A 68,138-nucleotide genomic window follows, 5' to 3' on the forward strand; every position below is an offset into this window, starting at 1 on the left:
CGATAACGACACACGGCCTTGGTCCTCCTTCTCTATTTAGCGGATGACCTGGTTTGGCTTCAGTTTCCCCCCGTGCGCGTTGTTGGGATGATTCGAGCCCTTGAAATCCGATGCTGCAGACGCGTTCGGTTTGTTTCTTGCAGTGCCGGAAACGCTCACTAACGATGTTTTCTTGAATGATTCTAATGAGAGACGAAGCTTCCGTTGCCGTAGGAAAAGGACACGTCGGTTTTGTTTCTTGAAGTTATTCACTAAACGATGATACTAAGTTGCTTGACGAATCTTGTTGTTTTCTGAAGTCGCTCACTAACGATGATACTAGGTTGCTTGAAGAATCTGCTGCTTTCGTCGTCGTTGACTTCATGATTTATTATTCTGTTTTTTCTTGTTCGTAGGACGTTGTAGAGTTCTTCTGGTACGCTGGCCACCAACCTATTAGGGCTTGTGCCTTGTATGATAAGGCGCCCTATGAGGTAATGTTAGACTAGCGATAATCTTACGCTAAGTCGGTTTGGTATTGCACTTCCATCTTCAATGGAGTGTCTGGGGGTTTGTAGATCATTTACGAAGTCGGTATTATCTTGTTGGTTATTACGACGCTGTGTTAAACTCATGGTGAGGAGGTTCTTGTAGAAAACACTAAGTATAAAAAATTATATATTCTTCTGAAGTTTTACATGGTGAAGATCAGATATGATTGTACAAGTCTTCTAATAACGATAGCTTGATCGCTTCTGCCAATGATGATGGCTAATCCTATTCCTCTACATGATAAAGCCTTCGTAGGTAAAGAGGTACATGGTCTTCTAATGACGATAGCTAACTCTGTTCTCCGTCTACCATCTCTGTTACAAGTTATGAAGGAGCAGACAGTAGTTCGAACATATGAACATACATACAAATGACATAGTTTCATACGAACACAAAATGAGACACGCTACAGATCACGTAGGCCGTTTGAATTATAGGTCGGGGTAGTTGTCTCAAGCAGGGAGCTTGGGACTAATGTTTATAAACAATTGAATGACTACCGGTGACGGCATGTTATCTTAGCCTACATACTTATTGTATACGTCATCTTTGCGTCTCTAGTTCTGATCACATTCCTGCAAGCAATCTTTTATATATATGGACTAACATTCCATATTTTTATTATGTAAACACTTACATATATATGTATATGAATGCATATCATCTAGACTGCTATATTTTAAGTTTGTTTCCTCCTGACTAGTCACTCTGCTTACCTCTCGTATAGGGAACTAGAAATCGTTTCAAGTTTTAAGTTTAACATTTTTGCTCCATATTTTGAGCGATTCTTGAATGTTTAAAGGTGTTACGAGGTTTGTGATAGATGTTCGTTGGTGACCCTTCCATCTGAATTTCTATTAATGCAGTGGGTTACAAATCCTTCGGGTGCATCGGAAAAAAGGATATTCGTGGTGACTGGATGTAGGATCTTTTACAAAGGGAACGTCTTGAAACTATTTTTTGGAAGCTTGAGGCTCGGCCAGATCATCGTAATAGCCAACTGATCTTAAATACTGTATATCGATGAATTGAAGCTTAAAATTTAAATCCAATTTTAGATTAAAGTAATTTTCATTCACCAAAAGTTGTTGGTTTACCTCGTAATTTAGGGTTGCATTGCTCTTAGTAATTTTTGGACAATAACCTGATACGCGACTTACTTATATGGGTAATTGAGGGCTCTACTGGTACTATATATTGAAATCCTAGGCGAGTGCTGTTACTAGGATGCAAGAAACGCGAGGTCACTAAAAGGTTAAGCGGCCTATCTTAGCTTAAGGTTAAAGATGCGTTTAACCTAATGCAGCAGATAGGCAATATCAAACTACAGGTAAATGTTAAGACCGAAAAACATCTCTGAAAATGCCAGTGAAAAACGGGTGCTTAATAAGTCCTAAAAGGTGTCTCACAGTTTTGTTATGAAACTTGGCATTTTGTATTGTTCAAAAGCAGTACAGGTAAGTGACGAAATTATTGCACTGGTTCGGTTTTTCTGGCTTCGGTGGAAAAAGAAAACCACATTACTACATATCAAGAGCAAATGCTTTTGGCCAGGTATGTTGGTATAAATTTCACAATCTTGCAGGTCTTGTGATTAATGCCAACGTACTGCTGATAAGGGGTGTATGAAAAAGGTAACAAGGGGAAAAATGGCATTTACTCGAGCCATTTCGACGAGTTAAGGTATAGGCATAGGCAGATTGACTCACGTGCTAGTGATGGATCGCGGTATATTATTATATTATTGTGTAGTAATTCCCAGGGAATAATGTCGGATAGTGGTACTACTTGCATCACTTAAGAAGTAGCACAGGAATCGTTTGCTGTCAATAAGTATAACAATCACAACTACTCCAATGAGCAATGGTTTGGCTCAAAGGTTAAATGAAACATTAAAGAAACTCATGAAACGAATGTGTTCAGAGCAACAGATGATGTGGCTGCGGTATATTAATCCATTGTCATTTGCTTATCACGAAGTTCACAGTCGCACCAAAATCCTCTCCTTGGAGTTAAGTGTATGGCGTAGTGAGGGGACCTCCTAGTACAATCCTCGTAGATGGGGTAGTGCTGTCAGTTCACTTCATGCGGTGCGCTGTAAGCATTATTTAAGGTTCTTTGCAGCGTGCCTAAGGCCCCTAGCTGCAACCCCTTGCGTCCTTTTACTGTACCTTCTTTCCTATTCTCTTTCGTCTTACTTGCCACCCTCCTAACTGATTCACAGTTCAACTGCGAGGTTTACCCTCAAGGTCCGCAAAAGAGTATTAGACACGAGGGAAAGACGGCAAGATAAATGTAAATTGACGCAAGAAGAGTTAGAGCAGGTTAGCGATAGTCACTAGTACTATTATGATAAACGTGTCGTAGGGAAACTGAACCTGTGGCAAGGTCCATTTGATGACCTTTAAAAGGTTAACAAATACAATTTGTGCTGGATCTCCATGGCAAGGAACCTAAGTACCTTAATAAGCTACTACATTACCATGAACGTGTAAGTTAAAAAGTTAAATATATCTTAGTTTAACCAGACCACTGAGCTAATTAGCAGCTCTGTTAGGGTTGGCCCGAAGGATATGATATTTTTACGTGGCTATGAACAATTTGGTTACTTAGCAACGGGACCTACAGCTTATTGTGGGATCCGAGCCAAATTATATCGAGAAATGAATTTCTATCACCAGAAATAAATTCCTCTGGTTCCTTGTTGGCAGAGCGGGGAATAGAACCCGGACACTGAGATAGTAGTCGAGCACGTAACCGACTCGTCTAACGAGGAACTGAACGAGTAAGTAACTAATGTAACGATGCCAGGTGTGATGAAAAATCCAAGCACAATGGACGTGACAATGAATCGTTCTCATAAGGTTACACATCTCCTTTTTCCTCTCTGAATACAATTTTTTTTTCTTTCGGGTTTTTTGCTTTAAATTGCTTAAAACGGTGTTTTATTAACTGGAAAGTAAAGTTTCTCGCATATTGTTCTATTGCTGATTGTCGTTTGCCTCTGATTGTAGTTTGTCTTGTTGTTATCTGATATTTATTTTGAGTAGTATACGTGTTTCTGTGTTGTTAGAATAGACATTAATTCTCGCCGAACTGTGTGAACTGGTTACTTATCTTTGCTAATTAGACAATTCCAAATGTACCTTAAGCGGGGTTAGTGATTGTAAGCTTGCAATGTTTTGTTCCAACAAATAATGCCGTCAAATTGTGATTGAGACCTTAGTGATGTTTACCTTAGGCCTAATCATGAGTCTTTCAAATCTTATGTTAGTTGAGAACCGAATCGTTGGTTTTTCTTCAAGAATTAGGTTAAATAGTGGCCTAGGCCATTACACATGTGGTTGTATAAAAATTTTTGCTGCAGCTGCTGCTGAATTCTTGGTTTCTTGTGATGAAGTTTTTCTGTTTACCTTTGTAGCAATTCAGCATTTTTCATTCTTTGTACGTAATAACTATATAGTGCTTATCTTTTGAGCAACATGAGTATTGATTTATATGTGCAGTTTTGTGTAATTTGTTAGCAGAGATTAGTGTTTATCATCACCATCATCATTATTATTATCATTATTATTACTTGGAGGCTAATGCCTTTGGAGCGTAAGTATTTCGCTAAAATAACTGATTTGCAGGATCTTTTAACACCTCTCGTTACGAAGCAAACAGGCCACAAGTCTTAACTCACTGTTGTCCAAGGGGAACTTTGCTATATTCTAATGATGAGTTAATGATGGAAGTAAGTTGAATTATGAACAAAGAGAGAGAGAGAGAGAGAGAGAGAGAGAGAGAGAGAGAGAGAGAGAGAGAGAGAGAGAGGTTTGGAAGGAAAAAAAATCGTAAGATAGAAAGTGGGAAACACAAAATTTATCTACGGAGATTCCGTACCACATTTAATTTAATATGAAATCGTCGCTCTTAGGAGTTTGGATTGTTGTTGCCAATAATTTTTATTTTATTTTTTTTTTTTTTTTTTTGTGGCAGAGGGCAGACGTATGGTTGTGTATGTCTTTCAAGGAGAACAGTGTGTTGTCAAGAGTATTTAACGGCACTTGGCCTTTGTTTGCCCCTTGAAGGAGACTGTAAACAAGTGTTTACGAATTGCTGTTACCAGCCCACCCCGCAGTAATGCGATAAAAGGAAAAAGAAGTTAAGTGGAAGACGTAGCGATAGTTGAAGGATTTTCGTTCGTTAGACGTTGGCAGCCGAACACACACACACACGCGCACAAACAGGAGAAACAGAACAACTGCCAATCAAAGAGATTAGCAATGGCCTGAGTGCTGAATGTTGAGGTCGGGCGTGTCATATTCTTGTTGTGCCCAAGATAGGAGGTTAATGATGCGATATGGTAGGCTACCACCTAATGGTCTACTCCCGTGATGACCTGTGCTTCCACGATCATTCACGAAACTGCCGAGTTCAGATCGAGACATTAAAGCTTTGCCTTTTCCATGCTTCAGAGGTCGAGGAGGTGGCCTCCATAATGGGGTACCGTCAGTGCACCTCATGCGGTGCACTGTAGGCATTACTTAAGGTTCTTTGCATTGCGGCGTGCCTTCGGTCCCTAGCTGCAACCCCTCTCGTTCCTTCTCTCATATTCTTTCTTCCATCTTGCTTTCCACCCTCTCTTAACAACTGATCCATAATGCAACTGCGAGGTTTTCCTCCCGTTACACCTATCAAACTTTTGTCAATTTTCCTTTCAGCGCTGAATGACCTCATTGGTTCCAGTGCTTGGGCTTTGGCTTAAGTTCTATATTCCTTTCAATTCGAGGAAGTGGCTGGGATGTAGGATTGTGGCAGATACAATCGCAGGATGATTTTGTGGCCCGAAGTGACGGGGTGGGACCAGGAAGAGGAGTAAGTGAGGGCGGTGGTACGTGATTTGTTTCTCTCCCGAATATGGTGTTTCCACAGGTTGTCTGGTTGTTTTCGGTCGTGTTTCTATACTCTGTTTTTTTCCATCTGTCCATCCGCCTGTGGTATTTGCACATGGTAACACTGCGTCCCGGGCTTTAAATAATATCATATTTCGAATATTAACGGTGTAATTCGCATACAGTAAATTATTAAAACTTTTCAGTTGCAAATGTACACCCAGATATCCTTTTATCCACCTAAAACTTAGACATAGCGTAACTATTTAAAGCCCGGGACGCAGTGTTACCATACGAAAACACCACAGGCAGATGGAAAAAAAAAAGAGAAAGAGTATAGTTATGTTGGTTGCCAAGGGGCCAGTATAGGTACAGGGACAGTTGCTGGTGTTGGTATTCTTGGGTTGTCTTTGTTTTTACCGGTACAGTGCACGCTATTCTTGCACTGCAATGTTTGTATCAAGCATGCTGTGGTTCGCAACAGCTGGGGCGCTGAGAGTTATGCTTCCCAGACGTTCTTTGCTCGTGTGTGCGTGTATCTTTTTTTTTTTTTTTTTTTTTTTTTTAGGCTGCACGTGTTGCAGGTCCTCTGCATCGGTCTTGGTGATGGCCATAATGCTAGTAACGGAGGAATCTACGAGGCTTTGTTGTATATTCTTCTTATAGGAAAGTACTCTATATTCTGACCCATGCTTGGCTTGGAACTAGTCATCTGATCTTGACGGTGTTTTGTGTTTGGTTAAACTTCTATAAGCATTAAAGGGGAGGTTCTTTAGAGGTTCCAGAGTGAGCTCGACTAGGTACGAACCTTCTTTAGTTTCTCCTTGAGGTTCAGGGGTTGTAATACCGTGTTGGCCTTCAGGAGGTCGATTGTTGCTGTGTTCTTCGGTGTAATAATAAGCTCTCCTCGGTGATTCGATTGGGCTGTAGTATTTATGCCAGGATTGCTTCTCTCGAAGGCTACAATTTCAGGATACGAGGTCCATCCTTCGACTGGTAGAGCTCCAAACTTCGCCAATAGTAGGAATTCACTTGGGTCTGAGACTGGAGGAGAAAAGGATGAGAATGGGGGGTCGGGGTGGCAGGGGGGATTGTTGTTGGTTGGAAAGTGAGAAGAAGGGATGAACATTCAGGAGGAAGGGAAGAGAATGTCAAGGGACGAGGACGAGAATCTTGTGTGTGGAGGCGGTGGGGGGGCGGGGGGGGGGGGGTGTTGTGAGGTAGTAGGTTGGAATAAAAAGGGAAATTGGGTGATGAGACCCAGTAGGTGTTGCTGTGTTACTTCTGGTGCAACTCCTCACCGATGAATGGGGATCTTTATCATCAATGGTATAACTCCTTCCTAGTAAGAGTCATCACTTGTCACTGTCACTAAGATATTCAACACCATCAACCGTCAAAATATATCCAAGTAAACAGCAGCAAAAAAGAGAGTGATAAAAACGTGAAACTGCCATAACGGTTCAGGGCATAACATTTAATCGGTGGGGGAGGAGAGTAACATATAAGGGAAAGACTTACTATTTTGCACCAGTGGCAAACATGATACTAGTAAATGTCCTGGTAATACATAAAACTCGGTTGGTTTTTGTGGAAGTTGTAAGGCGAATGCTCCTATCTCAGCTTTGTGCCCTGGTACCAGTGGTGTAGGGTCTGCGAGACCATTGTATAAATGTGCAGCTCGGAAAAACCAGTTATCAACCGCTCTGCTTCTGTTTTGTCCGTCAGATTTCATAGTGCAAATACTTCTCGTAATATTAAGTGCTTACTAGACACAATGTCAAGAGAAGTTGTCTGTATCTGGCAATAGCTAAAGAACTTAAAGGGTGCACAAACCTGCCTTTTACCTGTTATGATGTAACCACTTTCCTAAGAGCGTCCAAGCATAAATTTGGAGTGTCTGATATGTCTAATTTTTTGGAGCGGGAAACAACCTCATGCTTTGCTTGCTGACCCTATTTTGACATTCGGTTAAGTGTTTCACTGCATGATGTGGCTGTCAACATAATCATTTAAGAAAGCTACTCGCTAGCTGGACCTACTCGGGATGACAGTACACCCATTAAAGGCGTAGCAGGGGTAGTTATATTACAATTTATTCCTGACCTTTACATCTCTTAAGTGAGTGGTAGGTTCTGCTTGGAAATCGCTTTAGGGCCTTTTTCATTTTGGATGTTTAATAATTTTCTTCATCCAAACCAAGTGTCACCTGTCAGCAAATAACATTAAAGTACACATCGAAATGTCCTAGACTGGAATATTGAGCGGTCCTTGCACGTCAGCAAGATATTCTCTCCACCCAAGTTAGTTTGGTGCTTTTGCATAAGAAATCATTTGTCCTGTATTAGGTCTTATCCATTGATAGTTTTCTTAAACAAGACCTCAAAAAAGTGTTCAGCTCAGACTCGCTGAGTTGTCAAGATGAGCGTGATTAAGTCTCTCTATATGACACTGCCAAAATTGAAGAATTCAAAGAGGGCTTCACTCTCAAAGACATAATAGAAAGTATTATATTAATCTCCCTTGGTAGGATGACTTAGTAGTGAAGTCTTTCATCGAATACCAGATGATGGAATTATCTTCAAGAAAGTAAATGCCAAACCTAGGGATTTTAAGAAGTTTGTTTGGATTCCGCATAGGCCAACGTCACTACTAAAATTCATCCTGTATTTTAACTGTTCTCTAAAAATGAAGCTGCATATGCAGTGGTCAACTAAATTTGAGAAATTAAGTGTCATAGTTTCAGATCTAATGATGTGGTCATGTTAAGTGGTACTAAGCTAGCATTTTTACGAATAAAATTTTACCCAGAGAAGAGACAACAACAGGTTCTGCCTCTTCATGAAGGAAATGTGATAGTTGCATAGAGGTACAAAACTATCATTTTTAAATTATCAAGCATCACACTAATCAGTTTGGTGAAGAGGTTTTCATGAAAATTCAATCAAAACTTTTGTGGACAATCTCATTGTCGTTACTTAGCTTCTAAGTAATGTATAATAAGAATGGCTCGGCAAATGAAGGAAGGTATAGATTTTGCCTACTTTCCAGGGACTCTGATAATGAAGAAGTTAAGAGATGTCACGATAAAGTATGGTCGTCTTGCCACTCGTGGCAATAATCATTAAAAAGTCCTTGGTCTCAAATATTTCATGGGAAATTATTTGATTCAGTTGTCTGACAGTAATTTAGATCTCTCAGTGTTCGGAAGAATCTGTGCATTTCAGGGACCGCGAGTCATCGTTTTTCTCAAATATCTTTCAAACTGATTATATGATCGAAATGGTACTTTAATACAGTGTACAGCGCACCTCGCCCTAATTTTTGGTTAACATAGCGCATTGTCAAATGGTGTTAGTTACGGCGTTTACTCTTGACTTACAAGGGGCTGCCAAGCATTGCCAACCTATGCTTTCGAACGTGCTTTGCACACATTCCGTCCCTCCCTCCCTCACCCTTTCCCCCCTCCCTCAACCCACTTTCCTGGCCTTCCCGTCTACCCCCCCCCCCCACCCCCATTTTTCCTGCCTATTATATTATATCAAGTGAACTTGAATGTAATAAGTATTTTGGTTTTTGTAGAATCTGTGCTCATTTAATCATTATGGTATTTTCTTAAATGGGAGTAGGCTAAAGACAGTCACCCTGTTCACCACGGTCTCCTCACTTCCCCTAAATCCCCCAAATAGGAGGAGCTTTGTCTACTTCCTTAATACTCAGTAGGTGAATTGCCGTAAAGGAGAAAAAAATAGAAAATGGCTATGATTTGGGGAAAACTACTATCATATCATTGTATATCTGTTTCTCTGTTCATATCGCACTGCCATTTCGTTTCTACTAATCTAACGCCAGTAATAAGGATGTCATTCTTGTGCCGTACTGAGTTTAGTGTATGAGTGGAGTTTCTTGCCTCTTGAATTATATTATTTATCATTAATGTAAGTGTTACCTATTGCCATTTTTAAAGGCATTTAATATAGTTTTTTTTTTTTTTAAAGAAGGTATCCAGTTTTCGCCTCATTCATTATCAGTTAAGAAATCAATTTTCTTATGTCTTCCGCAGGTTAGTATCTATTTTGCAGCATCGCAAACTGTCATAATTGAAGTCGCTGGATTTTTATTCCTTGATGGCAACTGACCAAAAATGCTTGAGATAAATATTTATCAATAGATTTCATGACTTATATAATCTGAATATACTACTTGTTGTCTATGAATTTGAATGATAGGAATTCTCAAGTCTACCCTAGTTCACAAGTGTATCTTAAAGAAAACGGAGATGTTTACTTTACTATTACCCCGTAACAATCAGGTAACCAAAATTAAATCACAGTTTAACCGACAACCTATTATCATACGTTGAAAAGAGATGAAAACAATTAAGAATATCACAGGAACTTTATTCACAGTCTTCGTCACAATCTAGGGATGAATCATCATCGTTATCGCTGTGGAAGTTGATAATTACGGGATCTACAGGATTGTGGGTGTTATCCATGGACCAGTATTTATCCTCGAAGGCTCTGGACCGTCTCACATTTCTATTAAGATTGATCCTTAACCTATTGTTAACTTCCCCATTTTTATATGGTTTAGAGTCGTATAGCAAATGTATTTCTGCAATATAGATTAGTGTGGGCCATTGGCCCGTCTACGTGAGACATTATATCCGCGAATCCTCAAATTTCTCACGGGAGAGAAGAGAACTCGTAGCGTACTCGAGAACTTTATTCCTCTCACAAAAAATTCAAACGGCTCCGTATATATAAATCTCAGTTCACTCAAAATTCACAGAAATTGTGCAGACAAGATACATAGACCAATTGGTACAACAATGTACAGTTTGTATATTAAAAAATATTAATAAACTCAGAAAAAGGGAGGGCATAAATACGACACAGCACAAGATGTGGGTGACAAGGAACAGGGGATGGGGAAATTTCAAAGGGGAAAACAATATTCGTTTTAAGACAAAAACACAATTTACTTGATTAAACACACACTACAATTGTCATATAAGGAATGTTTAGCAATATTTAGTAATGAAATACGCAATTTTTTAAATATACCCAATTTAAACAAATAGGGAGCGTTCTTTTGGAAGCTACAACGTACATTTTAAACAAAACAAACACAAAACGAAAGCATTCTCTTGGACAACAAACATACATTTAACGTGCAACGACGTGGACTAAGTAACTTGGCGGCCATGACAGCGATGAAAAATCCGTCATCAATTATTCATTGAATATTTTATAGTGCTGCAGCCGACAGGCAACCCCTTAGCATTACGGTATTACCCGACACGCCGAGGATACTATAAACAATACATTGGGAAAAATTTAACATTATTATGATCATTGTCAAACCTCCCTATCCTCTTCATTATGACTCTCCAGTTATCGCTGGTAATGAAAAATATCATGGAAAACATATTGTAAAATAGAGAAGAATGGGGGCTGGGGGAGAAATCAGAAAAACAGCGATAAAGAAAGAGTGAGAGAAAGGGAGGGAGAGGGAAAGGAAGGGGGATAGTAGACGTTCGAATCTGTAAACGAGACCTGCTGACTCCTCAACTCAAGGCCAATAGAATTTTATAAATTCTATTGGCCTTGCCGCAACTTAGCCTTTTTTCTGGTGATAGAAGTTCACTCACGACGTCGTTCAGAAGTCACGTAAAACCGTTGGTCCCGATGCTGAATAACCACTGGTTCCATGCAATGTAAAAACACCATACAAACAAAGAAACAAAACGACTTTGCCTTTAAAAGTCAAGAGTAAGCACCTTAACGAACACTATTTGACAATGAACTGTTACCAAAAATTAGGGGGGAGGTGTCTTGTACGCTGTATTAAAGTACCATTTCGATCAAATAATTAGTTTGAAAGATATTAGAGAAAAAAGATGACTCACGGTCCCTGAAATGCATAGAATCGACTTCCAATATGTCAAGAGTGAAAATAGGTAAGCCGGCCTTGTGACTTTATCACAATATCGAGGTCTATCGTATGGTATGCTGAATTCATCAGACAATTTCTCTTTGGTTGTATGGTTCAGAGTGGTTTTCCATTGATCTAGGTTCTTGATTTGAAATATCTAGGCTGACACTGCTGTGTAGACAGCTAACTGAACCTGCATCTTTAACTGTCAACGTTCAGAATCATCTCGATATCAACCAACTTTCCAGGGTTACTAGTTAGATTTTTAAGGAAATCGGTATATTAATTAGGAATCAAATTAAAGTTTTGGGAATTGTGCAAAGTTGCGTTGGACAAGGGAAGTGGCTAAAGTCAAGCTAGCTTAGCTTAGCTTAGAAAATCCCGATGACAAGAAACCCCGGTAAAGTACCAGTTGTAGTCAACTCAGGCCTGTTTTTGGACGACAATTACCTAGGTTATATGCTCAAGAAATAGAATTGGGAAAAGTTTTTTTTTTTTTTTTTTTTGCTAAAACAGCGGTAAACTGAAGAATATTTTAGTAAAACCAGAATATTCTTCAGTTTACCGCTGTTTTAGCAATTTCTTCAGCATATAACCCAATTGTCGTCCAAAAACAGGCCTGAGTTGACTAGAAATGGTACTTTGCATCTTGGCATTCAGACCACCTTCAATATTATTAGAACAAGGGGGGTTTAGGATTCCTAAGAGCACGAAGTAGTTAAAAGAATTTTAAGACTTCTGACATGCAGGAAACTCAACAGTTTTTCATATTGCTATCCCAAAATTACAAATTAATTCTAATACCAGATCCATTTTATGAAGCCTTTTTTAGATGCTGGAATAGGCTTTACAGGTATTCTGTGTATCGAAGGAAATAGTTGAAAATGTGAAGATATCATTAATATTCACGATTGAATTTTAGGGCATGTGCATGAAACTAGTCAATTAGTTTTGTCTTTTTATTTATTGTTGTTAATCACTGTCGTATAGCGTTACATTTTTATAGTGACAATGCCGAAGCGAGGCATTTGTGGTTGGTTGTGAAGTCGTAGAGCAAGCATTCGTTTTGTGATGAATTCAAGGAACATTTTCAAAGTTCAATATTCAACACGTCCAAATTCCGCTGTACTTAATCAGTCTTGACTCTTGAATAGCAGCATTATCTGCTAAAGATGATATTTTTTTTACCATTTTTAAATTGGGGAATTAAGCCTGGGTCACACATTGGCGATTTCAAACCGCAAATATCGTAACGGCCGATCTTAAGTTCATTACGACCCCGCTACGCTCCCATTACAACCAATTCGCCATAAATCGGCATAAATCGTAACCAAGTCTCCGAGTTTGACGACTTTGCGCCAGGGATGGCGCATAGTCGCTGTCATTCCACGATTACTGTCAAAAGTTGCCATGTTATAGCGTAACACGCAACAATTTCGTAATGGCCTCTTGAATTACGGCATTTGATCACAAAAAAATGGCGAGTTACGGCATTCAGTACAATATGCCATGTACTTGACAAACCCTCAACGTGCACAGAATGTGTCAAGTGTGTCGGCAGCCTATAAAATGTAGTTCAAGGGCATAGTTAATTGCCTACAGCTGCCTCGGTTTTGGATTTAAGATTTTCTGTATTCTTGATATATTTTGAGAACTTCAGATAGTTAAAAATGACACAATATAACTTGAACGAAAATATATTCTCTTAAATAAAGATGTAGTCTTAACTTTTATTCACGAAATTTACAGTTTTTAACAGGATTTTCTTTAGGGAGTTCATTGTAATCAAACTCAATATATTAGCATGTTCTGAATTAAGCGTAAGAAATGAAAAGGCATTTTATATTTTGAGTAAAATACTTTAAAAGTTTCAGTAGGCATTCTTGATATAACTTGAGAACTTGAGATATTGATAAATATGAGACTGAATATTACTAAAAGAAAATATATTTGGCAATTATAAAAATATTTTTGAATTTCAAGTTTTATTCAGGAAATTTACTTAGTTTTTCAAAAAAAATTCTGAAGCATGAAAACGCATTTTTTATTGTTTTATTAGTGCATATCATTGATTCCTACCAATGAACGAAGCCCTAAAAGGGAATTTACATAATCACGAAGACGACCTCATGCGCCACTGAGTCCTCTGCCTCACTCCTGGCAGTAGGACTTTTTTTTTTTTTTTTTTTTTTTTTTTTTTTTTTTTTATAGAAATTAATTCGTGCAACACACAATTAAGTGGCCAACACAAAGGACTCGATACGATCATGAAGATTTATGGGGGTTCTGAAACACTGAATCTATGTGAGATAGATGAAAAATACTGATTTAGTTAGACTATATGGTGGCATCCATGTTCGCGACCCAGTACGATCCCCTTACGTACGTCGGAATATTACGTAATTAGATCGCTACTAAATCGTCAAAAATCGTCATACCTTCACGGAACTCTCCGTCCTGTAAAATCGTTAAATGTGGGTGTGGCCTAAATCACGGTGACTTGCGTGTACGACTTCGTAAATACCTAATCTCATCTCAACTTGCGCAATGCTGTTGTAATGGTTCATTGCGGAAGCCGTTATGGAGTCAATATCGGCTGACTTTTCTTTTTTTGTTGAGCTCAAGCCACACGACCATAGTAGGAGATCGATCGCCAAACCCAGCCTTTACGAAAGTCGCGGTCTGAAATCGCCAATGTGTGACCCAGGCTTTAGAATGATCTCTTAAGCTGGAGAGAAAACTACAAAGATCTCCATCTAAGAAACTGGGAGAATAAAATAGTTGTTGTTGATGATGTGATAGCAAAAATACTCAACAAAACTAGACCAGTTTGTTCATTGGGTCGTGTTTTAGAGCTTGCCATAGGTCAAGCCAATAAAGTATAAGAAGTAGAAAACTTAAGGTGATGGTGTCGTAACTCATCACCTCCTCAATCTTTTGTATCAATGGGAATTTCTCTTAACCCACATTTACAGAGAACGATTAGAAGGGTGATATGAATATAATTTATCTGATGATGTCATGCCCCATGAGGGACAGGAACATAATCCCACAAATTTCGAGTCTGTTAATTTGTTTTCCGTTTTGTCAGTCCGTAGGGAATTAGTTCCGTCAGTGCACCTCACGTGATGCCCTGTGGGCATTACTAAAGGCAAGGTCTAAAGACCTTGACTAAAGGTTCAATGTAGCATTCATTCGGCCCCTAGCTGTCCTGCAACCCTACTGTACCTCCATTCATATTCCCTCTTCCATCTTACTATCCATCCTCTCCTAACAATTATTTTATGATACAACTGCGAGGTTTTCCTGTAGTTAAATCTTTCAAACATATCTACTCTCAATTTCCTTTTCAACGCTGAATGACTTCATAGGTCCCAGTGCTTGGCCTTTGGTTAGCCTAAACTCTATAGTCCATTCCACTCTATTTGTCAGATCAGGTCGCTAATGTGACCGATAAGATGACTCATCCAATAAATGTTGCTGCTGCCGCCACGGTACATTCACGTATTTTGTTTACTATTTTGGGATGTTATGTTTCATAGTGCGTTGTCATTGCAGATTTTTGTTGGCTGAAAAATGTGAGAAATTTGCATATGTTTTTTTAGTAAATTATTCCTTTTGCTTTGTTGTTTTCATTAGTTTACCGTAATTATACTATTTGTCCCTAGAAGTTGAGCGTCTCAATTCTGAATGTGACGTCACCAAAAACTTTTTAAAAATTCTGTTGCTGATACACTTCTTTAATCTCGGTGATGGTTGTAATACACTTGAAAGCTTTTTAGACGGCCCTCAGAATTGCAATTCATACCTTCCAAAGCTGTTTGTCTTTTATTTTTTTGACGTTGATCTGATTTCAATATATATATATAGATATATATATATATTATATATATATATATCTATATATATATATATATATATATAAATATATATATAAATGTATTTTTTCTTTCTTTTTAATTTTAGTGTTCTCTTTTGTTACAATGAATGTGCCTTTTGTTGAACTGTGGAAACTATATACAGCAGTTACATAACTTTTAGATTCTAAGTAGACCATTTCTCATGTACCTTAGGCTAGGTTAGTTACTGCAGCTTGTAATGTTGTCTGAACTGATGCCGTGAAGTTGCAATCTAGGCCTAAAGTTAAGTTTACGGCCATAATTGTAAACCATTTAAGTTTTTTTGTTTGTTGTGAACAAAACTGTAGGTTTTCTTCAAGAATTAGTTTAAGTAGTGAGGCAGCATATATTCAGGCATTTGAACTCACTTCTCTCATAATGCTATGAAGTAAAATTTTTAGGTGTATGAATGAAAGACAATGTTCAAAATATGAATTACAAGAAATGTATTATAAAAAGATAGTGTTATTTGAAAAATTAACATAACTGAAATTATCATAAAACTAAAAGATACTAAAATTTCAAGTGTGTTTTGTAAGCAACAATAGAATAATTGTTGGCAAAACAGTATTAACTTCTACCGTAATGACAATACTACGTACGTACTTTACATTCCGTTGGTTTCTACAAACTATTCCAGGAAATTAGATATAAAAAATCACAAGTGGTTCTACAGTTTTCTAGAGTGCTAAGATTTGTCATAAGAATCCTATTACCAACATTATAGCTGTTGAAGTAAGAATTTAACTAAATGAATGCTTCCATATTAATAGTTAAACGAATATAAACAGGAATAGCTGCACTGACAATGCCCATCATGTTATACTGCTGAATGATTTTATATGGTAATTTCACTATATTTCTGAAGCAGAGTTGTAACTAAAGTTCTCAGTAATTTCCAAGATCTAACAAGGCATGCACAACTTCCATATTGCCTGTCACTAAAAATAATGCACAAATTACTGGCTCTTCCCACAGAGAAAACTCATTCACATGGTAACACTTTGTTTTGTAAAAATTTGTAAGTACAGATCAATAATATTTTAGTTAATGCTTTCAGCAATGGTGGATTACTCAAAAAAACATGAAGTAACACTAGTTTGTGAAGTTATTTCAACTGTTGTAAGTGATGTGACCTAGAGAATTTTTCTACTGCAGCAGCACATGTGCACAGGTACATCATTGTTACAACATATACCTCCAACCTTTAATATGTTAGGCAGTATGCATTAAAGTATCTGGACCCATATACATTAGCTCATAATGATATGAAGGCAAGTGTTTAAAAGTATGAATGAAAGATAACAGTTAAAGTGAATTACAACAGGTTTATTGTTTCATTTTAAAAATACACATGACTGGAATGATTATCACACTGATGGGAACAAGGACTTTAAATTTTCCATGTGAGAAACAAGAACTTGTTTGTGAAACATTATGAACTTGCCAGTAGTGAGTGCTACATTTACTTTCTATTGAAACTTTTTATTTTCTTATTAGTTTCTATAATTGTTCCCGAAAAATATGACAAAATATTTGTTGTTGAACATTTTTCCAGTGCTAAGACTTGTCAAAAGAATCTCATCACCATCACAATTGACAGCGTAGTACTGAAGAAAGATTTTAACTAGTTGAATGCTACATAATTAATATAAATTAGACTTTTAACTAATGAAAATAGGATTAACTGGACTAGCAATGCCTATAGTACCGATATAACTTGGAATGAGTTTATGGATTAATTCCACTATTTTTAAAGCAAAGTTACAACCTAAGTCCTCCACATATTCTCCAGGATTTACCGAGGCACATTCAACTTCAAAAATACTTTGGTCTAGGAGATCAGATGAGAAGTGGTGCCTTCAACGGGGTATGGCGAAGAGAAATAAGGAACCATCGTGTACTGCGCTCTTCCTAAGAACGAGCATATACTGGATAACACTATAATTTGCAAAATTTGTAAGCATATGTCAATCCTATCATAGTTAATACTTTTGCAGCACATGTGATACATCATTGTTAGAAAATAATATACGTAGTACCTCCAGTCCTTAATATGTTAGGCAGTATGTACTCGGGTACATATCTGGAACCATACAGTACATATAGCTACATGAAGTTGTGTGTTTAAAGGTGTGAATGAAAGACGAACACTGCATGTTAGTTACAAGTAGTAGTTTATTGTAATATTGTATAAAGATATAAAAGTCTCATTGGAAATATTAACATGACTGGAATGATTATCACACTAATGGGCACAAAGATTTTTTAAATCTTCCCTGTGAGCAACAAGAACTTAATTGTTTGTGAAACATTATGAACTTCTACCAGAAATGACAGTCCTACACTTTACTTAATCTAATGAAACAACTTTACATTGAAATAGTTTCTATTAATTATTCTTTAAAAATATAACACATTGAAATAGTTTCTATTAATTATTCTTTAAAAATATAACAAAATATTCTTAAGTAGTTGTACATTTCTCCAGAGTGCTAAGAATCTCATCACGATCATACTTAACAGCTATTGAAGTAAAACTAATGAAGTAAAATTTTAACTAATTGAATACTACCTAATTAATTCTAATTAGACTTTAACTAATAAAAACAGGTAATAGCTGCACTGACAATGCCTATATTGATATTGTATAAATTTGAATGCATTTAGTATTGGAAAATTTCACTGAAGCAATCATGATCCATTCCCTAAACATTTTTACAGCAAAGTTAAACTAAAGTTCGTATTATATTTTCCAGGATCCAACAAGGCATGCACAACTTTGCACATACATTTTCCTTAATGCTAAGGTCAGTAGGAATAAGGAACAAATTGCTGTGCTGCTCCTATGGAGAACATGCACGGACTGGATAACACTCTATTTTGCAAAACTTGTAAGTAAATCCATTTCAATCCTATTTTAACTTAAACTTTGGCAAAAGTGAATAACTTGAGAAAATATGGAGTGAAACTAGTTTGGTCAGGTTACTTAAGCTATTTTAAGTCTTTTGAATCGGAGAATTTCTCCAGTCATACACTAGTTTGGAATGCCAAACAAAATACTTGGATACTAACCAGGCATACATTTACTGAAATCTGCCTGCATGCATGCTGGCCTGAACACAATTTCAAGTAAATATCCGAGTTGCAGAAAGCTTGGGTCATTAATCAAGACACTTAAAAAGCATCTCATTTTCATGTTAAAAATATTTTCAGGTATTACATATGGTGGCCTCTCATGACATGAGACGCTGTGGTTTAATAATTTTCTGAAGAAGAAATTATATATTTAGTGAAGTTTTTTCACTTTCCTATCTGATATACTTTATAAAAAAAAACTTTGCAATTCACATAGTAAGTTATAAGAGTATTCCACTCATCAATTTAGGCTTTCTGCTTAAATTGAGGAGGGAGTGTACCTTGTATGAGGCACTGCATGCAGCTTTGTCTTTTATTTTTTTCATTCTCTTTTCTGTCTTCCCACATGCCTCATATACCCATATGCCTCATATACAATATTATTAATAATGGACAATGTGGTTTGCTTAAACTACCATATATATAACTGCACTTTACACCAACAAAAACAATAAGGGGGTTTGGTAGTCAGTGTTATGATGTTCATCTAGACCATATGATGTTCATCTAAACTTGTATGCGATTGTCACCCTCGCATATTAAAATAACCTTTATACAAAAACATAGTACCTTTATTCATCATGCCATGACAGTTACAACACACAGACTCAAACTACTTCAAGCTAAAACAGACACATACAGAACACTTAGCTTTCATGTAATAGCTACCAACAGCAAATGCATCTTTATAATGATATAATAATATAATGATATAATAATACATGTAATAGCTACCAACAGCAAATGCATCTTTATAATGATATAATAATATAATGATATAATAATACATGTAATAGCTACCAACAGCAAATGCATCTTTATAATGATATAATAATATAATGATATAATAATATAATGATATAATAATATATAGAGTAGTAAAAATAAAAACAATAAGATATTTCTTTTTTAGCACTATTAAACATGCATACATGTTTAATAATGACTTCAACAAACCTTGGAAATAACTCGCACCAAAGGGAATTATAATTTTAAGTGCTTTGCTTGCTACTGCACTGGTCAGATTTTGAACCTGGGCTATAACTTTACAAACAACAATAAAAAGTGACTGACTGTCCACCTGGGCTTGGAGAGGTCAAGTTTACACTTCATTGTTGTTTCTAAACCAAAGGCTCGGGTTTGAATTGTGGACTATGGTGACCAAAGTCACTGTCTATTAGTAGTTTTAAATAAAAACCTGGGTATGAATTAGGCTGGCACACACACACTTATCTATAATTATAATTCCCATTGGTTGTAAGTTATGTGTAAGGTATGATGATCCCGGTAACAAACAATATTTGTCTTAATATACATAAGTATATTTTTCTTAATTTGTTAATCCCATAGTTAATAGCTAAGTCCCAACATATTTGTAACCAAGGGTTAAATTAAACAGCATAACAAAATGGTATTAACCTCAAGTCAATAAACCGACTGTAGGAACCTTCCTGCACAACAACCTAATTCATAAGATGAAAAATATAACTTTCACAGAAGAGACATACAAATAATTGGCAGTTAAATGAAGCTGCATTAGAAGGCTTCCTTTACCAGTGAGTTTACTTGCCAGTTCGAGTGCGTTCCATGATGCTATGATATTCCATCTGATTTTTCTGCATCTTGAGGAAAACTGCATACTTTCCATCATGAAACCTACAGGGAAACACATTAAATTCAAAGTAATTAGAAATCAACTAAATATCAGTATAGTATGTAATAAAAAAATTTCAGTATTGAAGCCATGTCTGGAACTTTCGATAAAACTACATAACTCATAACATTACCAAAGAACCATTCAAAATCACTTAGTATTAAATCATTGAAAACAATAAGTGCATTCAAAAAAGCAGTTTTTTCAGATTAGAAATGAGTAGAAAAATAAGATTCCCAATGTTGGAACTTTGTATCCTTACAGAAGAGCTAGCTTAACAATCCTTTCATGCACTTCCCACCTTGGCTTTCATAAACACACTTTTCAACCTTTTGCATGACTTTCTCGCACACCCACTTCTGTGATGTTTACTCCCAAATATGATATAAAACACCAGCTTCTATTTTCACACCATTTATATAAACATTCACCACTCCTATCTTCCTCATTTCCATTTAGTCACAACCTTACTCTTGACTCTTGCTCACATTTAATCAGAACTCTTTTCTTACAAATGCTTTGAGTGACTTCAACCAGTTTCTACAACTTCTCTTCATTGCTAAACAATCAATATTGTATCTAATAAAAACATCAGCCTATACTCTTCATCCACAACTCATTTTCTTACCAGAATACTTTGGACCTACATCTACTGCCCTATCTCTGACTTCCCACATTGCCCCAGCCATAAAGACATAACACACCATTGCATTGTCTCAGACCCACTTTACCTTGATGCAGTTTCTCTCTTGTCCATGCATTTTAACAATCACTCCCTTGTCCATGCATTTTAACGAACACTTAACTACAATCACAAGCTTTTAAACCTCCTGGAAAACTTAAGTTTCTCCTGTACATTATTTCCAATCTCCTTATTGCCTCTTTATATGCATTCTAACAAACATTTGACTGCAATCATAAGCTTTTAATAATATTGAAAAACTTATATTTTTTCCCATACAGTCTCAACCACCTTATTTCCTGTGTTAATTATTTCACAAGCTTTTTAGGTCTGTATATGTTACATTCAGCTTTTACTTTTATTTTTGAACTTGGCAAATACAGTTTATAAGACACTTAATCCACACACCCAATTTGGCAAATACAGTTTATAAAAACACTTAATCCACACACCGTCTTTGTTTCTCAACTGAAGTCTTATCCTACATATCCTTTGGTATTTTAAGTGATGTTACATATGTCCAAATAATTCTTACAGTCTCTGTATCACCTTTACCTTTATACAGTGGGGCAATTCTTCCTCTTACCCATTCATGAACAAACTTCTGTCATCAAAATATAATTCATAAATGCTAGTTTGACAATCCATCACACTATCACCACTATAATGCAATATTTAAATTGTGATCACATCAACTTCGTTGTGTTTTTCCATCCTTCACCCTCTTAACTGCCTTCCTTGCATCCTCAACTGTCACTTCCACTAGCACTTTCACCCTAACCACTTCCATTTGTATCTTTCAGTTCTACCTTTCACTTCTGCCTTCCTTGTCCTCCCCAATCAAAAAGTCTTCTAAAATACCCACTCTTTACATTTACATAATTTAATCTGCGATCCAATTGTGTATTACTTGAACTCTCAAGACTTAAGCACTTTTTTTTCTTTATTTTAATACACAGTATGGGCTGCCAACATCATGGCCCCCACCCACATGGTGACTCACACCATACATCTGCAAGTTATGGGGTCTAAAACCCCTCACAAGGCAGTCCACTTCCTTGATGTACATTGCACAGCAGTTGTTCCCCAAACCACTGACAATACCTAAGGTAAGAGTTTTGGCAGCAGTCATCAGTGAACAGACAGCCATGATGTTCATGGTGTTTCTTAATTAGAGTAACTAAAGAAAATGAAAAAATTCTGGATAAACAGATCTGTTACATTACCTATATTTATTCAGAAAACAGAAGTTGCGACTGATGTCTTTCAGGCCTAGTACATATGTTCTATACTGGGAAGTAAAGAATAGATCATGAATATGAATAAATGAAAAAATAAAACTGTTCAGATGAGCTGTTTGCATAATTAAAGTGGAATAAAAGTTGAAAGGGGAATTTAGATTATGAAGAAAATGAACTAAAAAATTCAGCAGAGGTGCAAACACAAATTAGGGTACACAGTTTAGTAGACAATTAAGACATAAAATCTGAAATAAGACAATGGAATATGTGGTAAAGTTTCTAATCCATATGCCAAAAGGGGTTTCAGGCCATTCTTTCCCTCCCTCAAGTATTGTACACCTCTAATGTATTTGTTGCTTAACACATAATTTTGTTCAAGAGTGTCTGGAACAATGGGGTGAACAAGTTGGTGTTGATCTTCCTTCCAAGGCTTGGAAGGCCATATAAAGAGTAATATAACAAACCTCTTCAATTCTTTCACTGGTTGAAAAGCATCAGCACTACCTCCCATTGCCACAGCAGCTGAGATTAAGTCTGGGAATTCTTTTGAAGAAGCTGCTGCCCCAAGCATGCTAGATCCTAAGAGCACAGACTGTTTGGTGTGAGGGATGAGGACTGGAATACCTATTGTTGAAATATTGAAAATGTCAAAAAAAGGAACTTAATTGCCAAATACTCATTACACAGTATACATAACAAACAGTGACATATATCTTATACATAAAATAAAAATAAGTGCATTGCATACTCACCCAGGGCATCTGCATGAATGCGGATGAATAACTCTGACTTTGAGAGTCCACCACACATGAGGACGGATGATATAACATGGCCAAATGAAGTAAGCTGTTCTATGATATGCCGAGTTCCATACTGCATTTTTAAGACAAATGTGTTAGTGTTATCATGCTGTTAGTTCTAAAGTAAACATACAAGAAAATGTCTGATCCATTTTGCTATTTGGTCATAATTTTTTTAACATAAATACTCTTCAGATGGAGCTATCTGCTCATCTAGATCCAATGATGAACAAAATACAGTATAGTAAAAAAAAATCCATTCTCATAAATTTAGAGCAGACTTGGTATACTGTGGGAGACTTCAAAGTAATGATGAAATTAAAAAACTGGAAGGAAGAGATAAACATGTTATAAGGAAGGGAAGAATTTTCACAAATTTACATATTCTTTTATGCTGAATCATCCCTCCGACCCCTACTTTACGTCCAGGTACACAGGAATTGAAATACTGTACTGAGAATTAGAAAACATGGAAATATATAATATATATATATATATATATATATATATATCCTATATATATTAATATATATATATATATATATATATATAATATATATATATGAGAGAGAGAGAGAGAGAGAGAGGCGGAGAGAGAGAGAGAGAGAGAGAGAGAGAGAGAGAGCACGTGCACATATGTTTATTGCTTGAATTTTTGTAAAGCACTTTACATTTCTAAATGTATAGTGGAGTTTAATGATTGTTAACTATTTAACAACATATGCTAGGAGTCAGTATCTAAATTTTCATTGTACAGTACTATAGTACTGTACATAATTAGTCTTAAAAAATGGTAATACATGTACAAATAGTGTAATTTGGCATTAAATTGAGCAAGCAATAGTGTGAACTGTATATGGTATACTCCAGTACTGTACTACCTATTATTGTGCCATTATTGCTTTTATAATGCATATGCTTGTACACTTTGCTGTAAATACCACTGTACTCTACATTACTAATGTACATATATATCAACAGGTACCTGTTGTGGATTTTTTTTTGTTACTGCTGCGTATCTTTCTTACTGACCAGTGCAGCAGCTCATTCACAAAGAGTATAAATATCTCGCTCAGTACAGCTCTGTATCACTACATAAAAGGAGTTTAAAGAGGTATGTCCATACATATACAGTATTTCTTATACTTTATGATATACATACTGAAGCGTTTTTGCTGAGAGACTTTTAAGTAACAGTGTGTGTATGTCATCAAGTCTCAAAATCAAATTTTTTTGAACTAGTCTACTGTACCATTATAAATCGATATAGACTGAATAACTGACAGACAATTGTATTAGCCTAATACCACTGTATATAGTAACGTGTTATGTTGTTGAATGGGAGGTTTTTGTTGGCAGAAGTGAGTGTTAAAAAAATACTGACCAAAGAAATTATCAATTATAAAAAAATCATACTCTTGGTAGCCAGTGTATGGAATGTTACATTAAGATTTTGAGCCACTATTGTAATACTAATGTAAAGCAATTGGAGGCTGAGCATTGATGGTACATACTGTTGAAAATTACTGATAAACATAGCCACAGATATTTATAAACCGATTGTTATCGTGATAGTTACAGTTACTGTAATTTATATTTATGACTAATATAAAATGAGGAGGTAAATTAATTACGCTGGATTTCAGACTGGATGTGCAGTATATGATTTTTCTAGCAGTATGTAGTACAGTGTAAGAGCAAAATTGTTATTGAACATTATTGCCAACCTTTATCATACTTCAGTGCCACTGCTTCATTTATTTGTGTTCTGGTTATGCATATAAATGTTGAGCACTTAATGCTACATAATGTTCAAGTTATATTTAAGCACTACTATTACACTGTAATGATTATTTTAGTTATTTAGGAGCTAAAGTAACTCTTTCCATAGAAACCTTATTTGAATCAAAATCACATTTGTGAAATTGACCTTTCCCAAGTATGTAATTAGTATAACACTTGGCTAAGTACTGAATTAATAACAAACTCAGAACTCATTTTCTTAAGCTATCATATTTGTGTAATTCTGATAACATAGTCTGTATACAAGGAACAAAGACGTTTGTCTGGTCTGGCTTTTCTGGTGGTGTTGGTGCTTTGGATTTACTTGAGATTCTGGTCAGCATGGAATATGAGCAGATTTTCAAGAAAATAACAAGTAGTGGTGCTATTACAGTACTGTATTAGAAAATGGTAGTTGAATGCAGGGGACTGCAGAGAGGATGTGCAATCTTTGTTGAGACAGGAACTGGTAGAAAGAGCTTTGTAAGTGGAATTGCAGAAGCAGCTGGAATTGCCTGAATTAGCAGTAGAACCCAAGGAGAAGGGAGCAATAGGAGAGACAACCACAGAAAATATGAAAGTGCATCTGAATATTCTGAGATGTCACACTGAAATGGAAAGGGAGAAGAGAGAAAGAATGCAGAGCATGGAAACAAAAAGGAAAAGCACATCTAGCAGTAATATATTAAGAGGATAGGTCAGAAGTAGAGGCGGCGGCCAGAGATCAAGGGATCAATCACTGTATTAAAATCTGAGAAACTGCATACGGGAAGAGAGCAAGACTGAAGTCGGCTTTTGTCCATATAACTGACACCGAAGCAGGAATGTGCCGAATGCTGGAGGTGACTAGTTGTTATACTTGTGCTGACAGTGTACAATATAACAGATGAACTAGGTGTGCCATATGATATGCTTTTGTCATCAGAAGCTTGTGACATGTTTTTACAAATGGAAAAAGAACCAACCATAAAATTATACAGGTTCAACATGTTACTGTAACTCAGGATTAGATTATTGTAGATGATACAAGTTCAGAAGAGGGTAAATTGTTTAACAAAGATGATGATATGCTGCCTGAAGTAATGGTTTAAATTAGTTAAGATATAACTTTTAGTGAGATATGAAAGGGAGATAAACCCTTAAACCTTTATCTGTATGGTCTGCACATCTAGGTATCAAACATCTGAGTGCGTAAGATAATCTTTTCGATGGCCAAATTTGATCAAGATGTGAGAAGATATGTAAATTTATGACACACGTCAAATGAAGGCACAGTAGTGGGCTAGTGATTTAGTCCCAACTAGCATACTAAAAAGTCTCAGGAAAATTATAAGTATGAATTGTATAGGTCCTCTTGAACACTTGTTACATCTGGTATGTATCAGTAATAGACTATGCTACTCAATGACCAGAGGCAGCGGCATATCATCTCTAATGGGCAAGCAACCTGTGAAGCTGCTCTTCAGATAGTTTCAGGCACTGGAGTACTGTAATTTTTCTTGAAAATAAGTCTGCACAAAAAGTTTTTTTTCTTGAAAATAAGTCTGCACAAAAAGTTTACTTCAGAGCTGACAATCTTGATAGAGGAGCATCTGGGATGTGTCCCAAAGTTTTCAAGTCATTTGGGCAACCCATGGTGAAGTATTTGGGGGTACATAGTTTAATCTAGACATTATGGACATGACCTATATTACATAAAAGTTACTCTAATTTATCAATTCCTAAGACAAAGAAAGTGTTGCACGGAATGTGTAGTTACTACTGAGAATATATTGAAGGATATAGTAGAGCCACTGACAGATTTAATATAGATGTCCCTGTGAAAATTCCTTGTAATTTATGTAGTAGTACAAAATAGCTTTGACTAGATAAAAAAACAAGCTATGCCCTGCACCAGTGATGGTGTCTAATTTTCAGGAACCATTCATTAATGTGGGTTAATGCAACAGGTTGTGGGGTAGGAGCATGCCTTTGCCAGTTACATGCTGATGGGAGAGAACATCACAAACAAATGTGGCAACCACAGAGAAGGTTGTGTGGGCTTTAAAGAAGTATGACTCAATTGCACTCAGATCAAAATCAAAATTATTTGATCACAACTCATTAACATGTTTAATAAAAAATGCTTCAAGAAGTGCTTAGTTACCCTGCTGGTCAATGGTTCTCCAGATGTATCATTGCACACTGAAGCATTAAGAGCTGGGAGCAAGCATGCTAATGCTGTCAAGTTAACCAGATTAATGGGTTATGATTTTCATGGGTATCTCATTAAGTTTTTACAAAGATTGTTGTAATAGAATGATCAGTGGCATTCTTATGCATTAACTGCAGATTTATTTTCAACCAATTCATCATGTACTTGTGCCTTGTGCTATGTAATTTCTAGGATTAAATTATTTAATATCAAATGTATGTTGCTACTGTCTACAATCAACAATGTGTGGTCTGATTTTTTATTTTAGGAAGGCTACTTGAATAAATAAATTAAGTGAATTATATATTACAGAAATGAGAAAACCAGCAGCCTGGTAATGAAGAATACCCCAGGTTTCCATGCAGGATCCCAAGACGAACCAATGTGGTCGACCAATACAAAATCCCCATCCGACAGTGCCTCTGTGGCTACATTGGTATTACTAACGTGTTTCTCCAAGAGGACTTCATACCATACTCAGGAAAGCGCCATATATAATCATGCAAAGACCCCCCATAACATCATGGTAAAAAGATGACATCATTCTTAATAATGAATCAATGGTCATACAACCAACCATAACTGTCTTTGCCTTCTGGAAGCCCTACACATCAGGAGAGAGCAGCCCAGTCTGAATACCATGCAAGAAAAAACTCTCTTCCTCTTGGCACTGGCATGAAGGGCTCCATCTGTCAGCACATCTGGTGAGCTAATTAATCAGGAGCCTCTGTCCACTGGCAGCAGTTCTCACAAAACCACCACCACCTTACTATTGTCCAATGCTTGCCCAGACAAAAAGGTGCAACAGTAAGTTTCAGAGAAAAAGCTCGGCGCAAAAATACCGTGGCAACCAACGAGAATTCAGGGCTGATCTGTCTGCAGTGCTGGCTCCTTATACAGTATATACCACCACACAGACACACACATCTTGTCTCCAGATTTATCTCGCCAATCTAGTGTGTGTGTGACCAATGTGGATGAAACATCAAATAAGGAGTTCCTGGTCGACACCGGCGCAAGAAAGTCGTTGGTACCAGCCAACCCACATGAATGCCTCAATCCAAACCCAGCACTTTACAGGTGTCCGCTGCCAGTGAAGCCCCGCTGAAAATATATGGGAAACGGACCATGAATTTGTTGTTTGGCAGGAAGCAGTACAACTGGACATTCCTCACAGCAGACATAACCATTGCACTTCTAGAAGCAGACTAACTAAAAGCCCACAACATGCTGGTGGACCTCCCAAAACAGCAGCTGATCACGACCCACCCCACTGCCCCACTCACTCCGACTCCAGCACCAGAGATAAGTTGCCTTTTACAGAAGTTCCCAAAAGTATTCAAGGATGACCTGCAACACCACCTGACCATACCCGCAAAGCACCACTTCCAGCATCGCAGTCCCTGAAGGTCCCCATGTGCATACAGTTTTAAGATATTTGGCCCTAGAAAAACTTACCAACATCAAACAAGATTTCCAGGACATGGAATGAGCAGGAATGTGCTATAAAGCCTCCAGCCCCTGGGCATTTCCCTTGCACATGCTACCAAAACCTGATGGCAGATGGCGACCCTGTTGCGACTACGAGAGACTCAACATAAAGACAGTACATGACAGGTACCCACTGCCAAACATCGCTGACATAACAAACTAGGTGGAGGGTGCTAAAATATTTAAGAACATCAACCTACTAAAGAGTATACTTCCAAGTCCCAGTCGCAAAGAAAGACAGAAGACAATGCCATTATCACCCCCTTTGGCAGGTACACCTTTAACTACAGAACTACAGCTGCTTTGGACTTCAGAACTTGGGTGCAACCTTCTGCGTCATCTACGTCGATGACATACTGATATATATTCAGTCCCAACATCAAACAGCACATGACATGAAAGATGTCTGTCAGGTCCTGCAAATACTCAAAGAAAACAGACCTAGAGTCTGAAAGGACAAATATGAATGGGCAAAACCAGTAGTGGAATTCCTATGCCACCCAAAAAGCCTGATGGTGTCAAGCAATTTAAATATAAAAGCAATCACCTCTGCTGCCACACTAACCTTATCTTTTTACCACACAGATTCCTCACACTAACAGCAGACACCAGTAGCACAGCGATGGGTACAGTCCTCGAACAAGACACGGACAATGGTCGTCGCCATTTGGCATTCTATGGTAAGAAGTTGTTGTCAGCGGAACAAGAGTACTCCATGTTCGACTGAGAGTTGCTGCCAGTCCACAGAGCCATACACCACTTCCAACACATGCTAGAAGGACAAAAATTATTGGTGCAGATGTACCACCAACTGTTGGTACACTCCTTCACCAAAAGATGTTAGGTGGTCAGCAAGGGGGCAGCATCACCTATTGTCGACAGCAGAACACTCCTGTGCCATCAGATACTTAAAGGGCTTCTCCAACAGCATTGCAGATGCCCTTAACTAAAACTCCAACACCGTCCAGATTAGGATATATTCTGAAATAGCATCAGAAGGACGATGAGGACCTACAGCAACTTTGACGGAAGAACCCTACCCTTACACAGGGAGACTACCATCATCTGCGAGATTAGTACCAGATGTTCTCACCCATACCTACCATTAAGGTTAAGGAAGAAAGCCTTCAACCTTGCCCACAACCTGTCCCACCCATGGGGCAGATCCTATACATGAACTCTGTTGGAGCAATACATATGATGAGGAATGGAGGTGAACATCAAAAACTGGTCTAGAGAATGTCTCCCATGCCAAATATAAAAAATGAGGCACACAGAAATGGGGATAGGAGAGTTCCAGACGACACAATCATGACTGCCACAATCATGACTGGCCAGCATCCACTGTGACATTGTGGGACTGGCATCTCTTCATGATCATCATTAACAGGAACACCAAATGTCCAGAAACAAACCAATATAACCGCAGAGTAAATGAGGGCACCAATAGGCTGGGTCAGCATGCACGGAGTATCACAATATATAATGAGCATCAAGAGGTTCTGACTTCACCTTCGGCTTATTGAACTCCCTCCCTGCTAGTCTCAGGACAAAACTCATCCACACAACAACATAAAACCCAGAAGCAAACAGCATGGTGGAGCAGCTGCATTGCTCCCTCAAACCACCTCTCACTGCCAGAAGTCAAGGCAGAGTTGGAGAAAAGAATTACTGTGGGTCTCACTGGGACTGAGAACAGACCCGCATGCAGCATTCAACACAACACAGGCAGAAGAACTCTACGGGCAAGTATTAACAATACTGGTGGACGTGGTGGACGATTTTTCAAAACCTGAGAGAGCCCACTACTCTTCCAGACGTCTGTAGAGAATAAAAAAAAAAATCATGCCAGCAAAGACAACATATACTGGCATGATCTTGTCCAATTCTCTACCCATAGTGTTTCTGCCGGCAATGTCTTGAATACTGCATGCTGGTCTGTTCTCAGTCCCAGTAAGACCTACAGTAATTCCCATCTCCAACTCTGTTTTGACAACTGGCAGTGAGGGCTGGCTTGAGGCAGCCAGCCACTCCTCCATGACGTTTGCTTCTGGGTTATATGCTGTTGTGTGGATGAGTTTTGTCCTGAAGACCTAGAAAAGCAAGATGTACGTTCATAAGAATAGACACATACAAGCACCCTCCTCAGGACCACACTACACACTGCAAAGGAGAGAGAAAGTCTATCAGCTGGCAGTGGATGAGAGAATCACCTGGCAGGTCTCCACCAACAGATTGTTTTAGTCTACATTGCAGACAGCAACCTTCCTGCATGTCGAATACTACTTTCATACTTGCAGGAGTTCTTGACCTATCAAGGATTTTATCAATAAATTAAATATACCCTGACTCTACCTCTTACTTGCAACCTTATATACTACCATAAGGGTCACAGGAATACCTTGTATCATGAAGAATGGCTCTGCCATTAGCAGTGATCCCATGAATATGTGAAGAGTAGTCTGGTGTAATAAAGACTGTGCCTCAACAAAGGATGACACCTCCAAACATCTGTATATGACAATACCTTACCTCTCCAAGAGAATCGCCGTCCACCTACATCATCAAGGGGCGTTACAAGTATGAGGGAACATGGCAGCATTCCTTAACACCAGCAGATCATAAGGAACACTCCAATCCTTGATAGAGACATAAACCATGATGCGAGGGCTCCACTAAAAGGAGGCCTTTGACATGCTTCAGAAGGAACACACTTTTAACATTATTCAGGAGCCCCTCCTTCCAGCCTCTGTCAGGAGAACAAACAGAGGCACACCCCTGGGATAACACAAAAATTGCCCTCCTCCTTGAGATGTGAGTCCAGTGAGCAGAATCCCCTTGCACCAGCCAGTCAGCAATTTCATCACTCAGCCAGAGTTGCAGCTAACAGAAGGGTACTAAACCCCATTCTTGTAAATCCATTTTTAGATACAAATAATACCATGCATGTACCCCTAGTGCCATTCATCCTTTGACAATGGTAGCATAGACTACCAAAATATCTAGATAATAAATGAATCTTGGTCAGCTACTTTCTTTTACAATTTACCTGCTGAAACAAAGAAACATAAGCTTAATGTCATTACAAACTGCCAATCTTGCCAATGCAGCAGCTAACAGTTTCAGGTAAAAACTCAAGTCATTGGGTCTCTTTCATGCATCAGTTCATGAAAATTAGCCATCATAAGGTTACAAATGTTTCTGAAACATCTATGTTATGTCCCAAAACAGAATGACCTGAAGTTTATTGTACATTGTACAGTTAGAGCCAATGAAATTGGCAAAATCAATGCAATTTATGCAAACTGAATCAAAAGTTGTACAGGGGAAATCCATTTAATAAAGACCTGCAGATGAAAAACTAGACTTCAGTTTGCTATTTGTTAAAACTAACAATACTCAACCAAAATAGGCCACAGATTGAGATTTTAACATCAAAATATATTTTCAATAAAATCCCATTGGTTTGAAGTTGACTACTCTTGGGAGACACAAAAGGAAGAACAAGAACCATCACTTTGATTGGTTACTCCTCTGGGTAGCACCTTCGGTGTTCATCATATGTAGTTAAATAATTTCCCGAGTTCAGAATTACCACAAAATGTACAGGGATAGGTAGGTAATTCTACTATCTAAACTAATTGCTTTGTGTAAAAAAAAAAAAATTTGTTACAAAATCTCATTTGTTTAATGAACGCCATCAATTTACACGTTTGAGTAGCGATTAGGAGGGAAGTCCTTCTTACGCAGAGTATGAAAATTTAACCCAGAGCACTAAAGTATGTGATCTTTTGAGAAATGGGTTTAAGAAATGCAAAATTTTGTATTGAAGAGAGTTGAGAGCTGGACTGGGACCTTACAGCAAATGAAACAAAGATCCTAGCGGATAAGGGTGAATCTCTCAATTTGTGGTAAACCAAATGTGGATCAAGAATTTATGCATTACAAAGTCATATGATGTAAGTTCAGTTCAGGAAGGGGTGAGGAGATCTAAACTTTGTGACCTCCCAAAAATTGCTAGGATGCTTCAAATTCAGATAAGTCCTACTGGAATAACTGCAAGCCAAGAGGGAATAGTACTGCATGGTAAAAATCAGATAATACAAGAGCATGAATACAGTACGTATCCTGTTACAGTAGTGCCTCAGGGTACGACATTAATCCGTTCCGAAGCAGCCTTCGTAACCTGATTTTTTTGTATCTTGAACTACGTTTTACATGTAAATTGCCTAATTCGTTTCAAGCCCTACAAAAACACCGCAGTAAATTTTATAATAAAGCTAAATTCACCAATAAACAATGAAATACAACAATTTGAACCATTCAATACCTAACATAACCTTTATTGTAGTACGTACCTGTAAATAAAGTGTATTAGTGTACACAGTACAAGAAATACTTTACGTACATGTACGTACATATATAGTAAAATGTGGAACCTTACCTTTCGAGTGAGGCGATCTCCGAAAGTGGTGACAGAGGAGAAGGACAAATGGCAGAAAATATGAATACTTAACTTTATGAAACACATTAAAAAATGGCAGAAAACATTAACACTAAACTTTAAGAAACACATTAAAAATTGGCAAAAAACATTAACACTTCTTGATTATCTCCATCTTCGTTCTCCATAGAAAGAATCCTCTTCTTTCCGTGAACTTCAGCAACATTCTTGGGACCCATGGCTAATAACATAAGTAATTAAGTTCACACACAACACGACAAAGTAACTTGCAGTACAACGAAAGCAAAATCACTAACACGAATTTATGTTAACGAACGAAATACATATATGTGAACGAACGAATTCCAGTGTTTACGACAACGCTACTGCAAAAAATGGTCAAGGAATGCCTTTACATAGAGGCATGATGCTGACCAATAGGAGAGTAGGATCTTATGGCGGTGACTAGCATCAGGAACCAATGGGAGAGCGGGAGGATGGTGGCGGTCTGGGCGAATCTCAGACTTTACCCTTTCGCAACCTGAATTATTTTTGTATACAGAGGCAAAAAAAATCTTCGTCTTTGCTTTCGTAACTTGGATTTTTCGTAAGTAGGAACTTTCATATGTCGAGGTTCCACTGTATTTAACAGTGCAGAGTACCAGAGAGAGCATAATGTAACCAACACAGCTTGCTGTAGCCAGAGGTGGTTGTACTACTAACAAACAGTGTGTGTAGTCCTAGTCAACAGCAAGTCCGAGTTTGGCATGTGGAACTCAACATCTTGCATAATACACAGTTATGTTACTGAACACACAACACATCACCTATAAATGATAAGGAAAATTGTGCGTTTACAACTATGTAATCAAATAGTATGAGTCCCCTGTGCTTGATATGATGCATATTACAGGAGAGATTTGTGTAACTTGCTGCATGTTACATATATAATGCACCATAGGCTATGTTTCTATATATGCCATGAATGACAAATTATGAAGTCAATTTATAGACCTCTACTTTGTAGCACAAAATTATGCCTGTTCCGCAAGATACCATTGTGTAGCTCATTGCACTTGTAGTCAACAGCAAGATACACATTATTCGATGCTCTGTGCATCATAGACGAGACAGGTGTGTGCACCTGTGTGTTGCACTATGCTGTGCATACAAGGTGTATTTCACACATACCAGACATTCAAACCATATTTCTCTGGGTATTTCACAGCAAGGCTCATGCAGTGCTACTCTAGGTATCCTGAAGTATTCCAAAATGACTATGATGTGCACACAGAAAAAAGAACATGCCCAGCACTCCAAGCAAGTGACAACAGTCATAACAATTAATATAAAAAAAAACTCCCTTTCATCACAGGAAAAGACTCCAAGAGCAGCTGGGGAGGAACAATGAAGTCCCCTTGCAAAGACTACTGGGCCCCTTTCTAACTGCAGCTATAGAAACCAAGATCCAATGAAGCACGTCTGTCACTCCAGTCAGGTTGCAGAGTACACTAGATAGAATGAATTCTACTTCAGAGAGGATGATACTCTCAAAGGAGCATAAAATGGATGAGCAAATGGAATAAAGTTTGAAATCCTTACAGAAATATATGGGAAGCAAGAAAAAATAGGAATATTATATAGGAAAGTACAGATTAACAATTTTCAAGAGAATATACTGCAAGTTATTGGTTTTTTGATGGTCACACATGAAATAGCACAGCACTAGCACTATTACCAGCAGGAAGGACACCTAGTCATGCAGTGATTCTTCTTTAGTGTCTTTGGATAGCTGCTGAATATCAGATTATGCTAAGGCAAACTGATGGAGTTGGATTAAACATATGTAATGTATGCAAATGACAAAGAGACTGAAAGGCATCAGAAACCATGCAACAAATGATAAAAATACTAAACTACGCAGTCATGAACAAAATGCTCAAGTTATAACTAAAATAAAGGATTTTGACGTAAGGAAAAATCTATTTCTGGGCGATTGGCTCGTGTCGCCAGCGAAATATCCTTTAATCTATTATTTCTAGGGTAAATGTACTAACACATACCAGAGAATAAATAAAATAAAGAAAAAGGTCAGTATAACTGACTCGCTCACCCTCTAGGAGGGTGTCGGTATGAACACTAGGCGAGTGAGACCACTACCACGAGCCAAATGCCAATAGAAATCTCCCACTACAAAACCCTCCAAGAGGGGAGCCGTCCCACAGAGGGAGCAGCTCGTACTACTACTACACCATCCCACGCTTGCGACTGCTGCGCCTCTAGTGGCCATCCTGAAGTTAGCAGACAATCTTGAGCGAAGGGATGGGTAGGGGGGGTATTTCGCTGGCGACACGAGCAATCGCCCAGAAATAGATTTTTCCTTACGTCAAAATCCTTTTTTCTGGGCTCAGCTCGTGTCGCTTGCGCGAAATCGTACCAGAGAAACAGCACAAGATTGTAAACAAAGTAAAATAAAATATAATAAAACAAAATAGGTCTCAAATGAAAGATACAAAATAAAAGAACGAATATAATTGCTAAAAAGATACAAGTACACAGTAAAGCAAAATCAGAATTATGCTTAAATTACCCTTAAATCTAATTATGTGAATAATATAAGGTAATTAAAATATATAACAAATAGGTACAATGATAACCTATCACAATAAATCTGTGTAACAACATGTATCAAAAATAGAAATAGCAATTAGTATAAATTTACATAAATATTTTTGATCAATGATAAAATAAAATATCTTAGGAATGTATATGACTTAATATACAAAAACCCGTAACCATTGCATTATGATGTATCCCCTAGCATAAAAATAAGGGGATAACATCTATGAGATCAGTATGGTAATCAGATGTGAGTGTCCCTAATCAGACAGAAGGGGCACTTATACAATCATAAAGCAGCTAAGACACAAGGTAAATGTTAATGAACAAAGCAGGAATAGACGAACTGTTGGGTGAGGCAGGTAGGAAAAGGAGGACTGCAACTTCTACTATAATCTAGCTAGAGTCAGGGAAACTACGTTACCCGCTGCTACTGCTGGGAATTTCAGAGCTTCCAAGGACTTAAGGTAGTACGTTTGAACACTGTCGGCGATTTCCATCCGGTATACTTCTTTAAATCAGCAAAATTCATATGTTGGAAGTAATTATTGAGGTGGCTACTGCCCTGACATCATGTGCTTTTGGAAAGGAGTCAGGATTGGCTTGTTTGATAAAGTACAGGATTTGTTGCCTGATGCCTTAGTGGATAAAGTATCCGACCTTTTTCCCTCCTAAAGAGGGGCCCGATGATGAAGAGGAGGTCCTGGATAGAAAGGCTCGTAAGGTTGAAACCGGACAAAGGGAAACATCTTGTGGAAGGGGTAGTACCTTCCAAGGTTCCCACCTCATCAAAGGATCTTCATTCTTTGCTAAAAAGCTACGTTCCGAGAAAGTAGCACTTCCCCCGTGGGAAGGAATTGAATATGATCCGGATCTCTGGATAAAGCCGACAGTTCTGAATTCTTGCTCCTGAAGCCAGGCTTAATAAAAACAGAAGTTTTTCTTAGGAGCATCATAAACGAGCATGTGTCATTAGGCGGTTTCGGAAGCCAGTTTTAGAACATCGTTTAAGAACCATGAAACTGACGTAGGCCTGACAGAGGGCCTAAGTCTAGCACATGCTTTAGGAATAGACGAGAAATAGGTATCTGTCAAGTCTATGTAAATACCAAATTGAAATATCTTTTTCAATGCTGACTTGTTTGTCGTAATCGTGCTAGCTGCTAAACCCTTTTCAAATAAAGATCTGAAAAAGGATATAGCAGAATTAACTGTCATGATTCTGATATCAGACTCTCTCAGGAAGATTGCTAACTTTTTGACGGCCGCATCATACTGCCTCAAAGTTGAATCCTCCCTTTTATCAGATTCCAGGAAAAGAAGATTCTGAGGGTCAATATTCGCATCTCTTTTTGCCGCAAACTTCATGAATCCATAAAGTTAGGGTTTGAGAATCCCTGAGGAAGCGAACACAGTCTTCGTTGTACTGACTGGGAGAGCTTGGGACTGGGGTCCATCCGAAGGGGACGAAGACCCAGTTCCAGGATCAGGGGGAGGGGTACCAATTGCTCTTCGGCCAGTCTGGGGCTACTAGAGCCAACCCTTGACCCCTGAATGTCCTGAGTTTGTCTAAGACCTTCATAAGGATTCATTCCTGAGGAAACGTAAATCTTCTCCCAGTTTGTTCCACTCCAGAGCCAGGGCGTCCGTGGCGTAAGCCAGAGGGTCCAGGTTGGGGGCTACATAACACGGTAGTTTGTGGTTCGCTTGAGATGCGAAGAGATCCACCTGTAGCCATGGGACTCTTTGAAGGATCCATTGGAACGAAACGAACTCGTCTAGAGACCATTCCGACTCTTAGGGGTACTGATCGGGTATAAAGGGAGTCTGCTATGACGTTTTTCTTACTCCAGCTATTTGGGTGGGAGGAAGGAAGATGCCAAACTGAATTTGTCTGCTAGGGAGAAGATGGCTATCATGACGTGATTTAGATGACGTGACTTGGAGCCTCCTCTGTTTATGCAATGTACTACCAACCCTGCGCTGTCCAAGACTAGCTTTATGTGGGAGTACTTTGGTGGGGCGTAATCTTTTCAGAGTCAAGAAGACTTGCCATTGCCTCCAGTAGGCGTTTTTTTTTTTATATGGAACTGACGGAACTGGGGTGACCAAGTTCCTTGCACCTTTTTGACCTGGGAGTACCCTCCCCAGCCGCTTAAGGACGCGTCTGTGTGGATGGTAATCCCTGGTGGAGGGAACTGAAGAGGGACTGACACTGACAGATTCTTGACTTTTGCCCACGGCCGAAGCCGTTCCTTAGAATCAGAGGTACTGAGGATAGCTTGTCCCTGGACTGACATTTGCTCGAGAGCGCCAGATCCTGGTTAGATCTTTCATGTGGCTTTCCATTAAGATGTTCGTTACTGAAGCAAACTGGAGAGAGCCGAGGATTCTTTCCTGAGCTCTCCTCGATGCTAGTTTGTGACTTAGAAATTGCTTGACTGACTTCGCTATTTCTTTCCTTTTGGTGGATGGCAATCGACAGAGTGTGTGAGGATAGATTCCATTGAATGCCTAGCCACTGAAAGTTTGACTCTGGGGTGAGTCTGGACTTGGACCTGTTTATCTTGAATCCTAGATATTCTAGGAATTGGATCACTTTCAGTGTGGCCTTGTTGCATTCCTCGACTGATGGGGCCCAGATCAACCAATCGTCGAGATACGCTACTACCATAATCCCTTGAGCCCTGAGCTGTTTGCACTACTACTTCCGCTAGCTTCGTGAACACCCTGGGTGCCACGTTGAGCCCGAACGGGACTACCTTGAAGGAGAACGTCTGGTCTCCTATCTTGAAACCCAGATACTGGGTCTGGAAGTGTCCTTGCAATAGCGGGATATGATAGTGAGGCGTCTGTAAGATCGATAGATGTGGTGACGGCCCCACGGGGAAGTAAGGTCCGCACCTGTGAGATCGTGAGCATCTTGAACTTGTCGCAGCGGATGGCTAAGTTTTAAGCGGGACAAGTCTAAGATTACCCTTCTTTTGTTTGAGCCTTTCTTTGGCACGCTGAACAAGCGACCTTGACATTTTTAACCTCTTGACTTTGACTATAGCTCCTTTCTGAAGGAGGTCCTCTGCGTACTCTGTCAATTCCTTGGAAGGAAGTTGACGGAAAGGTCTGGATGGAGGTGGGTTCGTCAACCCAGCTCCAACCCAGCCTTTTGACACTATGCTCTGAGCCCACTGGCTGAAGTTCCACCGTGGCGAAAGTGAAACAGCCTCCCTCCTACCTGAAGTTTCCTCATTGGTTCTGGTAACCCCCTCGACCTCCTCTGAAGTGCTTTCCCCTATTGAAGGGACCTCCCGATCCTCTCCCACGAAAGGACCGCTACCTCTGCCTCCCTTGTTCGAGCGGTCATACTTCTGAGAAGCTTGACTCTCGAAGGCTGGATTGTAGGTCTGGAGAGATGGCGTATGAGTGGAGGGTGAGGCTGAGGGGATATCACATAAATAGGCTGTGATTGGCCTTTAGACGTGGAGGGCTGAGCTGTCTGCACTAACGGCACTGTAGGAACTTGTTGAGGGAAGCGCGGCTGCTTCTTTTGGTATGGTTGGAAACGTCTAGGTTCCGTTCCCTTTTCCCTTACCTTTGGTGTCAAGTCTTGCCTTCTCCTAGCCATAAGACCCCAACGGTCCTTAAGGCTTTGGTTCAACCTCGTAGCCTCTGCTTGTACTTCTTTACATAGCCTCTGGAAGAGATCTGCGCCCCAGATGTTGAGAAGGAAAGTAACCTATTCGGTTCATGCCGAATGGTTGCCTCAAGCAATACATGCTTCCTGCAATTTGTTCTAGCAGTGGCAAACTCAAACATGTCTGACTGCACCGTTTGAGTCAGGGCTTTGGTCATAAGCTTAAAAATTGGTTCTGAACCATAAGCCATGGTTGCTACCTCGGACATAGCCATCAGGTTGATTGACCTGGCTAGTCTTGTTTTCGAGTCAAACTCCGCTTGAATAAGACTATCCGGGAGCCTGGGCATTCTTTTCACCAAACTGCTCCATAGCACATCAGGTTTGAGTTTGCCAACTGTGAAAGTGTTAGGCAGGTCCTCCATAATTCTCCAATTGACGGGAGCAACGGAGAAGTGGGGTCTGCTTCTTTCAGCTGAGGCATGGGTTCCCCTTTCTGAGCTGCTGAGATGGTCGACCTCGCTATCTTGGTAAGGAAAGGGAGCGGGGTACCTTCATCCATCGTGAAAATGGTAAAGGGACTCTTGAATGGTTGGATCTTGGTATTTGAACAGTCCATGTCATCTAGACATCTAAGCCATTCACGTTGGGCCTGGTTTCCCGAGAGTAGAGGACTGTCTCCTTTGGCACCCTGTCATCTCTAACCATAGCCGAAGAGGCGTGAGCCTAGCGTAGCCTATGAAGGGAGGCTGTAGGCCTTCCGGGTAGAACTCGAAGTCCTCTATTCTTCGAGTTCCAAACTCCGGTATGGAGATGAGACCATCTTGGAAGGGAGCATATGACGCTACTCTCCAAGGATTGTTCATGGAGAAAGCGGGCAGCGAGTCATACGGGGGAAGCTGAGATCCACTATGTTTAGAGGTTGAGGGAGAGCAAGGGGGGCTTCTCTTAGGCCGGCTATAATGGTATCCTGAGAAGTTATCCTGTCCGACAGGCGAGATATCATATGTTCCATACTCGTCCTTAAGGGAGCCTACCAAGTCGCCCCACCTGTTGTAACAGGCCAGGCATTGGCGTCCAGAGCCGGAGCTGCTGAGGAGGTGGAAGGGAGACTCTGAATAGGCACCAAAGGTAGTGGAACTGGTGATACTGCCGGGGTACGGGATTTCTCCTTAGGTTTACTCTTGGAGGACTTTGAGCCGGAGCTAGACCCTTTAGACCTGTCTGAGCCGGGATTACGAGCCGGAGACTTACGCGAAGAAGAAGACGAGGACGTCTTCTTCGAGGATGATGACGTCTTAGTCAAGGTCATATGTTTAGACTTGATCTTAGGCCTAACCGAAGCCTCTGGAGGAGTATATAACTCATCACCGGTAAAGCCTGGGAAGGATGGTGAAGTTGCAGGGGTAGAAGAAACAGTCGTTCCCAAGGGGGACCCTTGGGTACCTGCATTACTTACCTCGACCAACAGGTCGTCTATACCTACCATAGGTTCAACATTTATATCCAGGGTTGCGACATCCGTGGAGATATCCTGGTCTTGTTCAGTCAAGGAGGCCGCCAGCTGTTGTTGGATAAAGGCAATAGAGGGGTCCGCCTCTACCGGATCGACGTATCCAGTCGCCTTGCCTCCGGGGAAGATTAACAAAGCTAGACGCTTCTCCAGAATGTAGGGCTGACCCTTGGCGGCGTTCTTGCCAAAACCTCCGACCCAGGCCCGCAGGGTAGCCAATGCCGTATCTCTTACTGCCGGAGCCTGTAAGAGAGGATATATTTTAGATTTAAGAACCACTTAAAACTAAAACTTAGGATATAACTTAAACTAGATGCCTTAAGTTAAAGTAATGATGAAAACTTAAGAAGTAAAAGAGGCGGAGCGGCATGCGGAGATGGAATACTTACGCCTTCCAAAAGCTGGCTCACCAGATCGTAACATATGGTACACGTCTCATGGTACCAGACCTGGATGTCCCCGTGCGGAGTCGCGCATGGAGCATGGTACCGGCAACTTCGTGTCCACAGGGGTCCTGAAGTGTAGCGGAACATCCCGGATGCTCACAGTTGGTGGCCTGTAAGTGGGAAGACACATGAGTATCTTAAAGGGGGGAACACTTACAGACTAAGGACAAAAGAACTCCGTTACATGGCGGAGCTCGGAAAAAATTTGGGCATAACCCCTCCCTGCATGGCCTGAATAGGCTATAATCCCGGAGAGATCCGGTAAATACTAAGGGAGGGGTGGGGATGGTTTAAGAAACTTAAGATAAACTTAAAGATAACTTAAACCTACATGCAAGAAACCGGACTAGGTCCAGTGAAGCGGAGTGTAGTAACTCAGCAATACGGTACGGTTAGTAAAGACCTATTGTATGCTCCGGTCCAACTATGGTGGACTATACCCTTCCGCTGGATACCAGGACTCCGGTAGGGAGGAGCTCTAGTAAGGGGGGAAGGGCGAGATGACATACAGACTCGCGCTAACCCGGAGCGACAAGGAAGTAACGGAGGGGGGGAAGGCCAGAGCCCCCCACAACGTACCACCCGGCCGAGCCGAGAAGCGGAGAGGTCGGAACCAGTCAGGGACTGTCGGACTCCCAGGCCCCTCCGGTGGAGGGAAGGGGGGGGAGGCAGGCTCGGGCATGCTGGGCGAGCAAGGACAGACCGACCCACCCCCCCCGCCCGACTCTATGAGGGAGAGCGGGGAAGAGGGGGAGGGGACTGGCAGGCGCCTGGCTGACCCGTGGATCACGTAGTGACCACGAGGCGGGAACAAAACTAAGATACGTAACCAAGCCTAGGTCCAACCAACTGTATCAGAGAGAACTATCGGGAAGCTAACTGAACTGAAAAGCGGGTAGCATATAGGCCCATAGGGCGGGCCCAAACCAAACTGATTCAGAGAGAAGCTATCCGGGAAGCAACTGGAACTGAAAGCCTTTAGCAATAGGCCCCTAGGGCGGCAAACCAACTGACGAGAGAATCTATGGGAAGCGCCGAACTGATCAACGGTAGACAAGGCTCTATGAGCCAGGACCTAGGCTAAGCCAGACGCCAACTAACCTAACAATAACAAAACATAAAAATATAATATATAATAAAATGAAAGACAGAAGGTAAAATAGCAGGAGAAAAATCCAGGAGTGTGCGACTAGCCCGAAGGCAAGTCTACCACTCAAAGCTAGTCAGGGGCCGATACAAGGAACCTGAACTAGGGTCTGGATAGAAAAGCCTACATAAAGGTGAAATACATACACGTATAAACAACCTTGAGTAGACGTAAAAAGGCGGATAATCAAAATAGAGCGTAAATAATAAGGGATGTTCTAGGTATGGGAGACCAAGAACGAACCCAACATGCGGCAGGACCATGCTGCCATACTTCCAGCCCCCGAGAACGTATCTATACCTAAAAACGGCAAATACCGTCTCGGGACGAAAAGACTCGCTAACCGTAAATACTGAGTACTTAACTTAGCTGCTGCAATAGCTGCACGCTCCATTATCGAAAAATCCGAAGAAATGGCACAAAATACACAGAGAGAAAAATAGCAAACGTGTGCTCGTGAGTGCTAACTGAAAAGGATGGCCACTAGAGGCGCAGCAGTCGCAAGCGTGGATGGTGTAGTAGTAGTACGAGCTGCTCCCTCTGTGGGACGGATCCCCTCTGGAGGGTTTTGTAGTGGGAGATTTCTATTGGCATTTGGCTCGTGGTAGTGGTCTCTCGCCTAGTGTTCATACCGACACCCTCCTAGAGGGTGAGCGAGTCAGTTATACTGACCTTTTTTCTTTATTTTATTTATTCTCTGGTATGTGTTAGTACATTTACCCTAGAAATAATAGATTAAAGGATATTTCGCGCAAGCGACACGAGCTGAGCCCAGAAATTAAATTTTTCAGCATTTTATGCAAGAAATATCATGCTACAACCATTGGTCAAATAATGACAGAAAAGGCAGTACAGTACTGTCAATTTTGCTGCTTTACAAAGGTGGTAAAATAACAACTGTATTAAATATGGCAAATTGGTGTCACTTCTAAACAACAATCACCAATGCTGCAATGATATTGTTATTTCTTAAGAATACTTCCAGTGACTAGGAAGTTTAATATTAAAGTCTCATAAAAGAAAGTTATCACAATCATAAATTAACTTAGCAAGTCCACAGAGTCCTATTTCTGTGCTAAAGATAGTTCAATTTAAGATTAAGCTCTTCAATGAGATGAAAACAGGAGAATGTTAAAGTTGAAGAAATCTGACAGATCAGCAGGAAACCAAAGGGATAAGGGAAGAGCTGGGGCTGAAAGACTGCTAAAAAGTACCTTTAAAACTGAAAACTGTATAACTCATGGCTCACTGTAAACAATATCCCCTTAATGGTTGATAAATGAAAAGCAAAACACATGATACAGTAATGTCAAATACTAAGCTACAAAAAACTTATTACTGCAAAACTACAATCTATGACTAATCAAACTAAAATTGATGCATATTACAAATGACAATATACATTTAAACAACTCTACAGTAAACATGATGTATGAGGAGATAAGTGTGGAAAGGAAGAAAGCATCAAAGAATAAAAAAAACACGAAAAACATAAGAACCTAGATATCAATTATGAACTACAACAGTGAACAGAAAATTCTCGGGTAAATTAGAGTAAAAGATGAATTACGGTGAGAATTAATAAGAATATTAAAAAGAAACAATATAAGACTACAGTTTACATAATTAATAAAGCATATTGGAAAGGAATATATGAGAAGAGCAGAAAACACAAGATACTAATTATCTAACAAACAACTTTTACCAGTATTGAACATAGAGAGCAACATAGAAATTCTTGTGGAAGCATAAGGACTGGAACCTAGGACTTGGTTATGGTTTAAGGCCTTTGAAATCTCACAGCAGCTTAGCCTTAGACTGCTACCTTGCCCTAGGTCCTAGTCCTTATACGTAATATCATATAGTGAGTCTACGTTGGCCTTTCTTCTTTATCTGGAAACTTGATGTTTGTTATATAAACTGATCATGTTTCTCCATCTTCCCTTTATTTTTTATTTTCTATGTAGTCTTTCAATTTAAGATTTTCTACAAATCAGTCAATTTCTTATGGAATAAAAAGCACTGATATTATAACCTTATGAAAAGAATGTAGTTATAGTGAAAAAAAAAATTTGCCTATGCAGTTATAAAAGGCTTTAAACCTTTGGGAAGCACTTACTACAAGGGACTGCAAAGCTGCCAAATACAGGAGAGCCAAATTTCTTTCACTTGTATCCAAAGTCAGGCCTGATATCTGTTGTAAGGACATGTGTAAGGTTGGAATAAGAAATCTGAACTTCAAGGTGTAATTTAAAATATACTGTATGTATATAAGTTTTCTCAATATGATGCTCTGGCAAAAAGCACTACTTAATTTAAATGATTGCTCCTAATAAGAGATATGGATACATAATATAAACTTTCTGCATTTTATCATTATTTCAGTTTCTCCTAGTCAAGTTACAGACAACAAAATTCTTATCACAGAACTGTTCATGAATTACATATAAAAGTCCAGTTACAATGTACGTATAGTACAATATACTACATTTGCTCTGGCACTGTTAAAATCTCACCATGCCTGCCATAGATGGATCTGCAAGAGGAGATCTATTTCCATGGAAATCTGGGTAGACATGAATATTTTCTGCAAGATATGAAATATCAGCCAAAGATTGTTCTTTAGCTAATTCTTCCAATATTCCCTCAAGCCAATTGTAAATGTCTCTGAAAAAGTAGTAAAATCTGAGCTACACTTATACCTATACATACTAGAATAATATGAAACATTGATTTATATCATCCATCGTATGAATGGGGTTACAGCACACAAAAATTGCTGCATGAGAGGAGTTTGAAGTTTTGGAAACTTGCTGTAACTTCTTTAATCCTTTGAGTTAAAGGGGTGATACTGATGTAATAAAAAGCTTTGCAGTTACAACCCAATATACTATATTTCAAATTTTGCATTTTTGCATGAGAATAAGGGTAATTTCAAGTAATTCCAAAACTTCAGTCAACTTCTCCCATTCAAAATGATTGACATTATCAAAGTTGGTATGCACCGCACGTACTGAGTTTCTATGATCATAATAAGTTTGAATAATATGTACTTACACTTGTATACAACCTGTATACAAGCTGGAGTATCCCAGTCAGAAAGTGAGTGGTGAAACCATTTTCTCAATCACTTCCTGGCTGGAATGCAGGGTGTGGGTAAGCATACAGTATGTGTATATAGCACTTATGATATAGACACTCTGTACAAACTAACATTGATAATTCTAAAATAATTCTTAATGGGAGATGCCAGCTAAATTTTTTTTATCACTTGAAATTAATGTAACTTTGACTCAACTCCCTCCACCCTTCAATTTTCTCATAGAAAATTGTCATGAAATTGAAAATTATTTTAATAGTGATATTGTGCATCTCAATGTGTAACCTTAAGGACAATTTTATGGTTTTACCAATCTCTGTGAATCATGAATCATGTTCTAACAAACAACTTTGCAGTGTCTCAATTCTGTGAATAAATTTGGCAAATCATCATAAACTACTATATTATGGATCTTTTAATTCTGCTGAACAACTATTGGATACTAATATTATCAACTAATGTCAAAACATCTATTTTTCATTTGTTAATCACATAATGTCTAACCTAACAACAGCTTTATCTGTCTGAATTTCAAATTTCAAAAGCAGTGTTCTTCAGAAATACAATATCAATATCAAATCTGTTTCAAAGAAATTTGTATGGATGTAATGAATAGAACACCTAGAATTGGAAGACTTTTCCAAAAGAAAAGATGAAACTTAATACTAATTCAAAATTCTTCATACGGAAAGCTTGCCCTGTGAATTAAATGTCTTTTTTATCCACAAGTCTATGTTAATGCCTCAACCTCATAGAATTCTGATATTCAGAGACGTATGAGAAACAGAGCACACAAGATGACAAAGAAACATTCTATGTACCAGATTTATGAGAAGACATTTTATTTGCAGTGGGCTGTCTCTTCCCAAAGATTTAAAATGAATAGTGTGCTAGCCTAGGTCTTGGAATATTTATGGACTACCACAGAAAACAAATGAATTCATAGAAATTATGGGAAAATTTTGAGTCAAACAGCAGAGACAGTAGGTCAGAGTACACGGGGACAAGTCAGCATTTCTGAAAACAGTGACACGCAAGTGATAGAATAATTCTGATTATTTCCTGGTTGATCCAATTAATGGTTATCCTAACACATGCAGGCTGCAAATTGACACAGGGTCATACATTCCAGGGTTTACCGAGTTTGTTAAGAGATTAAAATTCTACTCTTATTACAAATTTCCATAACTTCCATGGGTAGTGACTAGCTGTCTTCAAAGCTTACATTCTATATGCTGAATTCACAGAGATGTTTAATACCTTAGGTCACAAATTCAACTAAACCTGTAAAACAAGTATATATTTGATTCTCGGTGCCTCTAAAGCATTTTATATTCACCTTTTTGTTTTTTAAGAAAACCTTATGTAGCAAATATTGGCCTAAATTAAGTACGTATCTTTAACTTTCATAGAAAAATAATGCATATTACATGCTTAGATAATCATCCCTACACAATAACTATTAATCAAATCTACAATCATGAAAACTTAACTGTTTCAGTGATATTAAAGAAATGAAGGATTAAGAACATGTCCTAGTGATTCATGAGCAATTCTGTTTATAAAACAAGTGTTGATCTAATCATAAGATTCAAAGATTTAAAGTTTCAGTACTCTTACCCATGTGTACACTTAGTAGATGCTGGGTGGTTCTGAATAATATGATCTATGAGAGATCCTGTGGCACTCTGGCCTCCTTCATTCAGCCAGCCTCCAGGCACCATGGCACTATAATAAGGACCCCACACACCCTCAACAAAAAGGGGTTGCTTACTTACACACATGTGGCAAGTTGAGGTTCCACATATGAGTCCTGTAAATGTTATTATGATTATAACTAGTGTAATATCTTTGTGATGGTCAGCGGTCCAGAAATGACTGCAAATACTGATTTAAAAAGTAAGAGTAATGAATCTTCTGGGGGAAAAGGTAGGAAGTCCACAAAAGGTCTCAGATTGTCACTTTCTGCCAGTAAAAAAAAATGGTTTTAATAATGTTTATGCCATATAAAATTGAAAGTCTCATTTATTTATGCTACTACAACTTGTGCAGCTGGGTCATTTACTAGGTAAAATAAATATTGAATTCTTTTCTCTCGTATCATGTCAATAAAGAATCCCTTTCAGTTAGAGCATTAAATAAACAGTTAAAATATATCAAATTCCAAATAATTTCAATGCTTCATGAATACACACTGCTAATTTTGCCTGTGGTATAATATAATATATTGCCAGAACAGTAAAATATTAACTGAGAACAGATTCATCAAAAGACATAAATATCCCTAACTGATGAGAGCTCCTCACAGATACCTTAGAAACACTGCTAACTTTGTGAGTTAAGTTGGCAAGAAAGAGTGGAGACTCACAAAAATAACTTGGACATTTTCAACATTTTCTGGGTTAAATATAATGCACAAGGTTTGTATTTTACATATATTATGCTATCAATTATATTTCATAAATGTTCTTGTCCAACTTCAGACTGATTAAGTTAATGATATAACCCAATGATTTCTAAGATTTCAGGGTATGGTCATAATTCCCAATCAACAAAACTTAGACAATATGTGATGTGTATTGTTCATATAAATATAATGGCGCTATGTCACATATCAGCCTGATAGCAGTCAAGTGAACAATGGGTAAGAAGAATGCACTAAGGCTACAATTTGCCTCCCCATTACAGACATTAACATCACAATGATACAGTATTTCTAACACGGGATAACAAAAGCTGAATGGCTTTTTCTAAATTAGCACAAAGAAAATGTAGCTGATAGGACAACTAGAAAATGTCCCGATCTTCTGAGCTCTGATCTTAGTATGAGCACAATTTTACCATCCTTAGAGATCAATTCTAAGGGCAGAGACTGTACTTTTACTATTCTCAGATATCAATTCTTGAAGAACCGTTTCTAGAAATTTACTGAGTCTAAATATTCTGTTGTGGAATCTACCAAGTCCTACATTTAAATACACAGTCATGAAAAGTGTCCGATCACCTGCTCTACAGACTTGTACTTTCTAAGGTATGTATTTCCTCTTGACCCTTCTGTAGCACAGAGAGGCATGCCCACCTTCCTAATGAAAGTTGAAATGATATATAAAACATAATCTTGCAAGACACATCCATGAACTAGTTCCTTACTCTGATGACAATCATAGGAAAGGATTGGACAAATGATAATTTATTGGAATGTAATCTTGTCAGGCAGCTTGTAAAATGTACTGCCATGGCTGGAAGAAGCAGGGTGTAAGAGAGGTCATCAAAAGATAAACATTTAAATGAAACCTAATTCAAAGCTTGAATATTTGTGAAGATCTAATTAACAGATAAATTATGCTTATTTATCCACTGATATTTCACAAAAAAAGTACAATACGTACATTCATAACTTTGGAACTAAGTATCAAGACTGTTATTATTCCTAGACAGTAAACCATCAAGAAAATATTGCAGAACTTCAATACACTACATACTCATTCATAGCAAATCCATAACTTACAGTCGTCATTTGTCAAGAAATGTTCCTCAGACAATTCTTCAGAAGAAAAATGAACCTCAGTCTTGTTAGGTGACTGGTGTGCCTAAACAGTAAGGACTGGTGGATCTTCAGCTGCCAACCCAACTTCTTCATTTGTTTATCACAGTACAGACATATGGTCCCAAGACTTCTTTTTGTGTTTTCATGGGTTGTCTTTTCAATGAATTTATTTCATTATCATCTCCAGTTTATGTTACGTATGATTGTCTTTTAAATTAATTTATTTCATTATCACCTCCATTTTATGTTACACATGATAGTAATTCTAATTTACAACAATACACAGCATTTGCATTCTCAAGATTCATGGGCTCGGCTATTCATGGGTTTTGCTATGGAACATATCTACCCATTATTCACGGAAAAATGATATTGTTATGATACAATAAAGTTTTATACATACTTACCTGGCAGATATATACAATTTATACCCACCCTACCTCCCCTCAGGAGACAGGCGGTATAGAAAAAATATGATAGAACATGGGAATGGTTCCTAGTCCTGCCACCCTGCGGCAGGTAAGTAGATCACCTGACCTACTGGTAGCGTGTGCGCGAAATTCGAATTTCTGTCGGACGACAGAATCAAATAGCTAAGTATATATCTGCCAGGTAAGTATGTATAAAACTTTATTGTATCATAATAATATCATTTTTATACATTCAACTTACCTGTCAGATATATACTTAGCTGATTCACACCATTGGAGGTGGGACAGAGACAGCTAAATATAGAATCAAACAGGAATCACAACAATCGTTGTAGGTAATAAATAAATAAAACCTTGGTTCCTACCTGTTTAGACTGAAGACTTCATGAATACAATCCAGGAGTCTAGTCAGTCTCAAGAGCCTCAGCGAGATATTGATCTATGGCTAAGAGTTCTTGTTGGTTCTGCCAAAGGTCTTATCCGCTTACTTGGCAGATCCTGGAAGGACTATGTCAATGGGTGCTTATCCACTTACTTGACAAGAACCTATACAAGGAGTACAACACCGATCCCGATCACCTCAACCTATCCATGTTAGTTCTAAGATTGCAAGAAGTTATCCCCTAACTCCTTGCAAACAACCACAAACTCGAATCACAAACATTCGTACACTTAAAGTACAAAAATTGAAAATAAATTAAAAAAAAAATTTTTGTACAATCTAGCCAGTAAGATGTCTCTTGATTCCCCACTGACCCAAGCCAGGAAGCCCGTGCGCCACCAAGCATACTAATCAGCAGAAAAACAACAACTCGTCTCACAAGGTAGATCTATGTACCATCAAAAATTAGAACAACAAATACAAATTTTTCTAAGGATCGTTATGTGTTCCCAGCCCCAGCACTGTATCGGCTGATACAAAAGGACCCAGAGAGAAACACTTTTCATATGTCACTTTAACGTCCTTAAGGTAGTGCGATGCGAACACTGAATTACACCTCCAGTAAGTCGCATCCACAATGTCTTTTAAAGACATGTTCTTCTGAAAAGCTAATGAAGTGGCCACCGCTCTAACCTCATGAGCCTTCACTCGGAGAGTCCTGAAAGAGTCTTCAGTGCAGTTATTATGAGCATCCGTAATAATGCTCCTAACAAAAAATGCTAATGCATTTTTTGACATGGGTCTACTAGGATCCCGAACTGCGCACCACAGGCTTTGTTTACATCCCCTGAGTTCATTCTTCTTCTTCAAATAGAACTTCAGGGCTCTAACCGGACATAATGATCTTTCTAATTCCTCTCCTACGAGATTTGAAAGTCCTTTAACTTCAAAACTCTTTGGCCAGGGTTTTTGAAGGAAGGGGTTCTCGTTCTTGGCCAGAAACAGAGTCTGGAAAGAACAAATTGCCGCATCACTCTTAAATCCTACTCGAGAATCTAGAGCGTGTATTTCACCGATTCTTTTCGCAGTCGCTAAAGACAACAAGAAAATACATTTTCTCGTTAGATCTCTAAATGACGCGTTGTGAGGAGGTTCAAATCTATTTGATGATAGAAATTTCAAAACCACATCTAAGTTCCAGTTCGGAGTACGAGGAGAAATGGTTTTTAAGAGTTTCAAAAGATCTAATAAGGTCGTGGAGATCTTTATCTTCTGCTATCTTCAAACCTCTGTTTCGAAACACAGCAGAGAGCATACTCCGATAACCTTTAATGGTAGAAACTGATAATTTAGATTCTTCCCTAAGGAAAATCAAGAAATCAGCAATGTTGGTCACAGAGGTATCGGTAGGAGGACAGTTTTATTCTTCTTACACCATCTTCTAAAAACATCCCATTTTGATTGGTAGACCCGAAAAGTTTGAAGATCTCGGGCCCTAGCAATTGCTTTTGAAGCTTTGCTTGAAAAGCCTCTCCGCTCTGACAAGTCTTTCGATAGTCGAAAGGCAGTCAGAGCGAGAGCGGGGAGGTTTTGATGGTACCTCTCGAAATGGGGTTGTTTGAGAAGATCTCTCCTGTGTGGAAGAGATCTTGGGAAGTCCACCGTCCATTCCTGTACCTCTGTGAACCAATCTTGAGACGGCCAAAAGGGAGCGATGAGTGTTAGTCTCGTCCCTTTTGACGCCGCAAATTTTCTTAAAACCACTCCTAACATTTTGAAGGGTGGAAAGGCGTAGGCATCTAGGCCTGACTAGTCCAGCAGCATGGCATCCACCGCTATCGCTCTCGGGTCTTCCACTAAGGAGCAAAAGTTCTCTATCCTTCTGGATAGGTAGGTGGCAAATAGGTCTATAGGCAGACTGCCCCACAGGACCACAGAGCTTGACACACCTGAATGTGAAGGCGTCCACTCTGTGGGAGAACTTGGTTTAACCTGCTTAGCCTGTCTGCTCTGATGTTTTTTCTCTCCTTTCACGAATCTTGTGAGGAAATCAAATTTCTTTTCTTTTGTCCAATATAACAGCTCTTTTGTTATCTGGAACAGAGAAAAAGAGTGAGTTCCCCCTTGTTTCTTGATATAGGCCAACGCTGTGGTGTTGTCCGAGTTGACCTGTACCACTTGACCTAAAACTTCTGTCTCGAAGGCTTTTAGGGCTAGGAGAACAGCATAAAGTTCTTTGGAGTTTATATGCCAGTCTTGTTGATCCTTCCTCCATTGGCCTGATACTTCTTTTTGTCCCTAGAGGTCGCTCCCCATCCCCTTCTCTGAAAGCGTCTGAGAACAAGATTAGGTTTGGGTTCCGAACCTCTTAGAGCACAAAGCCCTCGTTCTTTCCAAGGGAAAAATCCACCACTTCAGATGATTCTTTACTTCCAGAGGGATTCTGAAAATGTCTGAAAGTTGCCCGTTCTTACCAACTCCAAATTCTTCTTAGGAAGAACTGAAGAGGGCGTAGGTGGAGTCTTCCTAGAGAAATGAACTGTTCTAGTGAGGAAAGGGTTCCCAGAAGACTTAACCATTCCCTCACCGAACTCCGTTCTCTCTCTAGGAAGCTTGAGACTTTCTGTAATCCCCGAGCAATCCTTTCCTGGATGGAAACCCGAAAAAAAACCCGAGAATCCATCGAATCCCCAAATAGACTAAGTTCTGACTGGGGATCATCTGAGTTTCTCGAGGTTCACGAGTAATCCTAACGTCCTTGTCAGGTTCAAAGTAGTCTGTAGGTCCTCCAAACATAGTTTTTCTCCCGACTTGGCCCGGATTAGCCAATCGTCGAGATACATTTTGAGATGTTGATCCCTTCTAAATGAAGCCATTTGGCCACGTTCCTCATCAGATACGTAAATACCTGAGGAGCGGTTGATAGGCCGAAGCACAGGGCCCTGAACTGGAAGATTTGTCCTTGTACAACAAATCTTAGGTATTTTCTTGACGATGGGTGAATCGGAACATGAAAGTAAGCATCCTGAAGGTCCAGGGAGACCATCCAATCTCCCTGACGTAGGATGACAGAACCGAAGCTGAAGTCTCCATGGAGAACTTCTTTTTCTCCACGTACCGGTTCAGGATACTTACATCCAGAACGGGTCTCCATCCCCCCGAAACCTTTGGAACCAAGAAAAGGCGGTTGTAAAACCCCGGGGAGAATGGATCCTGCACTAGCTCTATTGCATTCTTGTCCCTCATCGACACCACCGTTTGAAGGAGAGTCTCTCTTAGTCCAGGGTCCTTGTAACTCGTCAACAAATCCTTCAGAGATGTTGCTAAAGGAGGTCTGTCTACGAAGGGAATGATGTAACCCTTCTGTAGGACAGACAGAGTCCAGGATCTGCTTCTCTTAAAGACCAGGCCTCCACAAAGTTTTGAAGTCTGGCCCCTACCTGTGCTTGGAGGACATGGCTGCTACTTGCTCTTTTTAAAAGAGCGGAAGGAAGACCTCCCTCGCTTGTCGAAGGGCTTTCTCTTCGAAGTTGATCGAGTCGAGGGGGCTCCACGAAAGGGCACCACCTCCTTCTGATCCGGAACTGCAGGTCTAATCTTCTTTGTAGATTGCACTAGAAGGTCCTGCGTAGCCTTTTCTGACAGGGATCTCGAAATATCCTTCACTAACGATGAAGGAAACAGATGTTCTGACAGAGGTGCGAAAAGTAGAGCGGACCTCTGAGAAGGAGAAACTCCTTTCGTCAGAAAGGAACTGTAAAGAGATCTTTTCTTTAAAACTCCAGATCCAAACAGTGCCGCTAACTCACCAGAACCATCTTGCACAGCCTTATCCATACAAGATAGGACACTGTGCAAAGTTTCTGGATCAAGAAAATCTGGCTCACTCGTCTTCTTAGCCAGCACCCCAAGGGACCAATCCAAGAAGTTAAACACCTCTAAGACGTGGAAAATTCCCTTAAGGTGCTGATCTAATTCCGACATACTCCAGGACGCCTTTGCCGAATTGAGAGACTGTCTTCTCACTGACTCTACAAGGCTCGAGAAATCTGAATCTGCAGACGAGGGGAGCATCAAGCCCATAGCCTCTTCCGTCTTATACCAAATACCTCTCTTTCCTGTCAGCTTGGAGGGAGGAGAGCAATAAAACAGTTCTAAGTTGTTTCCTTCTTGATAAAAGCCAAGAATCCAAAGACTGGAGGGCTTTTTCTCATTGAAATCGCAGGCTTCATCTTTAAGAAAGCCGAGGATTTCGGGGTTTTTGTGCTCGAAAACAGCAATCTTGGAGAAGGAGGAGCCGCAGGACTAAGAGAGTCCCCAAACTCCTTGAGAAGTAACGAGGCTAAAACTTTATAATTGGAAAGTCCCTCGTTGGTCGAAACTACTTCTTCAGAAACCTCTTCAAGGTCAAGGTTAGAAGGGGATCGCTCTTTCCTGATCGATTCTCTATCAAGAGAAGTCGCTCTAAGAGAAATGCTTCTAGTAGGGGAAGGACTACGTACAATAACGTCCCCACAACTAGTAGAAGCCTCGCGCCTGACTGGATCATGCCTAGTCAGCGCCTCGCGCTTGGTAGGCTGCTCGCGCCTGGCTGGCGCTTTAAACCTTGGCGGCGTCACACGTCTGGTTGGCGTCTCGCGCCTGTCAGGATCCTCGCGCCTTGATGACGCCTCGCGCCTGGGAGGCGTCACGCTTCTGGCTGGCGTCTCGCGCCTTGCAGCGTCCTCGCGCTTGCCTGGCGCCTCTCTCCTGGGAGGTCGTCGACGTCACTGGCCTTGACGTCACGCTGCCTCGCAGCGTTCCTCGCGCGCGTTGCCTGGCGCCTCTCTCCTGGGAGGCGTCACGCTTCTGGTTGACGTCTCGCGCCTCGCAGCGTCCTCGCGCTTGCCTGGCGCCTCGCTCCTGGGAGGCGTCACGCTTCTGGCTGACGTCATGCGCCTGGCTGGAATCTCGCGCCTTCTTGGCGCCTCGATCCAAACTGGCGTCACGTGTCTGGTTGACGTCTCGCGCTTGGAATGCTCAACGCGCCTGACTGGCGACTCGCGTCTAGAAAACCCTTCGCGCCTGGGAAGCGCTTCGTGTCTGGCTGGCGCTTCAAGCTTGGCTGACGCTTCGCGTTTAGAAAACTCGACGCTCTTGTCTGGCGTCTCGTGCCTGGAAGGCTCTACGCGTTTGGTTGGCGCCTCGTGCCTGGCTGGCGCTTCATGACAAACAGGAGATACTCGCCTGTCTGGCGCCTTGCGCTTGACAGGAGAACGGATCTTGCTCGGTCTATGAAAGGCTGATGAATCCGATTCCAAGTCCAAGGATGACAAATCTTGATGGCGAGTCTGAACCCTCGACAGCCTAGACTTCTTAATAGGCAGGAAAGCATCTTTCCTTCTAGGAGGGTCTCTTGACAGAACTCCCACCAGAGAAGTGATGGAATCCTGCATGGTGCGAAGGATTCTGTTAGTTTCTTCATTACCGTCTACCCTAGGAGTAGAAGATCGGTCTTTAACCGATTCCCACAAGTCTGTGTGGAAAGGAATAACCTTCTTTGCTTGTTTAATTACTGAATGGTCCTCCTCTTGAAAACGCTCAGGACTCGAAGTAATCCTGGGTTCATCCCAACGTCTTTTCAGGGGGCGAGAAAGATCCGCCGATCTCCAACCTCTTTTAGGAGAAGAATTCTCTGAAGAGGAGAAACACTCACGCAGAACGCTTTTTCTGTAGCATTCTCTGGCATTCTGTGGCAATACAGAAAATGCCGAAGGGACGTCTGACTGTTGGGGATCCTCCACAACCTCCTTACGGCTTTCGACATTCCTTCTCCTCTGGGCTTGGGAGCTTGAAAGAGGTCTAGGCCTAGGGCATCGTTGTGGAGACAATCAGACGCCCCCCTCCACAGCACTGGGGACACTTATATCACTATCCACAGCACTATAATCACACTGCTTACCTTCAATGGCCGCCATTTTGGTTTCCATTTTCCGAAGAGCGGCTTTAAGATTCGCAATCTCAGATGCCGAATCTGTGGGATCTAATAAAGGAGCAGTACTACATTAGATGGGCAGTAAAAGGAGAAGAGGGTATAATATTACTGATAACCCCGCTAGATACAGAACTAGGCAAAGGTTTGGAAGAAGACCTCCTCACCCTGTCTCTTTCCAACTTCTTCAAGTATGAAGCTAGAGATTTCCATTCTTCCGCACTCAAATCTCCTTGCATTCAGCACAAGTATTATTCAAAAGAAAAGAACATTCATACATCCTGCATTTCTTGCAAATAGTATGAGGATCAAGCGATGCCTTCGACATCCTAACTTTACACCCCACATTCACACACATTCTCACCACACTTCCAGAATCAGACATCATGTTGAACAATACAAATCAAATTCCAAAAAACGGTCCACAATCGCGTATGCCAGTACAATCAATGCAAATACGTCACTGAGAAGTCCAAACGAAGATCAATTGCGATGCAAAATATGAATCCAGCCAGAGATACCCACAACGATGTTGCCAGTATGGCCGACAGAAAAAATATGATAGAACATGGGAATGGTTCCTAGTCCTGCCACCCAGCGGCAGGTAAGTAGATCACCTGACCTACCGGTAGCGTGTGCGCGAAATTCGAATTTCTGTCGGACGACGGAGTCAAATAGCTAAGTATATATCTGACAGGGTAGTTGAATGTATTAAAATTCGCCTTATTTCCACGGTTTATTTTTTAACTGAAAAATAAAAAATTTCAACTTAAAAAAATGTATTTTTATATCAATTTCATGATGAAATGTACTACTTGTATTAAAACTATTAAAATATTCAGGTATAAGCATTTTAGAGGGTTTTTCTTGTTTGAACTATCAAAACAGGCAGTTCTAAGTGTAGAGGGGTTTAAAGTATTTGCAAATTTTAGCTATTCATCGGGGAGGGGGAGAGGGAGAGGGAGGGGATCTGGAACACATTCCTCACTTTCACTGTAGGTGTACATGCATATAAAATTTTGATGGCAGTTGTTAATAAGAGCCACACGGCTACAAGTGTAATATTGTTTAAAAGAAAATACTCTCTGTATATTTGTTAGTAGAGAAACTCACTACCTAAGGTGCCAAAATCATGCTGTTAGAACCTCTACAGATACTCCAGAAAAGATACCTTCCATGTCAAAAGTACATTCTAGCCTAGAAGCTCCTTTCTTTTAAAAAAAGATCATTCTCTACATTGTCTGTTCCTTTTATAAGAAACAAGGGGTATGGGGGAGCGAGACTTCAAGTGAAGTACAGTGGAACCTCGGCTTTTGTACGCCCTTCTTTTTTTAGACTTTTTCTGACAAAATTTTGTTGTGGGTTTCGTGTTTCCTCAGATTTCAAACACTTGGAAACGCTCCTTCCGGGGCCCGCAGTGTGACTAGGTCCTTACTGAGCGCCTAAACAAAGCATCCCGTGTTCTCACGTGACCCATTCTGCGTTTGCGTTCATTGTTTTTTGTGCCTTTTTGTGCTTTTTTATTCGAGTGCAAGTGCTCAATAAGCCATCATGGGGCCAAAGAAAGTTCCAAGTGCCAGGCCCTTCAGTAAAAATGGTGAGAAACACTACAGAATTTAAGAAGGAACTTGTAGCAGTGTTGGAGGGTGTTGCATGCTGATCACAGTAAGAAAATGCCTACAATTGCCTGCTGCTAGTGAATTTATGGCTAGCAGAGGCTGGCTTGAAAAATTCAGAAAGAGAATGGGCATACATAATGTGCCTACTTCAGTGATTAAGGAGGGACATGTTTGCAAAGTGGAGTGATGTAAAAGACTTTGTGGAGAATTATCATCCCAACAAATGTAATCTGTGTCTCCAACATCTTTAATGACAATGCCTTGTTCCACTTTAGGCAAAATTTAAAGAGACGCCAGAAATAAACGTCTTTGGACAATTATATTGTGCGACAGCAGTCCGGTGACTCTCAAGCTGGTCCTAGTACCAGTAAAAACTGAAGAGGGGAAGTAACCCCAGATAGTGCCAGTAAAAAACTAAGAGGAGAAGTAACTGCAGGTCCTTGATACCTGAAATCCTTCTTGAGGGGGACTTCTCTTCCGATCAATAACCTCTCCTCCTCCTTCCCTCCGTCTTCCATATGCAAAGAAGTCTTCCAAAAAGGTAAGAGTGATATTTGATGTTCATTATTAGTTTCATTATTCATTTATATTTATTTCTCACTGTTTTCTTGTATATGAAACTGTTCCCTTATAAATAAAATGTATTTAAAAAAATATTTTTGGGGACTGGAAAGCATTAATTGTATTTACATTATTTCTTATGGGAATTATTGTTTCAGTTTTCTTATGTTTCGAACTTTGTGGGAGGTTCTGGAATGGATTATATACAAAAATCGAGGTTCCACTGTAATGAATTTGTGCTAAGAAATCGATTTTCAAGAAAATTGTTGTTTTAACAAACCCATTACAGTAAGTACTTTATATTAGTCTGAGAAGCTATTTCTATAGGATGGCCTCTCCCCAACAACCCTTAACTAATAATACAGAGTTTGGCAACAAACCTCTGGAGTGCAAGGTCATGAGAACCAGAAGCTATGCAATTAAAAAGGAGTTGTGAGATGAACAATAACCTTGATAGTACAGACATGATTTGTACTCATCCATAAACCAAGGTTAAACAAGCTGTGTCTTGGATTCAATTACCCACTTCACACAGTACAGAAGTGCATAAATGAGTTTTTACTGCATGAGAAAGTGTATATAGTTCTAAGAGGAAGATGAGTATGAATCTGATAAGCAAAAAATACAATAACACTGTTACTATTTGGCCAGCAGTCATCACTGTCTTAACGGAGTATATGTCTAGGGGTTTGTTTGTGAAGTCTCTAAGAGGAAGATGAACAAGAGTCAAGGGCAGGTTGCAAGACACTTAAAAGGGCAACTGAAGAGAAGAGACTTCAAACTTGGTCTATGGTTGGGCAGAAAAAAGGACAGAAGAGAAATTCAATAAAATTCTCAAAACATCAGAGGGAGCAAAGAAAATGTTCAGGATAACAAAGTAGTTGAGTAAAGATGGAAAAGATATAAAAAAGACAAAGTACACAAGAGATGAATTAAAACTAATACAAGAGCTTCTGGAACAATAGTCTGTATTTTGAAAATCTTCTGAAAAAAAGAAAATGAACATGAACTGTAGGATACTGGCATTATGTAATGGAGGGCCTGATAGAGACCACAGCATATGAAGGATTTTTGAGGAGCTTCAGGAAGATGAAAAGATGAAAGACTCTGAGAATCATCCAGAATAAAAAGTGACAGAGGTTTTAAAAAAGAAGTAGAAGCTAGTCATTCATGATCTTACTAGAGTAGTATATCCAAAGGATGATATATAACCCGAAGAGTGGAAAAAGAGGTGGTGAATGTTATACAAAGGGAAAAGGGATGCACTAACATTGAAATTAAAGAGGAAAAAGACAACTTGTGCATACTATAAAACACTGAAAAAGATGCTGGAAGAAAAGCTGGAGAAAATTGTTAAAATCAATAACTGATTGTTAGACTTCACATCTTTCTGAGACAACTACAGGAAAAGTACCATGCAAGGAAAAGGATTAACCACCTTTTGACTGTCCCCTTTGATTTTTCAGTATCTGGTATAATGAAACTTTAGTGCTGAGGAGAAAACAACAAAATGCTAACAAATGAAGAAATTAATTAGTGATGTTACTTAGAAAAAGGATTTAGGCAAACAAAAAAAAAAAAGGAAAAAAAAGAAAAAGTAACACTGGCAATTCTATATATAAAGATAGTCCTCCTACTTACCAAGCCTTCCATGAAGGTCATTCGCATCCTTTGCTCCTGCAGCTACCAGTGCTAACCCCCCAGCATGAGCATCGATCAAGGATGTTGCAACAGCAGTTTCAGATGTTAATCCCAACTCAGAAGCAGCTTCTGCGGACATCATTCCACACCGGTTACCAGGTGGCAAAATCAAAGATCCTTTGGGGAGAGAAAGTAACAAAAGCTTTAACATAAGATCTGGTTTTACTGTTATATGTTCAAGCTATGACTATCAATATACACACAGAGAATGTATGAACAAACAGATTGACTAGTGTAACATCTTTAAATATGAGCCAGATGCATTTTTCTAGAGAGTAGAATAAACTATAATTTAAAAAAATGAATTTACTAATCTACCCTAAAATCTACAAATGTACTTTAATCTGAAATTATTTTTTTAATGAGCTGCCTTTAACTAATGCAGTATCAGCGGGTTAAAACTTGAGTAAGACTATCTAAATGCCTAAGATTCACTATAAACAAAATAAAATAATTGTTAGTTTTCTAGTACTGGCTAACCTATTAATTTGTAATACATACAGGGTGGGGTAAAACACTGTGCAGTACACAACAATGTGTAACAATGTTATGTATGACTGGGGAGACCAAGTGTCAATATGCTATGATCTTCGGTAATCATATTACATACACTACACACAAACACTACACACCAAAAATGTGATGTACAGTACAATATTATAGTATGTATATGATTGGAGATATGTACTGGGTGTTGATATGCCACAATCTTAGAAGTAATCACATCAAATACATTGTGACTGCCATGCTAGATTCAAGTAAATAGCTGAGGGTTGTAAATAAATGTTTGTATACTTGTATGAAGATTTTTGCCCCACTTTGTAAACTTCTACACATTACATGAAAATTAACACTAACCAATTTTTTCCCAGTTATTCAAGGCCAAATCCTCCAATCCAACAGCCTTAAAAAAGTTACCATCCCATCCTTGAGTTTCTCCATCATAAATGTATGTCCATTTGCACACGACTGAACAAAGTGACCTGAAATAGAGAATTTTTTTATAAAGAAAATGACAATTTGTCGAAAATTGCATTTTTCCTAACTATACAAACCTGAGGTCCTTTAACAATAGGAAGGTAACTAGCGGCAGCTGGGACGGTTGTAAGCTTCGAACAAGGGAGAACGGTAGTTAACTGCTTGTCCGATCGTGGCGCGCGCCGCGCGCTCCGGGCGGTGAAGAATCACTTTTGCTTTAGGCCCATGCAAAAGTTGCAGGGGGAGGGGTTGGTATGAGGTGGGACTATATGTAAAGGACCTCAGGTTTGTATAGTTAGGAAAAATGCAATTTTCGACAAATTGTCATTTGTTCCGATACGTAATACAAACCCTCGGTCCTTTAACAATAGGAAGACTCACTTCTTGGTGGGTGGAATCTGAGTCTTTTTGTGAACAGACTGGTGTTCGTCCAACCTTGAATGCCTCCCTGGTCGTAAGAGCAAGGAGGGATCCAAACCTCTGTCCGATTGATCGGGGTGTGCACCGTAGGATCAATGGTCAGACCTCTGAGCCAAGTACTAAGAGAGAGGCAAGCGTATCTCGTACCAGCAAGTAAGAACTTGCTCCATTACAAGAGCCAACATAAAGTTATGGGTTTGTCTCAAGTAGGCATCCACTCCTTCCCCCTTGTTGAGGGGGAGTGGAGGATATTTGCTTCTATCCCTAACTAAAGGGATAGATGGGGCTCGGTCGAGTAGCTTACCTGCATCGAAATTCCTTTCCAGCATGGTGACGACCGTGACCCTCTGCCCACAGGTAGAGAGAGAGAAAGATGGAGAAGAGAAGCCAGTCGCACTCTCATTCAACCATTCATTCCTACAGTCACACCAGGAATCGATGCTGTTCTGCCTGCTCGGGTGCTGGGTAGCTTACACAACGTGTTGAGCAGCCACCACAGGTCCCAAGGAAAAAGTATCCAAGGACTTGTGGGCAATATCGAAGTAGAAGGACGTGAAGGTAGTCTGGTTGGCCCAGACACCTGCCTTCAGGACCTGCGCCACGGAGAAGTTCTTACGGAACGCCAAAGAGGGTCCAATACCTCTGACTTCGTGGGCTCTCGGTCGGAGGGTACGGATGTCGTCACTACCATCAGCCTCGTACGCCCTCCTGATCACCTCACGCAGCCAGAAAGAAAGTGTGTTCTTGGATACTTCTTTCTTGGTAACCCCAGTGCTAACGAAGAGGCGTCGACACTCAGGCCTGAGGTGTCGAGTTTTCTTCAGATAGCGCCGTAGCGCCCTCACAGGACAAAGCAGCATCTCATCCGTATCGTTGTCGGTGAAATCCATTAGGGAGGGGATCGTGAAAGACTCGATTTCGTCCCGAATTTCGTAGCTAAGACTCAGAATCCACCTTACTTCCCCGTGTCCATCACGGAGAAGGTGAGGCAGGACCTAGCCTGGTGGCTCGACGACAGGAACCTCTTAAGAGGGGTGCCTCTACGCACTCCCCCCCCGGAGATGCTGCTGTTCTCAGACGCATCGACCGAGGGATGGGGCGCACACCTGGAGGAGTTGCTGCTGCAGGTGTGTGGGACCATCACGACAAGCACCTTCACATCAATGTCCTAGAAACTCAAGGCGGCGTTTTACGCTTTCTCCCAAAGGTTCCAAGACCGCTTGGTGGGGCACTCGGTGGTGTTGATGTGCGACAACACCACAGTAGTGGCATACGTCAACAAGCAGGGGGGCCTAGTGTCTCTCCCGCTACACCAGTTGACTGTGCAGGTGCACGAGTGGGCCACGGCTCACTCAATAGAGCTGTCAGCACGCTACATTCCAGGCAAGAGGAATGTAGTAGCAGACAAGCTCAGCCGTCGGGATCAGGTGATAGGGACCGAGTGGTCCCTACACCCAGAAGTGGCGGAAAGGCTCTTCAACCTGTGGGGGCGTCCGGTCATAGACCTGTTCGCCACCCGGCACAACAAAAATCTTCAAGTTTTTTGTTCGGCCGTGCCGGACCCATGGGCAGCTGCAGAGGACTCTCTTCAACACCCCTGGGACAACCTCTTCGTCTACGCCTTTCCTCCCTTTTGTCTGATTCGGAAAGTGATCAGTCGAGCGCTGGTCACTCCCAATCTCAGGATGATTCTGGTGGCTCCCAAACGACCTCAAGCCGTTTGGTATCCGGACCTGCTGGCTCTTCTTGCGGAAGAACCGTCAGGGATCGACGGATTCTGAGTCTTAGCTACGAAATTCGGGACGAAATCGAGCGTCACAGATCCCCAGCCCCTGGTATGTTTAACATTGAAGGACAGACCATGAAGTTCCCCTACTCTCTTCGCCGATGCCAGGGCCAGCAAGAAGAGGGTCTTGAGGGTCAGATCCCTGTCTGACGACTCTCGGAGTGGCTCGAATGGTCTTCGAGTCAAACTCCTAAGGACGATAGTCACATCCCACTCAGGGGGCCTGAGTTCCCTGGGTGGGCAAGACCTTTCGAAGCTCCTCATTAGCAAGGAGATCTCGAACGAGTTCGAGATGTCCAGTCCCCTCAGTTTTAGGACGAGCGCCAGTGCTGCTCTATATCCTTTAACTGTGGGTACTGAGAGGAGCTTCTCTCGGCGAAGAAACACGAGGAAATCCGCTAACCTGCTGAAGAGTGGCTCTGAGAGGAGATAGACCCCGTCTACGACACCAACCACAGAAAGACGGCCCACTTCCCCTGGTACCACAGCTGCAGAGGACTGTCGGACGTGTCCAGCCATCTCCGTTGCTTCGCTGCGAGAAAAGAAAAAAGCCTCTCGTTTTCGCAAGAGATGTGGATAACAGCCAGCCGTGAAGTTGTAGGGACTGGACTGCCCGGTGGTACCGCTCTACATGTGGCTGGGCTAGAAGGTTGTGCCAGTGGGGCATCTCTCTTGGTTCTTCCGCAAGAAGAGCCAGCAGGTCCGGATACCAAACGGCTTGAGGTCGTTTGGGAGCCACCAGGATCATCCTGAGATTGGGAGTGACCAGCGCTCGACTGATCACTTTCCGAAATCAGACAAAAGGGAGGAAAGGCGTAGACGAAGAGGTTGTCCCAGGGGTGTTGAAGAGCGTCCTCTGCAGCTGCCCCCCCCATGGTCCGGGGCACGGCCGAACAAAAAACTTGAAGTTTTTTGTTGTGCCGGGTGGCGAACAGGTCTATGACCGGACGCCCCCACAGGTTGAAGAGCCTTTCCGCCACTTCTGGGTGTAGGGACCACTCGGTCCCTATCACCTGATCCCGACGGCTGAGCTTGTCTGCTACTACATTCCTCTTGCCTTGAATGTAGCGTGCTGACAGCTCTATTGAGTGAGCCGTGGCCCACTCGTGCACCTGCACAGTCAACTGGTAAAAAAAAAAAAAAAAAAAAAAAAAAAATAGCGTGAGAGACACTAGGCCCCCCTGCTTGTTGACGTATGCCACTACTGTGGTGTTGTCGCACATCAACACCACCGAGTGTCCCACCAAGCGGTCTTGGAACTCTTGGAGAGCGTAAAACGCCGCCTTGAGTTCTAGGACATTGATGTGAAGGTGCTTGTCGTGATGGTCCCACACACCTGCAGCCAGCAACTCCTCCAGGTGTGCGCCCCATCCCTCGGTCGATGCGTCTGAGAACAGCAGCATCTCCGGGGGGGAGTGCGTAGAGGGCACCCCTCTTAAGAGGTTTCCTGTCGTCGAGCCACCAGGCTAGGTCCTGCCTCACCTTCTCCGTGATGGACACGGGAAGTAAGGTGGATCCCTTTTTACCTGTGACCAAACTCTCCCTTAGTCTCCACTGGAGAGACCGCAGGTGAAGACGTCCGTGAGGAACTAACTTCTCGAGTGACGACAGGTGGCCGATCACGACTTGCCATTGCTTGAGCTGCCTGTTTCCTGCCGCCACAGGAACCGGCCGGCTGCCTCCCTGAATTTGCTGATCCTCAAGTCTGCGGGGCGGACTTGAGCTGCTACCGTATCGATCAGCATACCCAGGTACTTCATCTTCTGCTTGGGTTCGAGATCGGACTTCTCGTAGTTTATCACGATCCCCAGATCGCGACAAAACTTTAGAAGTCGATCCCTGTCCTGCAGCAACTGCGAGCGAGCTCGCCAGGACCAGCCAATCGTCGAGATACCTCAGAAGACGTATCCCGTGCGAATGGGCCCAAGCAGACACCAGCGTGAACACTCTCGTGAACACCTGTGGGGCGGTTGATAGACCGAAGCAAAGTGCCCTGAATTGGTACACCGTCCCGTCGAAGATGAAGCGGAGGTACTTTCTGGAGGACTGATGGATGGGTATTTGAAAATACGCATCCTTCAGGTCCACTGAAAGCATGAAATCGTTCTCCCTGATGGAGTCGAGCACGGAACGTGCCGTCTCCATCTTGAACCGAGTCTGGCGAACAAATCGGTTCAGGGAGAGAGATCTATCACCGGGCGCCAGCCCCCCGATGCCTTCTCCACTAAGAAAAGGCGGCTGTAAAAGCCCGGTGACCGATCTACTACGACTTCTACAGCTCGTTTGGTCAGCATGGTCTTGATCTCCTGCCGAAGAGCGTCGTCCTTTGAGGATCCTAGAACATATGTCTGAAGATGGACCGGGTTGGAGGTGAGGGGTGGCCGAGATTCGAAGGGTAGTAGATATCCCTTCCCGAAGGACGTCTACTATCCAGCGTCTCGGCACCGTAGCGCTGCCAAGTTGCCCAATGGCTCGCTAGGCCACCCCCCAACTTCCGGCAGCTGGGTGAGGGTTGGGGGAACGCCGAACCCTAGCGTTTCCCACCTCGCTTCGACTTCTTCCCAGCACCTCCTCGGGGAAAGGAGGCTGGGAGGAGGGCTGGTTACGGCCTCCTTACAGCAAAGTTGAAGCAGGAAGAGTCTTTCCTCGAGGCTTCGATGGAGCAGCCGTCTTAGCAGCCGAGGAAGCGCTAGCTAAACTCTTAGGTTTAGCCGCAGTTGTACGAGGTTGCCCAGAAACCTTCGTAACTGCCTGGTGAACCAGACGGTCACTGTCATCAGTGCGCCGTCTTTCCACCGCAGCGTCCACCATCTCTCCGGGAAAGAGAGCGGAGGAACTCTTCATTGGTCCGTTACGGAGTCCATTTACCGCCTCACGCCCGGCCCCCTTGGCTACTCGTGTAAGGACAGCGTCCCTACGACGGAGAACCAAGTTGGCCCACAGGTTTGCCGTCTGATGGGCGAGGTAGGAGATGGCCCTACCTCCAGACTGGCACAGTCTCCTGAAGTCGGGGTCGACTTCGAGGCAGCGCCCCCGGAGTCGGCCGCGACCTTGGATACTGTGAGGGACCACAGATCCAACCAAGAGACTGCCTGGAAAGCCGCCATAGCGGTAGCTTCCAGACCCAGTGCCTCCTGCTGCGAGAACCACAAGTTCTCCGACAGGAGCTGCTGCAGGGACACACCTGGAGTTAGCCTAGCTAGCTCCGGGTTAACCTGTTTGGGCGGTATTGGATCCACTGATGGCACGTAGAACTTCCGCTGTCGCTGCAGAGGAGGAGGAAGTAGCTTGGAAGACCGTCCTGACTTAAGTGAATCCTCTCGTCCTGAGACGAAATTCTCCACCTGGTCAAGGACTGAGTCTGCAAGCTCCGATCGCTTTTGGCAGTCCCCACTGTCAATTTGGGTTCCCTCTCGGGCCCCAAAATGACTCGAGCCGGGACGTGGGCTCAGATGGTGGTAGCGGCGATCCTTCCCCCAGGTCGTTGTGCTGACGAATCAGCGCAATAACCTGGGCAAAGTTCCTCTGGATCTCGGGAGTTACAGCGTCCTGAGGAGTAGGACCGTCCAGTCCCTCCAACAGGAGCAGCTCTCGAGACCCTCCTCCTTCAGAAGGAGGAACAGCAACAGACCCCTGACGGTCGCCTCCAGCCACTTGTGCGTACGACCTGGCTGGTCCTAAGACCATGCCTGGTGCGTGCGGCATCGTGACGGGATCGTGAGCGGCGCACCTCTCACGATCACTCCTAGCTACCTCGCTCTTCCCGGTGTAGCCCGAGGAAGTTGAAGGTAGAGGAGAGACAGACCTGATGCTCCCCCCCCGCTCGCTGGCAGGACCAGCGTACGTGGGGGGCTGCAGCCGATCACCAACCCGCGGTGGGGATCGTTCTGCAGGCCTGGCCGTGCCGCTCACCTGTGGCGAGCGGCTCGACTGAGCACGTCGACCCCGGTCCCGTGCGTCAGACGAGCTGCTGCTGGCCACGTCTCCGTCCGTCCCTGTGGGAGCGGCGGTCAGGTGATCTGCAGAGCTCGCTTTCGCGGTGAGACGGCCGGTGCGCGTCCTCACGGCACGTCAAACCGCTGGTACCAGCCGAAGCTGGTGCCGTTGGTCGAGGGGACCTCTTCCCAGCCTCAACCCGTGGCCAGTCAGAGACCATCACGTCAACCCGAGGTACCGGCTGGTTGCTACGAGAGCGGCAACTGGCCTGGCGAGAGTCACCGCGCGATCTCGACAGTCTTCTGCTCCGTGCCTCGTCATGACGGTGAGCGAGCTCAGGCGTCTTGACTTTGGCTGCACGGTCGCCCGAAGGAGACCGTACACTCGGAACTTCTCGCGGACGAGAAGTCGAGCCGGTACCTGGCTTAGCAGCAGTGCTACCAAGACCAGGCGAGGATGTACCAGCAGTAGCCAGCACACCCTTGGTCCCCGTCTTCTTCTTCTTCTCAGAAGAGGAGACGGGCCCTGTTCCCGAGGGAACAGGAGGACCAGCAGAAGCACCCCCCGTCACACCGGAGTGAGACGGGCCCTTCGAAGGTCCCGCAGGAGCCTTCTTAGGGGGGGAGGAGGCAGCCTTCTTCTTCTTCAGCTTGGAAGCCTTAGAAGTCGAAGGGGGAGAGGCGGCAACAGACGACGAAGAAGACGATGAAGACGACGACGACACCTTCCTCTTCTTCTTCCTCTTCTTCGTCAGCTCTCTCAGGACGGACGTCAGGTCTTCCATCCACGGAAAAGTCGGGCCAATTGCCGAAGCAACACGCCCCGACTGATCCTGTCCGGAAAGACCTGAGTCCGGGGCAGCACCTCCATGACGAGACGCGACGTGGCAGGGCAGGCACGGCAGGAGCGGCAGGAACATCAACAGCAGGACCAGCACCATCAGGACCAGCACCAGCAGGACCAGCACCAGCAGGACCAGCACCAGCAGGCCCAGCACCAGCAGGACCAGCACCAGCAGCAACATCAACATGAGCGTCACGCACCTCGCGCCTCGTAGGAGCGGCGCGAGCGGCTGGGCCAGCAACACTAGCTGCAGGTACGGCAGGTACGGCAGCATAGTCCGGCGTCACAGGCATCTCCAAATCAGCCAAATTCATCATCGGGACGGCGGCAGGTCCAGGGGCGAACTTTTCGGACAGCGAAAGTCGTAGGCAGCACATAGAATCCAGGTGGAGGCGGCACGCCCCTCTTAGGTACGGCAGCAATCGGCTTTTGGATTGATGCAGTGGGGGTCACAGACGCAATGTGTTGCGTGTAAACCACATGAGGAGGGGCGGCGTACGCTGGGGTGGACACTGTATTCGTAGTCGTTGTGACTACACCATGAGTTACTAGTCGTTGAATTAAGCCCTGGATACTGGGAGCGCCCTGCAGTCCCAACGACGCCCACACCTGTCCAAGGTCGTCACTCACAGAAGGCACACCTGAGGAGGAAACAGTCGGGTCAGTTAGATGGGGCACCCTCACGCCTGGGGTAGGACGAACCCCACCCAGAGCGGACGGAAGACCCCGATACAATTGGACATCCGGGTATCGGGTCGCCCTCCTCACTCGACGGATCGAGTGAGGAGAAGGACTCCGAAACCCCCCCCGCAGGGAAGGCGCAAACCGTGGGGG

The 68,138-nt window shown here is 41.3% G+C and overlaps 1 protein-coding gene across 1 annotated transcript; it reads right to left on the reverse strand.

The window, feature by feature from the left end:
* Positions 1–17,401: 17,401 nt before the first annotated feature.
* Positions 17,402–60,326, reverse strand: LOC135218367 (FGGY carbohydrate kinase domain-containing protein-like). Its single transcript, XM_064254624.1, has 8 exons — positions 60,200–60,326; positions 59,282–59,458; positions 46,750–46,942; positions 44,546–44,696; positions 44,149–44,223; positions 22,715–22,835; positions 22,427–22,586; positions 17,402–20,041 (listed from the first exon to the last, which is right to left on the reverse strand). Exons 2-8 carry the CDS (start codon positions 59,421–59,423, stop codon positions 19,948–19,950), a joined length of 936 nt encoding a protein of 311 aa, XP_064110694.1. The 5' UTR covers positions 59,424–59,458; positions 60,200–60,326; the 3' UTR covers positions 17,402–19,947.
* Between the last annotated feature and the right edge of the window lie 7,812 nt (positions 60,327–68,138).

The sequence above is a fragment of the Macrobrachium nipponense genome, chromosome 9 (assembly GCF_015104395.2).
Source record: "Macrobrachium nipponense isolate FS-2020 chromosome 9, ASM1510439v2, whole genome shotgun sequence".
Lineage (NCBI taxonomy): Eukaryota > Metazoa > Arthropoda > Malacostraca > Decapoda > Palaemonidae > Macrobrachium > Macrobrachium nipponense.

What these genes read in the sequence shown, in the direction of transcription:
- LOC135218367 (XM_064254624.1), bottom strand. Translation starts at nt 59,423, where the DNA reads ATGATGTCCGCAGAAGCTGCTTCTGAGTTGGGATTAACATCTGAAACT. An exon ending in TCTACTAAGTGTACACATGG is followed by an intron (nt 44,697 to 46,749) that starts GTAAGAGTACTG and finishes CTACTTTTTCAG; the next exon opens with AGACATTTACAATTGGCTTG. An exon ending in ATCCATCTATGGCAGGCATG is followed by an intron (nt 44,224 to 44,545) that starts GTGAGATTTTAA and finishes TCCTTACAACAG; the next exon opens with ATATCAGGCCTGACTTTGGA.